Below are 61,434 nucleotides of genomic sequence, written 5' to 3'. Positions count from 1 at the left end.
CACTGCCCTCTTCTGGGCAACGATTGAAGGCTGTAACCCTTAGAGTCTGACTTTCTATGTACCTGAAGGGAAAGTTCTGGGAAGCTCAGCGGGGGACATCCTCTGCTGTGGATGAGCTTAAAGGCTGGGGACCAGTGCGCCAACTCGATCTCCTTTTTAAGTTCTAGTCAGGGAGGGCCCTTCACTCCAGCCTGTCACTGGCAGGAAAGAGTAACAGAAGACGGATTTGTCCATTAATGACAGTGAGCCTTAACCCCCAATGAGAGCTTCAGCTTCGCCCTGACAGATTTTGCCCAGGGCCATGGGCTACCTGTCTTTATAGTCTCCCAGGCTGCGTACCCCAAGACCAATTCCACAGGGTCCATCTTTCCTCCGTTCAGTCTCGATGGCCTGTGCTCAAGTCAAGGCCCGTTCTTTCTTCCTGTTGAAACAGACCACAGATTTCCTTCATTTTCACCAGAGAGGTTTCTCCCAGCAGGGATGGTATGTTATTCTTCCTTTTCTCCAGCTTCCATGGCCTAAACAGTGCCAGGCCCAGGCGGGGAGTCACCAAGTAGTTTCAGTGGACACTTACAGGCAGGCTTCCTGCTAGGTATCCACCCAATTTTGTGGCCCAAATGGAATCTGGTTGAAACTGACCTCAGGCTACATTGGTAGGAAAAAGATATCAGGAGCTACTGTAATAGCCTGAAGGCTGAGGGACTGTCACTTACTTGTCTCGCAGAGGTGACTCTTCCCAAAGCCTTTCTTACCTTGTGTTGTCTTGTGTCTCTTTCCTGAACCTCAATGGGTACCTGGATCTCCCCTGCACCACTCGCTAAATCTGTCTTTGCCTCAGCGACTTCCCTTTCTAGCTACTCTTTAGAACAACCACCGCACTCCCCCCCCCAAAAAAATGGACTGGAGCTATGGCAACCTAAGTTCCCAGCACCCACACTGGATGGTTCACAACTTCCTGTAATTCCAGCTCTAGGGAATCTAGGGCATTCTTATGGCTTCCATGGGTACCTGCACACATGCACACACACCTACACACGGACACATGAGTAGAAATTAAAAAAAAAAATGAAGATTTTGTTTTTATTGTCTTTTAACTATGCATATGCTTGTGTAAGTATGTGCAGGTGCCTGTAGAGGCCAAAGGCACAGGATGCCCCGCTGGAGCTGAAGCTGCCATCCAACTTGGGCCTTGTGAAAGTAACCCAAGTCCTCTGGAAGAGGTAGTGACTCTTAACCACTGAGCAACCTTGCCACCCTCCTAAGGTTCAAGGCCAGAGCCAGGTCAGCTTGTGCCCATGAGATCCTGTCTCAAAAGGTGGAGGAGGACATAGCAATAGCTTAGGCTGGAATTATAACAGAAGTGGAAAATCAACACAAATGAGCCAAATATGAGCTCTTCTGTCAGTCATAGCCTTCCAGAATCGGCCCTTAGTCACAAGGTTGACACTTGCTACTTTCTGGGTTTGGCTATCCCCTGAATATGAATGTTTTTGGTTTTTTTTTTTTTATTAACTTTGCATTTGCAAAAATGATAATACATAATTATTTAAAACTTAGAGTATAAGAAGGCAAAAAGTAAACATGTCACTTTTCAAACTCCCCCGTCCTTTGCCCTCCCACCCAGAGGAATCACAGCAGCAACCTTGGAAGTGTCTTCAGGGAAGTCTGTCTGTTTCAGTGGTACACGACAGCATAAGCAATAGCCTTTAAAATTACAGAGGCGCTAATATACGTGTTTTCCGTAGCTCACTTTCTTCAGCTTGGCTCGTCTTGGTCTCTTCCACACTGTCTGTTCTGTCCAGACCATGTTTCATATTAATGTCTTGGATCTCCTTGATGGCTGGGTGCTCCGCTCGTCCCAGGGTATGAGCTGCTAAGACTGGTTCCAAAAGACGAGAGAATACTTATTTTTACCCAAGTCTGCAATTACTCTGTCCCCCAGCTCCTCAGAAAACCTTTGCAGTTATTCCTGGACTGAACATCTTGGACTGTTCCAAACTTGTATTCAAAAAGCCAGGTGTAGGGGACTGGAGAGATGGCTCAGAGGTTAAGAGCACTGGCTGCTCTTCCAGAGGTCCTGAGTTCAATTCCCAGCAACCACATGGTGGCTCACAACCATCTGTAATGAGATCTGGTGCCCTCTTCTGGCGTGTGGGCATACATGGAGGCTGAATATTATATACATAATAAATAAATTAAAGAAAAAAAAGTCAGGTGTGACAGCAGCCCAAGCCTATTGTCCAAGAACTCAGGAAACAGAGGCAGGAGGATGGTCCAGAACATACGGGGTTTTTCACACCAGCCTGGGCTACGTGGTAAAACCCCACCTTGAACAGAGCGAACCTCAGCCGTCCTCACCATGGCCTCAGAACCTGGCGCTTAGTACTTCATTTTAATGGGTTCTTTGTCCACCACCAGACCACAAACTCCTTGAGAGCAGACTCTGTCCTCGCCTCTTTGAATGCCCTCCCCTGAATACTGGCATCACACCCCAGCCCCAGCTCACGACTGTGAGGGAACTGGGGCTACCTGCTGGGTAAGGAAGAAGGACATGCCTGTAAACATCTTCTCCCTGTGGTTCTCCTACAACGCCCATTAATCATTGTCTCTCTGTCTCTCGTTCCGCTTACCTTCTTAAGACAGCGCGCCTTCAAATGAGAGCTGAATTATAACCTAAACAAGAAAATCAAGTAAGAACTTTCTGAAGTTCATGACAAGGATGCCAAGAATAGTGGTAGGCTGCCAAGTTGTTTCGGGAGAGGATATCCTCCGTCAACACATTATTAACCTTCATGCTTTTTGGTCTGAGTATGGGGGCCCGGGATAAGGCATTGGGGAGGCGGTGCTGGGACCATCAGGCCACCAGCTACCACCACCTAGTGGTCAGTTAAGGAAGTGTAAGTAGGAAGGAGTATCTCTGAAAGGTCTAGAAAGTGGGAAAAGGGAACGGGCAAACATTTATTGAGCAATTGCCATGGAGCAGGCTGCTGAAATAGAATATGGAAGCTGGGCGGTGGTGGCGCACACGTTTAATCCCAGCACTCGGGAGGCAGAGGCAGGTGGATCTCTGTGAGTTCTAGTCTACATAGTGAGTTCCAGGACAGTCAGAACTATATAGTGAGACTGTCTCAAAAAAACAAAACAAAACAAACAAACAAACAAAAAACAAAAAACAAAGCAGAATATGGATATCCCACTTCAGTCCCGCAGTCACTTTGTGGCAGAGGCGTTCTGTACAGTTTATAGACTAGGAAATAGAGACACGGGAGATTAAGGAATCTATTCCAAGTGTCTATGCAGACCAGATTCCATCTCTTTACTAAACACTTCTCATGTATCCCAGCATGACGGCAGGCCCTTAAGGTCAAGAGTTAAAAACACGTAGACTGTTTACAGGTCAATGAGGATGCCCCATAGGTAACTAACAATTATAACCCAGACCTTTTATGTCTGCGATGGAGGTTTGCAGAGAGGGTCATGGGCACCAGGGAAGGATATGATTTCTAGCCAAGGGGTCGAGAAAAAGCAAGGCTCATGGTGTCATTTGACGTTGCAAGAGCAGGAGGGAGATGACAAGAAGAATGGGTGCTTTAGGCTGGAGACAGGCAGAGACATAGGGCCTGAGGAAATGAAGGCTTAGCTGAGTTCAAGGCTGGGGACTGGGGGGGAGGGGGGAACCTAATGAATAAAGCAGCGGGAAGGAAATCACAAAGGACACATTTAGCAATGCAAAGGGCTTTGTTTTGTTTAAAACTTAGTTTAAAAAAAAGTTTTGTTGGGCCTGGCGGTGGTGGCGCACGCCTTTAATCCCAGCACTCGGGAGGCAGAGGCAGGCGGATCTCTGAGTTCGAGGCCAGCCTGGTCTACAAGAGCTAGTTCCAGGACAGGCTCTAGAAACTACAGGGAAACCCTGTCTCGAAAAACCAAAAAAAAAAAAAAAAAAAAAAAAAAAAAAAAAAAAAAAAAAGTTTTGTTTAAAACTTAATTAAGGGAACCAGATAAGAGACACTAAAGAGGTGGGATCAAAGATAGTAATGACTGGCCGGACAGTGGTAGTGATGTACGCCCTTAATTCCAGCACTCAGAGGCAGAGGCAGGCGGAGCTCTGAGTTCAAGGATATCCTGGTCTACAGAGCTAGTTCTACGACAGTCACGGCTACACAGAGAAACTCTCTCCTGAAAAACAAGAACAAAGAACTCGATGGGTTGATATATGGTGACTGAGAAAGCTGGATCTGAAAACAGCTCACATTAGAATGGTCTTAGACTCTGAGGGGCCAGCAGATGGCTCCGAGGGCAAGGATGCCTGCTGCCAAGTCTGATGACCTGAGGTGGATGTCTGGGACCCCTGTGGAGGATGGGGAGAAGTGACTCCTGTAAGTCATCCTTTGGCCTCAACACGTGTGTCTTGGCATGCACGCATCCACGGAAATACATACAGATAAATGAATGTAATGTAGCTTTTAAAAGAATGCTCCCAGTATTTGACTGCACGTTGTATCTCAGTACTAAAACTGTTTGTACCTCCAGATTTACAAGCTAAAGAAAACAAGCAATGTGGCTCTGCCACAGGGATTCCCAGATTCATGGGACAGAAGTAGACTTCAGGGGTCATGTTATTTTTTTTATTTTATTATTTTTTCAAAGATTTATTTATGTATTATGCATACAGTGTTCTGCCTGCCTTCATGCCTGCAGGCCAGAAGAGGGCACCAGATCTCATTTTAGATGGTTGTAAGCCACCATGTGGTTGCTGGGAACTGAACTCAGGACCTCTGATAGAGCAGCCAATGCTCTTAACCGCTAAACCATCTCTCCAGCCCGGGTCATTTTATTTTTAAATAAAATATTCTACTGGGTGGTGGTGGTGCACCCCTTTAATTCCAGCACTCAGAAGGCAGAGGCAGGAGGATCTCTGTGAGTTCAAGGCCAACCTGGTCTACTGGCTCCAAAGCAACAAAGTTTTTTGAAACTCTGTCTCAAAAGAAACAAACAGACAAGAATTCTATATCTATTGCTTGTACATTACATTTTGGTCTCAGGATTGTTTTTCATTTTATTATTTTGTTATGCAGCAGCCACCTCCTTCTAAATCTTTCAACCTAATAGATAATTTTCCCACTTGGTCTCAGTTCCTTAGTGTTTATCAGCTCTGCCCTGAGATCCCTGCTCCCTGCTGCCGCACATCCCTTACAGTCTGCCACAGTGCCTGCCAGACAGAGTGCTCATTCTTTAATTCCTTTTCCCCATTGATCACTTGGCTCTGGAATGGGTCTGGGACCAGCGTGCTGGAGGCTTCTCCACTGAAGATGGCATTACTGAAGCTCCAAGACTCAGAAACGATACAGGACTGGTTCAACGTGGCCACTCTCCAGTCTGTCCTTTGGGTACCACCTTTCACCTGGATTCTAGGCTTCTTGTAAAGGTATTTTGATCCATACTTTGTTAGTCGATTTTCTGTTTCTGTGAAGGGATGAAAGGTGAGACTTCCCACGGTGCCAACTGCTCATATCACCCCCAAAGAACTCTTCTCTTTTCTCTCCTCCTCCTCTTCCTCTCCCCTTTCTTTCAACAAAGATGTCCTGATGCCTCACGTCATACCACTTGCAAAAATTAACACAAGGTAGTTGTAGACTTCAAATAGCTAAAACCTTTCGGTGAAGACAAAATAGCTGTCCACTCAGCCAAAACAACTTTTCTTAACCTGTGGAAGCTATAAAGGGGAAAAGGGAGAAATAGACACTAAGACTGAATGAAGCTTTGTTCACCAGAAGATATTTAGAAAATGAATAAGGAAGTATGGCTCAGTAGGTAAAACTGCCTGCTACCAAGCCTGATGACTGAGTCTGATTCTTGGAACCCACATGGTAGAAGGAGAGACCCAACTCCAGCAAGTTGACCTCTGACTTCCATACATGTGACCCCGATGCACGAACGTGTGTGTACGTGTGCACACACACATACACACAGAGAGCAAATAAAAATACAAAAAAAAATAGCTCAAAAGAAAAACAGGCAAGCAAAATTTTGGTGTAAAGATGGACGGGTGTGTGGGAAATGTCAGAGATTTCTGTAATATGGTGACAAGCCCAGTGACCAAAAAGCATATGAAAAGTGTCAACCGTCTTCTGTCATCAAGATCAGGCTGAGTATGGTGCACATGCCTTTAGTCCCACTAGCCACTAGGGAGACAGGAGCACTTGAATCTCTGTGATTTCGGTCAGCCTGGTCTACAGAATAAGTTCCAGGCCAGCCAGGATACATAGTAAGACCCTATCTTTTTGTTTGTTTTTTTTTTTTTTTTTTTTTTTTTTTTTTTTTTTGAGACAAGGGTTCTCTGTAGCTTTGGTGCCTGTCCTGGAACTAGCTCTTATAGACCAGGCTGACCTTGAACTAACAGAGATCCACCTGCTTCTGCCTTCCAAGTGCTGGGATTAAAGGCGTGCATCACTAGGCCCAGTTTAAGGTTGCCTTGTTTCTATGTCCAGTCAGGTTCCATTGAACTCACAGAGATCCACCTGCTTCTGCCTCCTACACCCAGCTTAGTAATTCTTATTTATCTATTTGTTATTTTTGTTTTTCAAGATAGAGTTTCTTTGATAGCCTTGGCTGTCCTAGAACTAACTCTGTAGACCAGGCTGACCTCGAACTTACAGAGATCTACATTCTGAGTACTAGAATTAAAGATGTGCTCTACTACTGTCTGGCAACAATTTTTATTTTTAAGATTTTTATTTTATGTGTATAGGTGTTTGCCTGCATGTGTATCTATGCATTATTTATGCATGTGCATTGCTCATGGAGGTCCGAAGAAGTGTAGGATCCTCTGGAACTGGAGTTACAGACAGTTGTGAGCTGCCATGTGGATGTTGAGAATTGGACCCTGGTCCTCTGGAGAAACAGCCAGTGCTCCTAACTGCTGAACCATCTCTGCAGCCCTGGCAATTTTTATACAGTTAAGTATTCATCCACCCTATCAATGGTCCAACAGTTACGCTTCCAGCTATTTATTTATTAAAGAGAAAATAAAACATACGTTCACGTAGACTTGACACAAAATAATCATAGTTTTCTGCCCAATGACCCTAAACTGGTTATTTTACTGTTGTCCATCATTCCATCATTTCAGAAAAGAAAAAGATGAATTCTGGCAGCTGGATGGAACGTGGTGATAATTTCAGAATTTGGAAGGCTGAGGTAGGGAGTCGTGAGTTAGAGCGGGCCTGAGGAGCTATACCGCAAGACCCTGCCTCAATAAAGACCATAGACCGTGGGTGTAGTGACTCACCCCTGTACCCCCAGAACTCAGGAGGCTGAGGCTGGCCTGTAGAGTCGGGCCAGAAGGGGCTACGGAGTGAGGTTCTGCTGAAAAAAAAGAAAGCAAAGGAGCTAAAGAGATGGCTCGCTTTGGTAAATGTTTGCCATGAAGATGAGTTTGGATCCCCAGAACCCACACAGAAGTTGGGCACATGGCTGTAACCCCAGTGTTGGAGAGAGAGAGACAGAGAAGTCACCGGAGCTTGCTGGCCAGTCAGCCAGTCCAGGCTCTATGAGAGCCCTATCTCAAAACAGAAGATGGAAAGAGATGGAGAGAGATACCTAATGCTGACTTCCAGTCCCCGTGTGCCCGTGCTCTTAGATACACACATGCACACACGGGCACACAAACTAAAGACCGACTTTTGTTTTTTTTAATGGAATGCTGCTTGAAAAGAAAAATGAACTATGGAGCTGGGTGGTGGTGGCGGTGCACACCTTTAATCCCAGCGCTCGGGAGACAGAGGCAGGCGGATCTCTGTGAGTTCGAGACCAGCCTGGTCTACAGAGCGAGTTCCAGGACAGGCACCAAAGCTACAGAGAAACCCTGTCTTGAAGAATGAAACCAAACCAAAAACAAGAAACAGAAAATGAACCATGGATGCATGCAACAACACGCATGAATCTCAAAACACACTGAATAAAAGATATCAGGCAAACATCCTCTGTTTAGTTCATGTATCTAAATTCTAATAATTCAAAACGTTGGCTCCCTTGGAGGGGTGAGAACGATGATTTACCAGGGCCTCCTGTATGCTAGGTAAGGACTCTGCCACCAAACTGTCCCCTGTGATTTACGTCTTCCCAGGACTCAGCTTCTTACAACCACCGCATTTAAGTGCAGCAGTTTGAATCCATGTGACCTGGCTGCGAAAGCCACTGTGAACCAGTGAACACATCATATCAGTACAGCCTCATGTATGAATAAGATCCCACAACAGGGGCTGGAGAGATGGCTCAGAGGTTAAGAGCATTGCCTGCTCTTCCAAAGGTCCTGAGTTCAATTCCCGGCAACAACATGGTGGCTCACAACCATCTGTAATGAGGTCTGGTGCCCTCTTCTGGCCTTCAGACATACACACAGACAGAATATTGTATATATAATAAATAAATAAATTTTAAAAACTCATAACAGTAGTAGAACATGCAAAGAGCTAGAAGAACAAGAAGGAGAGACCATAGGAAGAGCCAGATGTGTAAAGGATCTGGGTTCTACTCCTGGCACCCACATCATGGAAGAAAAGAACAGACTCCCGAAAGTTGCTTCTGACCTAACATGTGTGGTGCACATGTGTTTCTCCCCCAACATGCATACACACACTAAACAAATAAATAAAATCTAAAACAAAATTGGCTGGGTGTGGTAGAGCGCACTTTTAGTCCCAGCACTCGGGAGGCAGAGGCAGACGGGTCTCGAGACCAGCATGGTCTACAGAGTGAGCTCCAGGACAGCCAAATAACATAGTGAGACCCTGTCTTAAAAAAAAATTAAAAATTCTAATTGAAGACATTATCAGAGATTTGGGGGAAAAAAGAGGGATAGTATAGTGAAAACCAGGTTGGAAGCTCACTTTATTTTATTTTTTATTTTTATTTTCAAGACAGAGTTTCTTTGTGTAACATTGCCGGCTATCCGGGAACTCCCTTTGTAGATCAGGCCGGTCTCGAACTCAGAGATCCACGTGCCTCTGCCTCCTGAGTGCTGGGATCAAAGGCGTGTGCCATTGGAAGCTCACTTTAAAGTGGCTTGGCTAGTCTAGAGCTCAATGACAGGTGCTCAAAGTCCTGGGTTTAGTTCTCCGCACTAGGGATGATGTGGCGGTTTGGATGAGAATGGCCCCATAGACTCTTTGATTGCTTGGTTGATGGAACTGCCTGGGTAAAAAATAGGAGGTATGGCCTTGTTAAAGGAGGTGCATGGCTGGGGTAGGCACTGAGGTTTCAAACGTCCATGCTGTTCTCTCTGCCTTGTGGTTGTGTCTCAAGACGTGAAGTCTCAGATACTGCTCCACTGCCATGCTTGCTTGTACACGAGCCATGCTCCCGCAGATGGTTATAGGCTCACCCTCTAAAACCATAAGCCTCCAGTAAACTCTTTTTTCTCTAAGTTGCCTTGGTCATGATGTCTCTTCACAAAAAAGAGAAAAGTAAGACAAGAGCTGAGGTCAGGAGTGGGTCGTTGCTGTAAGAGGCCTGACAATGCTGGGTTTCGGAAGAACTTGGAAGACTGGGACTTTGGACTTGAAAAGTGAAAACAGGTCTTAACTGGGCTATCTTAGAAGGAGTTTGGAAGACAGTGGTGCTGAGAGCCATGGGAACTATGTAGACCCAGCTCAAGAGATTTCAGAGGAGACCAAGAGTAGCAATTGGACTAGAGGCCGTTCCTGTGCTGTATGCGCAAAGCTTGCAGCTACTTTCTGCCTGGGGCTAAACTGTAAATGTTTTAGACTGGTTCTCTTGGCAGAGGAGACACAAAGACAGTGACTCTGCTGCTGAGTTATTTAGTGATCACTCTTACACAAGTCTGCAACAAGAAAGAGCAAATGGGGCGAGAAGAAATACAAAATGCAGTTTGAGGAGAAAAGGAGCCCAGGAAGTTGAACGCTGGATGATGATTTGAGGTAAAGGAGATGAGGAGGAATGGAAGAATGGGAGCCCCCCGGCTAATCTTGCAATCTGTGAACAGAAAAGGCTTGTGGAATTACCTTTTCCTAAAGAGAATCAACAGATCAAAGCTTATGCAAATATGATTCAAGGAGGGCCCAGGTGCCACCCCAAACTGGCAGCTGTGGGTCCCGTGGTTCTGGTTTTAGTGGCATGAAGGATACAGAAATAAAGGGATTGTGGAATCTTCCTCCACAGTTCAGAAAGCTGCTGTGGCCAGGCATGTGGTAGGGGAGTCCCTGCACTGAGGGCCAGAAGGACCATTTTATGCAACTGTGAAAGAAAAGCCAAGATTGCATTGGAGACTCCAACTTGTTGGCGATGCCAGAGTCATGGGATACCTGCCAAGGAGAGCTGCACACAGTGGGTGAGACCAGCTTAAGGGAAAGAAGTGTGTTGCAGTCAGCAAAGATGGAAGGGCAGGGCCATCTATGCTCCTTTTTAAAATAAATTATTTACTTATTTATTTACTTATTTTACAATATGCCTACAGGCCAGAAGAGGGCACCAGACCCCATTACAGATGGTTGTGAGCCACCATGTGGTTGCTGGGAATTGAACTCAGGACCTTTGGAAGAGCAGGCAATGCTCTTAACCTCTGAGCCATCTCTCCAGCCCCCATCTATGCTCTTGACATCAGACATGGAGCTGCAGGATTTAGAGTTTGCCCTGCTGGCGTTTGGTCTTGCGTTTGCCCACTATTTCCTCGCTGTGCTCCTCTTCCTCGCTTTTGGAACTGTAATGCATATTCTGTGCCATTGTGTGTCAGAGTATGTGATTTTTTTTTATTTTTATTTTACAGGGATTTAGAATTAAGATATTGTGTGAATCTCAGAGGAGACATTGGACTTTTAAACAATGTTGAGACTATGAAAGACTGGGGACTTTTGAAGTTGGACTAAATGCATTTTGTATGATATGGCCATAAGCCTCTGGGGGCCAGGGATTTAAAAACGGACAGGTAAGAACAGTGAGACGTGGGTATTGAACTAAGACAGGTCATGACTAACCGTTGATACTCCAGGAGTCTTACTGAGATAAAGATGGGGGCTCATTCTTTTTTTTTAATATTTATTTATTTATTATGTATACAATATTCTGTCTGTATGCATGTCTGCAGGCCAGAAGAGGGCACCAGACCTCTTTACAGATGGTTGTGAGCCACCATGTGGTTGCCGAGAATTGAACTCAGGACCTTTGGAAGAGCAGGCAATGCTCTAAACCACTGAGCCATCTTTCCAGCCCCCGGGGGCTCATTCTTTTTTTGTTTGTTTTTGTTTGTTTGTCTTTTTTTTGTTGTTGTTTTTCGAGATAGGGTTTCCCTGTAGTTTCTAGAGCCTGTCCTGGAACTAGCTCTTGTAGACCAGGCTGGCCTTGAACTCAGAGATCCGCCTGCCTCTGCCTCCCGAGTGCTGGGATTAAAGGCATGCGCCACCACCGCCTGGCCCGAGGGCTCATTCTTTACACCTAGAATAGCATGTGTGACGTGGGCCCCACTTTCATTGGCTTGGGGGGAGCAGTAGGCAGCTGGCAGTGTAATGAGGTGCACAGGGGAAGATGTCAAATGTGAAGAACTTTCCCAGGGAGCTTGACTGCACAGGGAGAGCGAGAAAGGCAAGATGCTAATTAGAGGGCTGGAATTTCCTTGCAGAGGGTTAATCTTGACCACAGCTGGCTCTATCCAGAGCTGCTTGGCTTTGCCCACCCACCAAGACTGACTGAGGCTTGTGAAGGTCTGCCGGCCACAAGAAGTCACAGCTCGAGGGTTCTTTTCGGAGCCCTGAGCTCAGCTGACTCCACCATTGCTCACATCCTGTGGTCCTTGGCAGGCCCGATGGATGTCATCCACCCTTCTGCTCTAAGCTTCCTCTTCCTAACCACAGGGCACTCCTTCCGGTCCCCTTTCTTGTGCAAAGCCCTGGCCACTCTGCCGCTCTGCCTATTTGAAGCTGGGTGTTTCCCTGAGGGCATGCTTCCTTTAGCAAGATCTCCGTTCTTCCAAGTTCACAAGGCTGGTGGTTGTGGAGCGTGGAGAGGTTGTTATCGTAGGCTCTGTGTTTCCTGTATCTTCTATAGCTCCACCAGGGTTTCAGTTAGGGATGTATTTAGTTACAAGTGACAGAATGCCTGGTTAGAGCAGACTGGACAAAGAAGCTTTCCAGAGCAGCTGTGGGTAAGGTAACGGGCGCTCTCTAGCCTCCGCGCCCCACAAGGTGGGAGAAGAGAACTGATTCCCACAGTTATCCCCTGACCTCTGCGTCTGTGTGTGCACAGACACACGTGCACAGTACACACACATACGCGCACGCACACATTCCCGTGCGCGCACACACACATAGGCACACACACACACACACGACGCACACATTCCCATGCACACACACAGACATACACACACAGACACACATGCGCGCGCGTGTGCACACAAACACATACACACGTACGCACGCATGCAGGCGCGACATTAATATACAAAGCAAAGCATTCTGTGGCAGGTTCACGCTGGGTAACTTGTCAGGGGTTGTTCACCATTTCACACTGACACATTACTCTCAGTGACTGGAGAGATGGCTCCATCAGTACATGGTTACAGCTATCTCAGTTGCCCCAAATGGGCACGACACCAAAGATGGACGCCACCTTTCCTAGGTAGTCTTCTAATTGGCCAGGCTCGGGTCACTGATTAGGGGAATGTAAGTACCTTGATTGGGTAGACCAATTAGATGCATCCCAGGAGCACCTGGAAGGGGAGTGTCCATAAGAGTCTGGACTTCGCTAGCTGGAGAGAAGGCTTCTGAGCAGGCACAATTAGTGATTGCCTGAGAAATTTAGGACTGCGTGTCCCTGCTGGGAGCGCCTATGACACCATGTCCTCATCAGAACTGCAGCTCTGGTTACCTTGTACCATCACGGTTTGCTAACTGGTCTGCGTCCTCATGGGTGGAGCATAAACACTCACCAGATGTTTCAGCTCCCTGTCTGGAGGTGCTGCAGGACTGAACTTGACTGACAGCAACCTGACTTTGTTTTTCTAGAGGTGGGAACTCTGAACGTGACTATATGCTGTGAATATAGAACTTAAATGATGAAAGAGCCAAAGGCTGGAGACTAGGGGTTCTAAGGGATCACGAAGGGAAGGAACAAGTGCCTGCCTGCTAAGACAGAAAGCAGGGCCCTGATGGATACGGCGGTGGCACACAAGCAATCGCAGCCCTAGCCAGAGTGGGGAGGACTGGAGGCCAGCCTGGGCTACACAGTGAGGCCAATTCACAAACAAAACAGTGGCAAAAATAAAGCAGGGGCCTTAAGCATGTACCTTGGGCCCGAGAGGGGCCCCCTCCGGGAGCTGTCATTGCTGATGTTCCTGTCTTTGACAGGGAGCAGCCGGGACACTGGAGAAGCTCCTAATAGATAGATGACCTTGCTTAATCTAACTAGTGATGACCTGCTGTCAAAGTGAGTGGCGATTTGGACACCCTTGTGACATCCTAAGAGTCAGAGGTCAAAGGGCACCCAGTAACTTCCTTTCCTGTGACTTCATCTCATCCCTTAACACCCCAGTTAAAATCCCAGGCCACACTACCCAGGGCTTTCCGTCTGTCTTCTCTGTGAAATGAATTCCATTCCCTAGTTCCCTCAGTCAAGCCATTGATAAGGTTAGAGCTTTTTATTGTTCTGGAAGTGGTCACCTGACTAGTGTTACTGATGTTTATTGGGTCAAGCCGTGGGTTTATTGGGGTGGGTAGTCTTTCTAACCACTGCTAAGAAGTTAAGGGCTGGTTCTAGCTACATCTGGAGTCTTGGCTGGTTTGGGAGATGAGGCTGGCACAACCCAGGGAGGGAAGGACTCCGGGGACAATTCAGAATGATCTCTCCTCTCCTGGCTAAAGACATGGGAGTAAAGGCTGGAGGCTCTGAGCACTCTGGAGGATACCTACACAAAGCTGGGTATCACTACTGTGGAGCTAATTAAATGCTTGTTGTTAGGGTTTCCAGGGCCAGAGGAGGATTTAGGGATGGGGGGGGGGGCGGAGAAGTGTCTTATGGTTACTGTTGCTGCAATGAAACACTATGTAAGTTAGGGAGGAAAGGGTTGGCTGGTTTGTTTAGCCTACACTTCGTATCAATGTTCATCACGGAAGGAAGTCACGACAGGAACTCAAACAGGGCAGGAACCTGGCAGCAGGAGCTGATGCAGAGGCCATGGAGGGGTGCTGCTTACTGGCTTGCTCCTCAGGTCTTCTCAGCCTGCTTTCCTATGGAACCCAGGACCACCAGGCCAGGAATGGCACCACCGACCATGGGCTGGGCCTTCCCCATCAATCACTAATTAAGAAAATGTCCTATACGCTTGCCCACAGCCTGGTCTTAATTAAGGTTCCCTCCTCTCAGATGATTTTAGCTTGTTTCAAGTTGACATAAACTGTCCAACACAGGGAGCTAAGGACCTGGGCCTTTTCTGGCTGCCTGCGGCTACACAGGCCCTTTCTTTTTTGAGATTAAGATCTTGGTATTAAATCCTTTGCTGGAATCCAGTCAGTTCACAAAAGAGTACATTTCTTCTGCAAGTAGGCTTGTGTTGTAAGCAATGGGTTTACACATATTAAACCACAGCTACCACGGCTTGACCTATGGGCTGATGCCATAGGTGGTGAAGGCATATTGCCACTGGATCAGGCCCAGGGGCATTGATGAGCTGGCAGTCATAGGCGGTAAAGGTATCAGTGAGAAAATGCCAATATAATCTTTTGCGCAGGAACCAGATTCCAGTGTCGTGAGCTTATCCGGGTTTCCCATGGTTGCCAGTGGGGCGACCTTCCCATCTCCACTGCAGGGGAGGGTGTCTGTCAGAGTGCAGCTTCTCCGTCTGGTCTTCATTGGCTTTCTGAGTGTCACCCCCCAGGTCTGCCAGAGTTGGTACATGGAAGACTTGGATGAGCTGAGTCAGTTTTGAAATGTTATTACTCACTATGCCTCCCAGCAAAGCAATGTGCTCATCCAGCGGCAGACTCCGCGCCCCGTGGGCCGTCGGTCCTCAGGTCAATGTCCCACACAACTGTTTTCTTGTTGCCGTGAAGAATTCATTCAATAGTCAGCTCAGCACACAGCTTTTCCATTATGGTCACCTCCGTCATACCTGGGAAAGACTCCAGGCTGCAGGCATCAGCTTCCTAAGGTGGGGCTTGCTGCCACCTTGCAGTTGGAGCCGTGCCCCCTCCAGGGCTCACGTCTCTGCTCCTTGATTGCAGGGCACAGCACAGCACCTCTGGGATAGACTTGCCTCTTAGATAAGAGAGTCCACGTGAACCCTTTAGCCTAGGGCCCAGGACATAAGAAACGCTGAATGAATGGCAGCCCCTGGTGTTTCCTCACAAAGGCCTGCGCTGTGCGTCCCAGCTGCTCCACAGTGTGACGATGATGCATGTTGTTGTCATGAGCTGCCATCCTCCTCAGGCTTAGACTCTACGCAGAGGGAGAAAGATGTGCCCATAATATAGTTGTTGTTTTTTTTAAAGATTGATTTAATATGTACGTATTTAATATCCTGTATGCATTCCTGCCAGAAGAGGGCACCAGATCTTATTTCAGATGTGTGTGAGCCTTCATGAGGTTGCTGGGAATTGAACTAAGGATCTCCAGAAGATCAGTCAGTGCTCTTAACCTCTGAGCCATCTCTCCAGTGACTCCCTTCCCCCTCCCCCCTCCCCGCACCCAGTAACATAGTTCTAAAAGCAGTGCAGAGTGATTCGTAATGGTGGCCAACATCCAAAGGATCTTTTAAACTCTAAAGCCTGAAAGTCTGTCTATCTATCGATCTATCTATCTATCATCTATCTATCTATCATCTATCTATCTACTTATTTATTTAATTTGTGTGTGTGTTGTGTGTGTGTGTGTGTGTGTGTGTGTGTGAGAGAGAGAGAGAGAGAGAGAGAGAGAGAGAGAGAGAGAGAGAGAGAGAACGCGCACATGGGTGCAGGTCAGAGGACAATATTTGGTTCTTTCCTTCTACCTTTAAAGGCAGAGTCTTTCTTTCTTTTCTCTGCTGGACTAAGAGCTTCTCGGTGACACGCCTGTCACACCTGTAGGAGCACTGGGGTTACAGATGTCATCAAGTCTGTCCTTTCTGCGGGAGAGGGGAAAATGTCTCACAGTGCAATCCTAGCTGGCCTGGAACTCAGTATGCAGACCTACCTGCCTTCTGCCTCCTGAGTGCTGGGATTGACAGCAATGTGCTTCACCACACCAGCAAAACCTGGCTTTTTTACTTGGGTTCCAAGTATCGAACTCAGGTCAGTCAGGCTTGTGTAGCAAGCACTTTGGTTCACCAAGCCATCTTACACCCTTTTTGCTGGTTTGGTTTTACAAAAAACACAACCTGCACTAGAAAGTATTGGGAACCATATATGCAAAAAAAAAAATGGGAACAAGGGTTCACTAAACAATATGTCTTACTTTCTTTCTATTGCCATAACAAGGCACCATGACCAGGACAACTTGTAAAAAAAAAAAAAGACATTTAATTTGGGGCTCTTTGTTCCAGACAATTAGGCCATGACCATCAAGCAGGGATTGTGGCAGCATGCAGGCAGGCATGGCCCTGGGGCCTTAACTGAGGGCTCACATCTGGAGACAGCAACCCTGAGGCCGAGAGAGCACTGGCTTTTCTTTAAAAAATTTTTTTTAAAAATATTTTTTAGCAGGGCATGATGGTACATGCCTTTAATCCCAACACTCAGGAGGCAGAGGCAGGTGGATCTCTGTGAGTTCGAGTCCAGGACAGCCAAAGCTATTACACTGAAAATTCTTGTTTCGAAAACACACACACACACACACACACACACACACACACACACACACACACACCCCTCTCTTTTGGACATTTATTTTTGTGATTTTATTATGTATGTATGTTGTGTCTGCATGAGGGTGTGTGTACATGAATACAGGTACCCTTGGAAACATTAGATTCCTCTGGATATATGTTCATGTTTGTTTTTTTTTTTTTTTTTGAGAATCTCTATATAGCCCAGGCTGTCCTAGAACTCTCTATGTAGACCAAGCTGATCTTGAATTCATAGAGATCCTCTGCCTCTGCCTCCAAAGTGCTGAGATTAAAGGCATGTGCCACCATGCCCAGGTACTTACTGATATTTTATTGTTGACAGTGATTTCTGTCCCGCCCAGTCCCGCAGTGTTCAGTCCCAAAGAAACACAGAGGTTTACATTAATTATAAACTGGTTGGCCTATTAGCTCAGGTTTCTTATTAACTCTTACATCCTACATTAACCCATAATTCTTGTCTGTGTTAGCCACATGGCTTGGTACCTTATCAGTGAGGCATTCTCATCTTGCTTCTTCTGCATCTGGGTGATGACTGCAGACTGAGCCTTTGCTCTTCCCAGAATTCTCCTGTTCTGGTTGCCTTGTCTATACTTCCTGCCTGGCTACTGGCCAATCAGCATTTTATTAAAACAATACAAGTGACAAGTCTTTACAGGGTAAAAGACCATTGTCCCACAGCATTTTATATTCTATTTATTTTATTATTTTTTTTTGTTTTTTCGAGACAGGGTTTCCCTGTAGTTTCTAGAGCCTGTCCTGGAACTAGCTCTTGTAGACCAGGCTGGCCTCGAACTCAGAGATCTGCCTGCCTCTGCCTCCCGAGTGCTGGGATTAAAGGCGTGCACCACCACCACCCGGCTATATTCTACTTATTAATTTTTATTTTGTTTTGTTTTATGTGTGTGGCTATTTTGCCTGAAAGTATGTGTTTGTACCACACATGTGCCTGGTGCCCTTGGAGGCTAGAAGAGGGATATCAAATCCCCTGGAACTGGAGTTACTGACAGTTGTGAGCTGCCACATGGGTGCTGAGAATTGAACCCAGGTCCTCGGGAAGAGCTGCCAGTGCTTTTAACCACTGAGTTATGTCTCCAACCCCTTCTATCCCACTTTATTTTTTAAAAAATGGTCAAGATACTACTACAGGATGAACTGTATCCCTTGAAAAATTAATAATGTCCTTCACAGTCCTCAGAAAGAGCTAACTAGCCAATACCCGAATCTTGGGATTTTAGCTTTCAACACCATGAGTCAAATTTCTGTCTTAATCCACCCAGCTTGGGGTGTTTTATTATACCAGCCTAAAAAAACTAATACACCCATCGGCCTGCTTTTGTGACTCACTCTTGGGTTGTAACCTGAAGTTCTCACACCATAAAGTTGGTTTTTTTTTTTTTCCCTCAAATGCTTTCTCTCATGCAATCTTTGCAGTTGCTGGGTGGGATGCGGGGCCCGGAGGGAAGGCGAGGCAATGAAGTGTCAGGCAGGCGGTGTCATTAACCAAAACTGGCCTGACCCTACAATTACACAACCGAAAATGAGTTGAGCCCTCCTCCCCTCGCTGTATTCAGGGCCCACTGAAGCTGCAGCTACTCTGGCCTCTCTGCCTGTCCTTGGACGGGGACCTCCTGAGATCTTCAAATGGCAGGACCTGGCTTCCACTACCATCTGCAGACAGTCATATGTGCAGTGGGCACCTGGAAGCGCATATAAGGTGTGTGTGCCATGAGCTCACTTGAGCTCAGACCTCAGGGTAAACATTACTTGCTGGACCAGTCTCTGGACAGACACTCCCGCCTGATCTCCACCCCTGCTCTCAGACCTAAGACATTCATAAAGATACAGACGCCTCTTCTAGGCTCTGTCTTGGAGGCAATTGTATTACCCTTCCCCAATCCAGAAACCTCTGGGTAAGATGGAGAACTGTCTGCTTTCCTAACCTGTTGTTTATCCTGGGCCATAAAAACTGTCTGGGACTGCAGAGGTAGAGCTGTGGTTATGAGTTCTGGCTGCTCTTGCAGAGGACCTGGGTTTGATTACCAAGACCCACATTGGTAGCACACAGCGATTTGCAGCTCCAGTTCTAGGGGATGCGACGCCTCCTCTAGCGTCGGAGCATACTAAACTTGCACGTGGCACACACATGCAGACGATATATCCACGCACATTAAAGACAATCAAATAGTATGTGTTGAATGCTTGCCTGGCATGCAAAAAGCCCTGGGTTCAATTCTTAGCACCACATGAACCCAAGCCCAGCACTTGGGAGGTAGAGGCAGGAGGATGCTGTTCAAGTTTGCCCTTGGTTCAGTGGCAATTTCAAGGCCAGTCTGGGCTAACGAGTCCTTGTCTCATCAACAACATCAAGTACATATGCCCAAGCAAATAATTAAGCAACAACAACCAAAGTGCCTAGTGTCTGCTGTTTACGATAGGTCAGCGTTGCTCCAAGTATTTTATTCTCAACTGCAGGGGCCTCGTTACCCTTGTGGGCTCCATTTTACAGATAATAAAACAGCCAGTTTTTCAGTTAGCACCTTTGGCAGGACTTGAACGAAGAACTATGCTGGATCCACGACTATGCTGGATGAACAATTTATTCCTACCATTTGCAGACTGGTCCGGTCTATGTCCGCCCTGTGCCCAGTGCCCGCGAATGTGCAGGGGAGGATCAGTTTCGTCACCAGGGGGCAGCATAAGACTGGCTTTGGCTCTTCAGCCCAGCCCTGAAAGGCAACAGGAGAGCCAAAAATTCTAAGTTGACACAGCAGCCCTCAGACACCATCGTTCCACACACTCCTTGACGGTCAGGTTTGGGCCCCTTGTTATCCTCCTCCAGCAAAAACTACAGAGCAATCCTCTAGTTATGATGGTAACTCAGAAGCTGAGCAAGGTGTGTGTGTGTGTGTGTGTGTGTGTGTTTGTGTGTGTGTGTGACTCTAAGTGGCCCTGAATACTGACGTGTGTGAACATGACGCTACATGTGTGAACATGTACGTGTGTATGTGTGTGTGTGTGTATGGCCTTGTGGCTAGGGAAATTGTACATGTTTATTTTGGGGTGTGTCTCAGTGTTTACCCCAGAAACAGACAGGAACTTTGCTAAGGTTGCAGAGCATATTCACACTCCAACTTGGCCCCCTAGGAATCTTCTGGCATCCCTCAGTGGCCATCGCTAGGGCCTGAGGCAGGGTACTCCGAGCGGATCCCTTGTCCTCCAAGTGCCTCTGGAAGTCTTCCAGAATTCTGAGCTAAGGGTTCCCCTCCCCCACTTCCTCCGTACAGCGTCACGGGACCTCTAAGGCGTTCCCGCCTAGGAAGGAGGTGAACCTAGTTCTTCGGGGCCTCAGGCTCCGAGCTGCTTCTCAGGGTCCTCCACTGGAGGGAGCGCACAGCCCAGTGGGACCAGATGCCCTGTCCCCAGGGACCCCAACCCTGAGAAAGTTTGTGTGGTAGCTAGGCAGTTTAGGGTGGCACGCCTCTCCCAGCTATTAGGTGACTCTCCAGAGGAAAAAATGGATCACTGTTCAGGGGGCTAGAGTACGTGAAGGTCAGCCTCCTACCAGCGTGACTCAGTGGAACTTCAGCTTTGCCCTCCCCACTACGTGCTTCCCCACCGGGCACCGGGAGGCATACATGTTCACCCCACTTTCTTCCTCTTCCTCCTCCAGCCCACTTTCTCTTCTCTGTGTCGTCAGAGCTCCAGGGAGGGACCTGGGCAGGCAGAGAAGCCGGAAACAGCAGGCCGGGGCAGCCAGGGTTTACAGTGAAGAGGAAGGCCAGGATCCGAGTGCCTGCGTGCGTGTGTTTGTGTGTGTGCGTGTACACATTGAGTTTTTAGGGCCAGCCCAGGACCCGCTGGACAGCGCTACAGATCCATGGGGCCTGGCAGTGCCCGCTGAGAGAGGGAGAAGATAGCAGAGGGGCTGCCAAGGTGAGGGGGATGTCTGCGGGCGAGGAAGGTGGGGGGACCTTTGATTAAACTTGAGGGATGGATTTTCGGGGCCTCTCGGGATCCTCCCCTGGGCGGGGCGCTTGGTCCCCTGGAAATTGTTTGCTGGTGTTAGTAGCTGGTAGCACGGGGTTTCGGCAGTTTCCAACTTTCGAAGGACTCGGGTGGGTACAGGCCTCCACACTCCCCTCCCCAGCGCGTCACGTCACTTTCCCCAACGCTCAGCCCTGCACCTCCTGAGACGTGGGAAGTCGCGGGGCAGAGGGGAAGGAGGGCCCTCTGGGTGGGGGGGAACGTGGCTGCCCCTCCCTAGAAGTTGATGCTCCAGGGCCCCGAGCCTGTTCAAGTCCTAGCTGCTGCCCGCTAAAGGTTCCTGTTCAGGGTGTGGCTGGACGGTGAGCGAGACCCAGATGCAGACCTCATGGTGCCCCAGAGGAGGGGGAATTTCCCCCTCACACAGCTCGCTTGGCAGCAGAAAACGCTGAGATTTCCCCGTGGGAGCGCGGCCGGCCGGGGGTTAACCCTCCTCGTGCTGACCTGGCTCCACCTCCTCGCGCCCTTTCCCGCCCCCACTGTCTCCGCCACCGCCACCGCCATATACACACATTGGGCAACTAAGAGAAAACCTTGACTTTTACTGTTGGGGTTCCACGGTCGGAGGACTCAGAATGCAGGGGGAGAGGAGATAGGGAAGGACTTGGGCTACCAAGCTTATGAAGAAGCTTCTGGGCTGTCGGGCTTCCCCTACCGCGGAGGGGGGGTAGGGAGCTGGAAGGGAACGCTGGCCCCGCCTCTTGCAGTGTGGCCCCGCCTTCCTTCCTTCCCACAGTAGGGGACTGAAGGCAAACGGTGTCAGTGTCCAGGCCCGACCTGTAGACCCTGTACCATTACTGGGTGCTCAGGGGAGAATCATGGCTACATGGTGTCTGGGGAGGGAGGAGGGTGAGACTTGAGTCAATCTGCAAGGGGATTTAGAGGAAATGGGAGCTGTTTGTGGCTTGGAGGTCCCCAGTACCCAGGAGGATAAGCATTGGGCCAAAGGTCTGGAATCAGAGCACTCCAGAGACTGGGAGGAAGACAGAATTCTTCCTTGAATTTGAAAATAATCTGAATGGTATTCCTCAGGATGCCCCACCCAAAGGGATAGACAGTTTTAGAACAAAAAGTCTCTGGTGGAGGACCCTAAGCGGTGGTGAGGGCTCTTGGAGTCAGGGAGAGAGAGAAACAAGATGTTTAGGGGTAGCAGTGTCCTGAGAAGGGGCCTCTTTGTCTTCCATCTGGGAGCCCTGGGGGAGTTGAGAGGCTCAAACAGCAGGGGGACTTGGGGACACCCAGGGAGTTTCCATTCCTCTTCCTCCTCCTCTTCCTCTCTGAGAGGACACTATGAGAAATGCGAACTGAGAGCCCCCTGGGAAACCACTGGTCTACCCAGCCCACTCTGAGGCCCCTGGGAAAGTAGGGAGCTAACTCTCTCTGCCTGTGCCTACCTCCTCTCTCCCTTTTCTCTCCTCTTCTCTGGTTTTTGGTTCTCTGGCTGCCTAATGCTTCCCTCCAGGTCCGCCAACCCTGTTGTTTCTCTACTCTCCCTCTTCCTGTTCCCCTTCCCATTCTTCCTACCCTCTCTATTTTCTTGAGGTGATTGGGCTTCTGAGCCAGAAGGAATCCTAACAGCACAGTATAGTGATTGATCCTTACAGAGATCCTGAGCCCAATTACCAGCTCCTTGCCCAGTGGCCTTGGCCAAATTGAATAACCTCTTGAGCCTTAGTTTCTTCATCTAGGAAAAGGGGTAATTCCACACTTTAAAATAGGGCTGGAGAGATGGCTCAGTAGTTAAGAGCATTGGCTGCTCTCCCCAAGGGCCTGGGTTTGATTCCCAGGCCTATATGGCAGCTCACAGCTTGGTATAACTCCAGTTCCAGAGGCATGCGTACATGCAGGCAAAACCCCCATTAACATTGGATAATAAAAAACTAAAACAATTGTTGGAAGGGGACAGGGATGTAGCTCAGGGATAGAGCATTTGTGTAGCATGCATTAGGCCCTGGGCTTCTTTCCTAACACACGTGCACGTGCATGCATGTGTACGCGCACACACACACACACACGTGTGGTTATGATGTTCCAATGAGCTAATGTGTTGAGTATGATATATCTATGGAATAGTGCATAATAAATATTAGACATTACCGCTCTACCGTCATCGTCGTTACGAGTTTGGTGATTTTTGCAGTGTTGGGCACTGAACTTTCAGACGTTTTACAAATGCTAGGCAGGCGTCTTCCCATGGCAGTGTCTTTCAGGTTGCTTCCTAGGGTCTTAGAATTTTGAAAGTTTTCCACGGGCCCCTTTGGGGTCGGGAGGAAGGGCAAAAGGGAGAGGACCCAGTGGACTTGCTGCTGTCCACGCTTGCCTTTGGCTGCGCTTTGCACCCCTCCCTCCCTAGGGGTTTGCTCTCCGGAGTTTTAGTTACCCGCAGTAAGCCGCACTTTGAGAATATGAAATGGAAAAGACCAGAAAAGCAGTTCGTGACTTTTAAACAACTTTTATTATAGTATGCTGTAAGTTTATTCTATTGTTGCTGTTAATTTCTTTATTTATCCAACTTATGTATTAAACTTTGTGTAGATATATATGGGAGAAAATAGATACAAGAGTAGATGTTACATGCTGTTTTAGGCCCTATCCATGGTCTCGAGTATCCAGATGATGTGTTGGAGTGTCCCTTTCCGACACTAGTGTCACACGGATTAAAAACTAGGATTGGAGTCAAGTGCAGTGGTCCAGGGCAGTAGCCCTAGCAGTTGGGACGTAGAGACCAGAGGATCTTATGGCGCACCCGTAACCCCAGTACCCAGGAGGCAGTGGCAGGCAGATTTCTCTGAGTTTGAGGCCAACCTGGCCTACATAGGAAGGTCCTCTGATGTACTCAGATCACTTGCCTAGCACATACAAGGCCCCGAGTTTGCTCACAGCACCCCTAAAATCAAAACTGTTTAGCGCTTTCAAATGTTTAGAAACAGCAAAGGCATGGAGGCATGTACCTTCAATCCCAGTACGTGAGAGGCTGAGGTGAAAGGATCTCTTGAACTTGGGAGCTCAAGAACAAACTGGTCCACAGAGCTAGATTTCTTACAACAAAAGTTTAGAAAGCGCTCTATGCATTCAGCCCTCATATTTCGTGATCAAGATCCTTAGAGTGTAGTCTTTTTACTCCCAGATCCAGAGCAGGGCCTGTCTTCCCTGAGTCTGCTCTTTCTCCTCTGTCTCGTGTCTTCTCGTCACCTCACCTTCTGGCTATGTTTCTTCAGCTTGCCCATGTCTACCACGGAAGGTATTGCCCTGTTTCAGGCATTGGTCAAGGGAGCCCGTGGCTTAAGGTGCCCTGGAGTGGGTATGACCAAATGGCGGGAGAAGAAAAAGCCTGTTTGGGAAGAAGGGTTGTGATGCCCCACGTCCTCACTTAACTCTGGGACTTGACCCTGAGAAACTAGAATGAATCTAAGCTCTGGAAAGATGCACTGTTCTAGGCTCAGCAAAACTGAAGGAAGTTCTTGTCAGGACCATCCGTGTGGAAGAGCTGTGGATGCCCCCAGAAGCTACGCTGAGTTTCTGGGGGTCTCTTTGAATGGTCTTGCTCTTCTCTCCCAGGCACCTCGCACACCCCAGATCATGTCTCTGTGGAGTCTGGTTTCCAAGATGTCCCCAGAAAAACTACAACGACTCTACGTTGACTTTCCCCAACACCTTCGGCATCTCCTGGCTGATTGGCTGGAGAAGCAGCCCTGGTGAGTCCCTTATGTATCTTCCCTCTCTTTAGAGCCCTTCCTGATGGAATTTGGGACTGAGGACTCGTTAGTGTATAGGCAATAGCCTAGACTTGCCATGGAGCCAGCCCAGAGTGGGAGCGGGAGGCATGGGGTGGGGAGACACCTGCAAACAACTGTCTGGAGAGGAATGAGAGGGGAAAGAACCACTGGGTTCCTCACTGTAGAATGGAGGCTCAGAAGCACCGAGGAAGCCCTGGCTTGAGAGAGATGATGTCCCCACAGGGAGTTCCTGGTTGGTTCAGATGCCTTCTGCTACAACATGGCTAGTGCCCTGCTTTCAGCCACTGTCCAGCAACTTCAGACCTCTGCAGGGGAGCAGGGGAAAGGAAGCACCATTTTACAGCACATCAGCACCCTGGAGGTAGGACAGGAGGGGAAGGGGAAAGGGTGGAGTGGGGTCAAGGTAGAGCACTGGGTACAGGACGAGAACTGCTTGCATGTTGAACGCCAATGGTACTCCCGTGGTTGGGCGCTGGCTGGCATGCAAATCGGTTCTTAAAGTATGCAAATGTGTGATGCTTGAGAGTCTACAGTTATGGTCTCCGCCAGCGTATACATGACTGGGGTCAAGGGATTGGGGGGGCATGTATAAGAGTGAGGCTAACTGCTAATCCCTTTCAATTCTATAGAGCATCTATCAGAGGGACCCCCTGAAGCTGGTGGCCACCATCAGACAAATACTTCAAGGGGAGAAAAAAGCTGTTATAGAAGAGGTATTGTGATATCCCACTTCCCATTTGTATTAGTCTTGGTTCTCTGGAGGAAGAGAACTTACAGAATGAGTATGTGTGTCTGCATGCATGTATATATATATATATATATATATATATATATATATATATATATATATGTGTGTGTGTGTGTGTGTGTGTGTGTGTGTGTGTGTGTGTGTGTGTGCATATTTATATACATATAAATATGTATCTGTGTATATAGACGGCTTATGGATTGTGGTCCAACTAGTTTAACAATGGCTGTCTACCAATAGAAGGTTCAAGAATCTACTAGTTGTTCAGTCCATAAAGCTAGATGTCTCAGCTGGTCTTCAGTATATTCTGGAATCTTGAAGTAGGCTCTAATGCCAGGGAAGGAGTAGACTGGCTAGGGAGATCAAGAGCAAGCAGGCAAAGAGGGCAAGCTTCCCCCTTCCATGTCCTTTATGTAGGCTACCAGCAGGAGTGGCTCAGATTAAAGGTGGATCGTCCCACCTCAAAAGATCTGGATTAAATGTGTATCTTTCCTAACATAAACACTTGGGAGGCAATGACAGGCAAATCTCGGAGTTTGAGACCAGCCTGGTCTACAGAGTGAATTCCAACAGAGCTATACAGAAATCCTATCTGAAAAAGCTAAGAAAAGAAAGAAAGAAAGGAAGGAAGGAAGGAAGGAAGGAAGGAAGGAAGGAAGGAAGGAAGGAAGAAAGGAAAAGAAAAATCCTTCAAGGTGTACCTAGCCACTTGGGTTTTAGTTAATTCCAGATATAGTCAAATTGACAACCAAGACTAGCTATTGCCCAATGTTAAATTGATACACAGTCATATCTCCTTAGGTCATGCTTAATTTCCAAATGAAAATAATAACCCAGGTCATAATTATGCCTAACACGGTATAACTATCCCACATACAACCACAAACACATTATATATTTAAAATAGGTGGCAGTGTCCCTTGAGGGACATTCTTTTAATATCTCAAACTTAAATATCATAACCACTGATATTATCTCTCTCTCTCTCTCTCTCTCTCTCTCTCTCTCTCTGAGATGGGGGTTTCTTTGTGTAGCTCTGACTGTCCTGGAACTTGCTCTGTAGACCAGACTGGTCTCGAACTCATAAAGATTAAAGGTGTACACCTCCACTGTCTGGCCTTATTTATTTATTTTTAATACTTTGTTTATTTTTATTTTATACACATTTGTGATTTACCTATATGTGTGTCTGTGTGACGGTGTCAGATCTACTGGAACTGGAGTTACAGGCAGGTGTGAGCTGCCATATGGGTGCTGGGAATTGAACCGGAGTCCTCTGGAAGAGCAGTCAGTGCTCTTAACCACTGAGCCATCTCTCCAGCCTCTTAGCTAATATTTATTTATTTATTTATTTATTTATTTATTTATTTATTTATTTATTTATTTTTTTGGTTTTTCGAGACAGGGTTTCTCTGTAGCTTTGGAGCCTGTCCTGGAACTAGCTCTTTTTTTTTTTTTTTTTTAATATTTATTTATTTATTATGTGTACAGCATTCCTTCCATGTGTGCCCGCAAGCCAGAAGGGGGCGCCAGGTCTCACTATAGATGGCTGTGAGCCACCATGTGGTTGCTGGGAATTGAACTCAGGACCTCTGGAAGAGCAGTCAGTGCTCTTAACCACTGAGCCATCTCTCCAGCCCTGGAACTAGCTCTTGTAGACCAGGCTGGTCTCGAACTCACAGAGATCTGCCTGCCTCTGCCTCCCGAGTGCTGGGATTAAAGGCGTGCGCCACCGCCGCCCGGCTTTAGCTAATATTTATAACTACCTTCCGTTACTACTCATTCAGTATTTCCTCCACCCTCTCCAAGCACCTCAACAGGTCTTGACTTTTTTCCTGCAGGAGTGAACCACACCTTCATTCCCGACAGGTCTGTGCCCTTTGTCACCCTGCCAGGATTAGGCTGTAGTTTCCCATTGACCTTAATCACAGGACATGGTAGCACCAAGAGATGCCCTGAAGGATTTCCTGCACTCCAGACATAATCTCTCTTACATCCACTGTGGAGAGGCAGTCCAGTTTTCCCCTGGTAATCCCCTCCGAACGCTGTTACTCCTGTTAACTTAGAGGTATCAGAAGCATAAAGTGACCAGGGGAAGTCTGAGCTTCTGCTTCTATTAATGTTTGTTATGTCTCCTGGCAGAAGCACTCCCCGGTCTGGAACTAAGACTTCTAGGCCAGCAGAACTTAATGTTTCAGGAACAGGAAGCAAGAATGTGTCTAGTGGGTCACTAGGAGTGACAGTGGGTGAAACCACTCCCTTTCCACCCCTTGATTCCTGGACCCGTGGATCCTAGCCCAAGCCATGAAAACCTAGGAAGAATTTAAACTCAGAAAAGACTCCGTGGTCTAGGCCCAGGATAACCTGGGATTAGAGTGAACCCCAAACCAAGTTTAGAGAGACAGAGCAAGGATTAAGAAAGTAGTTCTGCCAGGAGAATGGTCTTACCCTGAGGAGGCTCGAGGAGGGGTGGATGGGGGTGCAGAGGAATGGGCAGAGCGGCTCACGTCTTGGCATCTGCTCCTCCCATGCAGTTCCGCCACCTGCCTGTGCCCTTCCACCAGAAGCAGGAAGAACTCAAGTTTACCACAGCCCTAGGGAGGCTTCAGCATCGAGTAAGGGAGACCCGCCTTCTCCGAGAAACTCTGCAGCAAGGAACCAAGGCTGGACAAGGTGGGGTCCAAGGCCTGGATTCCGGAGGGGTTTGGGGAGGGTTGAGAAGTGATCTTTTCTTGAACCTCTGCCTTGCATGAACCTCCATTCATCTTATCCCCCTGATTTCTACCTCTGCTCTCAGTGTCTCTGCACAGCTTGATAGAAACTCCTGCCAATGGCACTGGCCCAAGGGAGGTGAGTAATGGACCGTCCGGTGGACACTGAGGTCCAAGTGAGCTGGAAGGATGGAGTTGACAGACACAGACTGAGTGTGGGAGAGGACGGGGAGAAGGTAACGTGCGGCCCTGGCTTAGGCTCCTTTCTGCTGTTAGGACCTGGCCACAATGCTGCAGGGGACTGTGGGGGACCTGGAGGCCACCCAGGCCCTGGTGCTGAAAAGGATCCAGATTTGGAAGCGGCAGCAGCAGCTGGCAGGGAATGGTACACCCTTTGAGGAGAACCTCTCAGGGCTGCAGAAAAGGTGAGGGCAGGGCTGCTGGGGTGGGAGCATGCTGAGGTGGGTACCATTGTCTCTGCAGGGTGGTACACAGGTGTGAGGGAGAAGGGACTGAGGACAGTTGCTTTGAAGTAGGCCAAGACCCACAGAAGTGAACCGAACTCTAGACTGTGCGTGGTTGCTGTCCACAAACATCCTTCACACGTAGCTCAGTTGAGGAAACACAAATAGAGAGTCAGCCATCATTTCTTTCTTCAGGTCTGTGTCCAGAGGAGTGAGGAGGCTGGCTTGTATGTTTGTACGTTTTGTTTTTTTGAAGCAGGGTTTCTTTTTTTTTTTTTTTTAATCTTTATTTATTACATATACAGTGTTCTGCTTGCATGTATACTTGCAGGCCAGAAGAGGGCACTAGGTCTCATTACAGATGGTTGTGAGCCACCATGTGGTTGCTGGGAATTGAACTCAGGACCTCTGGAAGAGCAGCCAGTGCTCTTAACCTCTGAGCCATCTCTCCAGCCCTCAAAACAGGGTTTCTCTGTTTAGTCCTGACTGTCCTGGAACTCACTTTGTAGACCAGGCTGGCCTCAAACTCAGAGATCTGCCTGCCTCTGCCTCCCGAGTGCTGGGATTAAAGGCGTGCGCCACCACCACCCAGTTTATGTATGTTTGTTTAAGTGTAAGACAATGTCTTCCACTGTCAGATAACCTGGAACTCACTGCAACTCTCCTGCCTCAGCCTCCCGAGTACTGGAACTGTAAATTATAGCTGCTTAGTCACCGCGCCTGGCCTGGCTTGAGAGTCCCTTTTCCATTTGGTCTATGGGGTGGTGGCACTTTGTTGTTTCCTCTAAAGGACTCAGTGCCTCAGGCACTGGAACTGTTCGAAGAGCCTGCTGGGCTCTCCACAGGGAGTCTAGGTCTTGACAGTGGACATCTCGTGGGAGCCAAGATAGGTCATAGAACCCCCTTGAGTCTATGTGCCTACTGCTCAGCCCATGCCTGCTTACACAATATCCTGTGTCCTGCTGGGTTTAGGCTGAAGAAAACAGCCTGAATTCTGTGTTCCCTGACACAGGTGTGAGAGCCTGGTGGAAATCTACTCCCAGCTGCAGCAGGAGGTTGGGGCAGCCAGTGGGGAGCTTGAGCCCAAGACCAGGGCGTCGCTGATAAGCCGACTGGATGAAGTCCTGCGAGCCCTTGTGACCAGGTAGACACTATCAGCCCCTGCTGTAAGCAGACGCCAGGAAATGTAGGAGGCCACCTGAAGGGGACCCAGGCCCTAACACTCTCTCTCCTCCTCACCCTTCCAGTTCTTTCCTGGTGGAGAAGCAGCCCCCACAGGTTCTGAAGACTCAAACTAAGTTCCAGGCTGGAGTTCGGTTCCTGCTGGGTATGCAGCTCCTGGGGACCTCAGCCAAGCCTCCCCTGGTCAGGGCTGATATGGTGACAGAGAAACAGGCCAGAGAACTAAGCCTGCCACAGGGGCCTGGGACTGGAGTGTAAGTGAAGGCTTGCCTTGGTTGGAGAAGGCCTGGGAGGGGGTGTGTGTGATAAAGGTCAGAGGAGGCCGGCTTCATAAAGGGTGGAGCTGAGGGAAAGAGACCTTTGGGGTATGGAGTCTCTGAACTCGGACTAGTCAAGGCCAAGGAAGGGTCATCAGGATTTGGCCAAGATGGAGACTTCTCTCCTTAAAACCCAAGAGGGAGACCAGCAAGATGGCGCAGTGGGGTTTGCTGTGTGAGCCCGATAGGCTCATTTGACTCCTAGAGCGTATGCAAAGGTGGGAGGAGAGAACTGGCTTCGGTATGAATGCACCCTGCATCTTGCGCATGTACTGCAGCAACAGCAGTAATAATAAAAGTTAAAAACACATAGCGTGGTGTAGATCAGTGGTAGGATGGGTGTTTGGCATGCCAAGGTACTGGTATCAGTACTAACAATATACATACATGCACGCAGACACACACACACAGTGAGAGAGAGAGAGAGAGAGAGAGAGAGAGAGAGAGAACATAGAGAGCCAGGGCCAGTGACAGCAGTGGTCAGCACATCCCCTGTAGAGCCTAGCTCCTCACCACAGGCCAGGCTCTTACCACTCTGACCCCCGGCAGGGAGAGCACAGGGGAGATCATGAACAACACGGTGCCTCTGGAGAACAGCATTCCCGGGAACTGCTGCTCAGCCCTGTTTAAGAACCTGGTGAGAGGCCCTGGAGGACAGGAGGGGTACCCTCACCTGTGTGGGGCTCTCCTTGGGAAGGATGGCAAGGGCCCAGAAAGGAAGCCCACAACGCATTTGCCTCTCACCCTCCCCGTTCTCCCTTCTCCTCACCCTGGCAGCTCCTGAAGAAAATCAAGCGCTGTGAGCGGAAGGGCACAGAGTCTGTGACAGAAGAGAAGTGTGCTGTGCTCTTCTCCACCAGCTTCACGCTGGGCCCCAACAAGCTCCTCATCCAGCTGCAGGTGAGCTCTGACCCAGCCTGCTGCGGCCTGGGTCCCTCCTCCCAACTGCTCATAGCTCATGTTTCTGGGATAATACGCCAGGGTCAAGCAGAGCTGAGAGGAAAAAGACCTGGAGGGTGCATCCAGGAATAGCTCGTGTAGCGACCAAGGCTTTTGTTTGTTTTGTGTAGCGACCAAGGCTTTTGTTTGTTTTGCTCACTTTTTTGAGGCAGGGTATCATGATGTCCTCTATGTTGCCTTTAGACTCTTCTTTAAATATTATTATCATCATTATTGGGGGTGTAGCATGTCTATGTCACAGAGCACATGTGGCGATCAGAGGACAACCCTTCTACTTTTATGTGGGTTCTGGGGGTCTGGGGGTTCTGGAGATCTAATGGGTCACCAGGCTTGTGCTGCAAACTCCTTTTACCCATTGGGCCATCTTATTGACCCTCATCTCTTTTTTCTCACTTTATTTTACTTCACTCCTTTCCTATCTCCTCCCTCCCTGCCACTTTCCTTCCTTCCTTCCTTCCTTCCTTCCTTCCTTCCCTCCTTCCTTCCCTCCTTTCCTCCCTCCCTCCCTCCCTCCCTCCCGCCCACCGGCCCGCCCGCCTGCCCACCCTGTCTGTCTATGGGTCTTCTTCTGTAGTCCAAGTTGGCATTAGCCTCCTAAGCGCCAGGATTGTAGCCCTGATGCCAGCACTCCCACCTCTGTGACTTTTACCCGTGTTTTATGTGCAAAAGGAGATCAGGACACTGTGACAAGTGATACACATGCACACGCTTTTCCACATACATATGCACATTCGCCAACAACTTGTTATAGAACAGGGCACTATTTCCAGTGATAGCCAAGCATGCACGAACTGGTGGTTTTGTCTTAGGGTTACTATTACTATGATAAAGACCATGGCCAAAAGTAACTTGGGGAGGAAAAGGCTTATTACACCTTACTTTTCCAGGTAATGCCCATCACTGTGGGAAGTCAGACAGGAACTCAAGCAGGGCAGGAACCTGGAGTCAGGAACTGAAGCAGAGGCCATGGGAGAATGCTGCTTACTGGCTTGTTCCTCATGGCTTGCTCAACCTGCTTCTATACACCAAGACTACCTGCCCAGGTGTGGCTCCACTTACAATAAGCTAGGCCCTCTGACGTCAATCACTGATTAAGAATGTGCTCCGCAGGCTTGCCTTTAGACCAGCCTTATAGAGGCATTTTCTCAACTGTGGTTCCGTTCCCTCTTCTCAGATAATTCTAGCTTGTGCCAACAGAAACCCAACCCAGGACGTATTTCTAGATAGCAGTATAAGATAGGTTCTATTAACCCTGATTTACAGATGACGACATTGGGTCATGGATTCGGTAGTTTGCCCAAGTCACACAAAGCTTTTGGCACTGGGACTGGTATTTGAAAGTCTGACTTTGTCACAGTGACTTGTAACTGCTTCTCTACACTGCTGTCCTCATTGAGCAAGTGTCCAGTGATGTCCACCAGCCTTTAACTATGTCATGTGAGCTCCCCAGTGTACTGGAGTGACACACTGCTCTTTGAGGACACTTCTGTCTCCACTAAGGATAAATTTCTCTCCTTACCCCTTAGGCCCTGTCTCTGCCCTTGGTGGTCATTGTCCACGGCAACCAAGACAATAATGCCAAAGCCACCATCTTGTGGGACAATGCCTTCTCCGAGGTGGTAAGCAAAGACCCAGAGTGGGAGATGGGTCAGGATGGGTTCTTTTGCAGTAAGATGGGGCCGTCCTGGCTGGTGAGTGGTAGGTGTGTCTTTCTGGTGGGTCTGCTTTTGTGTTTCCGACATCTTTCCATGCTGGTTGTATATACAGCCATCAGGCCAGGGCACCACAAACAGCCGCTGAGAAACCCGTTTGTGAGCCTGCTTGAACAGCACTGCCCTGAGAGGCCGCTCAGGGAACTGGGAAGAACGAAGGCCACCAGAGGAGGACTGGCCATGCCCCCCTCTCTTCTTTTACCCAGGACCGCGTGCCTTTTGTGGTAGCTGAAAGAGTGCCCTGGGAGAAAATGTGTGAAACTCTGAACCTCAAGTTCATGGCTGAGGTGGGGACCAGCCGGGGGCTGTTACCAGAACACTTCCTCTTTCTGGCCCAGAAGATCTTCAACGACAACAGCCTCAGCATGGAGGCCTTCCAGCACCGTTGTGTGTCTTGGTCACAGTTCAACAAGGTCATTTCCCCGTTCTTTCAGTTTCCTACCCTAAGTTCTTCATCTCTGGGGCATTCAAGACCTCCCTAGCCTCCACCCAGGGACAGACTTTTAGGGTCTTCATGGTACTAACATCATGTAGCCCAGAGAGAAAAACTCCATTCTGTGGTATTGTCTGACATTCCTCAGTTTTTGTCTGGGGACCCTGTCTTTTTTTTTTTTTTTTAGCAGTGATTTGTATGACTCAGTCCAGTTGTATGCAAACAGAAGAACTCTGCCTTGGAGAATGACTTTGACCCATTAGGAAAAATAGTCTATTGCAAAACGTGGGTGAAATCATACAAGACTCTGTGCGACAGAACTGCTGCCGTGTGCTGACAGCTTACTACATGGCGGGCATGGGTTCACACTTTATGTATGTTAACTACCTTAATCTGCCCAACATCCCTTTCACGTAGGGAGGTGTTATCTCTATGTCTTTCACAGATGACGAGTCCATGCTTAGTGAGGTCCCATAGCAAGGACACACTAAGGGTGGAAACACAGGGTTTTTTTTTAAATTAAGTTCTTGCTACTATGTAGTTCAGGCTAATCTCAAACTCACTGATTAGCCCAGGCTGGCCTTGACCTCAATCAAACTCCTCCAGTCTTAGCCTCCTAGGTACAAAAATTTACTGAATAAGTCGACATGCTCAAGAGGAGTCCTGAATTTCTTTTTTCTTTCTTATTTTTTTTTTGTTGTTGTTAGTTTTGTTTTTGAGACAAGGTTTCTCTGTGTAGCTTTGGAACCTGCCCTGGAACTCGCTTTATAGACCAGGCTGGCCTCGAACTCACAGGGATCCGCCTGCCTCTGCCTCCTGAGTGCTGGGATTAAAGGCGTGCTCCACCACCACCCACTGAGCTCTGTATTTTTACCTTTCATATTAGCTCCTGTGTGTTTCTGTCTCCAAAATAAGGTGGCTGGGGACTGAGTCAGTTACGAGCACAGAGAAAGGAGAGCTTGTCGCTGCCCTTGGTGGTCACTATGCACAGCCACCAAAAGAATCCTAAACTCGCCTCTCGTGTACAGTGATTTCCCCTGGCTCCCACTTTAGGTCTTTCCTCTTTCAAACAAAAACAAACAAAAAGTGGAGGGTGGGGGGAAGCTCATGTAACCAGAGAATGCGTCACTGAAGGGAACAGGACAGCAGGACAGCCCTGAAGACAGAGTTTAGCACAGTGATTAGGAGGGGCTCCTATGCTAGACTGCTTGACTCGAATCTCCATTCTGTCCTTCGGTGTGGACCTCGGGAAGTCACTTACTTTCTCGTCATCCATTTAGTTGTTGTGATTGTTATGCTATATCCAGAATTATTGTTATATCCAAATAAATTACTATACAGAAAAGCCCAAAGGAATGGCCAATGTAGTCAAGGTAAGTGGTCGCCACTGATGGGCCTTAGGTCCTCTTTGGTCCTCAACCATTGACTCTCACACTCTCAGCTCTGTGCTTGCTCCAGCTCAGCCCCTCCCCTGCTCATCTCTGCTCTTCTCTACCCTTCAGGAGATCCTGTTGGGCCGCGGCTTCACTTTTTGGCAGTGGTTTGATGGTGTGCTAGACTTGACTAAACGCTGTCTCCGGAGCTATTGGTCAGACCGGTGAGTCCTTGGCCCCAGGCGGCCCTGCACCTGTGCCCGCGACGACTCCCTCTCTGCCCCCAGGGTCCACATCCATGTTGCCTCCTTCGCTCTGCCCAGGCTGATCATCGGCTTTATTAGCAAGCAGTATGTCACAAGTCTTCTCCTCAACGAGCCAGATGGAACTTTCCTCCTCCGCTTTAGTGACTCTGAGATCGGGGGCATCACCATCGCGCATGTCATCCGGGGTCAGGACGGTGAGTCCCCACAGCCAGCCCAGGCTATCCTGTCATCCACCCGATCTTTAGGAAGTTCTTCTTTAGGTCTGACTTCTTGCCCTCCTCCTGTGGTCTAACCTTCAACCCCATAGCAATGGAGAGGAATGGGTCTCCTTCATGCAAGACTTGCACCTTAGGCCTTCTCTCACATGCCATGGTGGACTGTGAATGAGTCTTGTGTGGGGTGGGGGAAAGAGAAGTTTGGACATAGGAGTCCTTAGGGTCTTACTCCTCTTGTAGGCTCCCCACAGATAGAGAACATCCAGCCATTTTCTGCTAAAGACCTGTCCATTCGCTCACTGGGGGACCGAATCCGGGATCTTGCTCAGCTAAAAAACCTCTACCCCAAGAAACCCAAGGATGAGGCTTTCCGGAGCCACTATAAGCGTGAGCAGGCCATTCTGATTCCCCCTGCCACCCACCTCCTTGCTGACTGCTGTGTGTCATCCCTGTCTTCCCTCCCATTCTGTAGCCCCACCTCCACCTATCCATCAACCTTCCTCCTCCCCACCTCCTCGAGAGTGGGGCGCACCTCAGTTCCCCTTTCCTTCCCACCACAGCTGAGCAGATGGGGAAGGACGGGAGGGGCTACGTCTCAACGGCCATCAAGATGACGGTGGAAAGGTGAGTGTGATGGTGTGGATCGTGGGTGGGGACTAGGGGCTGGTACTTATCCGCGGGAAGGGAGTGGCCTTCGTCAGTCACATGTACTTCCTTCTCTTTCAGGGACCAGCCTCTTCCTACGCCAGAGCCCCAGATGCCCACCATGGTGCCCCCGTATGATCTTGGAATGGCCCCTGATAACACCATGCAACTCAACCCAGATATGGGGTAAGGAGGCTGAGAGACTCGGAGGAGAGACAGGGTGTGGGATTGCCAGGGGAAGGGCTTGCATCAAGTCTGCTTTCCTTCCTCAGGTACCCTGCACCTTCTCATTCCATCCACTCATTTCAAAGCCTCCCCATAGAAGAGTCAATCAATGTACTTCCAGCCTTTCCGGAGTAAGTCACAGCCTGGGGAGGGGGAGGTGGGGCAGCATCTGCTCACAAGCAGTGGGTGGTGGGGCTTATGTGGGAACGGCAGCACTGGCTGATCCCAGCCTTTGTGTGTCCATGGGGGTGATGCCTAAGATTCAGATCGCTGGGGTTTGAGATCCGGCTTTGCCGACTTTGTATTGGCTACCTAGCCCTCCGTGAGGATGATAGGAATGACATTCTCTGTTGCACAAGGGAATACACTTATTGTTATGATTCCGTGAGTTCATAATGTATGAGGCTGAGTTGAGAGTTTGTAGCGAACACGGTTAGCGTATTCTCTCCTGCCTGTGGAATTTACGGTAACTTACGTGCTGTGTGTTTGCTTGGCATTTGTGCCGCTGGGGGCTGAGCTCAGGGCTAAGGACTGAACACATGCCCCATGCTGAGTGTGTGCTCTGCCACTAAGCTGCGTGCCAGGAGTTGTGATGATTTTTATTTGTTAATCTTCATGATCCTTGAAATGGCCTAGACCTTTCTCTTCCTCAAGTAGCATTAAGTTGCTTAATCAGCTCTTAGTGAAGGGCCTTTCTATCTTCCTGGGAGTTGATGTGGAGAGGCCTAAGAAATTGAGCCATAGTTCAGTCTAAAGAAACATTGGGGGGGCTGGAGAGATGGCTCAGCGTTTAAGAGCACTGACTGCTCTTCTCAAGAGTTCAATTCCCAGCACCCACATGGCAGCTCACAACTGTCTGAAAATCCAGTTCCAGAGGATCTGACACCTTCACATCAATGCACATAAAATTAAAAAGTTAAATAAAATTAAAAAAAGAAAGAAACGGGCCAGGTGGTGGTGGTACACACCATTAATCCTAGCACTCGGGAGGCAGAGGCAGGTGAATCCCTGTGAGTTCCAGGCCAGCCTGATTTACAAGAGACAGGACAGCTAGGACTGTTACACAGGGAAACCCTGACTCGAAAAACCAAAAAGAAAGAAAGAAAGAAAGAAAGAAAGAAAGAAAGAAAGAAAGAAAGAAAGAAAGAAAACTAAAGCAACAACAACAAAACAAAACAAAAACAAAAAGAAAGAAACACTAGAAATTGAACACGCACACACACCATTTTTCTGGGGAGAAATGCAATCCAGGAAGCACAGTGACTTGCTGAGGGAATGCCAGTCAGTGAAATGTTACGTCAGGATGCAGCCCAGAGCCTTGTCTCCCGACTCACTGGTCTTGATTTCGCAATACTCTTCCTCTTTCCTTCCTGCTTCCAGGCCTCACCTGCAAATGCCCCCCAACATGAGCCAGATGAGCTTACCATTCCACCAGCCTCACCCCCAGTGAGTGACCTCTCCTGACCCCATCATCCCCATGCTGCCCATGCCTACCCCTCCTAATGGTCTCTTCTGACCCTGGCAGGGGCCTGCTGCAGTGCCAGTCCCAGGAGCATGCTGTATCCAGCCCCGAACCCTTGCTCTGCCCAGATGTGACCATGGCAGAAGACGGCTGCCTAACTCAGTCTGTGGGAGGTTTTCCCCAGGGCCCCTGGTGAGTGGGAGCCTGGGAGTGAGGGCTGGGAGGACAGGAGGGGTACTGTGCCCGCTCCACTACTTTCCCCTCCTCCTTGCAGGGGCCGTGAAGACATGTTCCCTCCCCTGCTGCCTCCCACTGAGCAGGACCTCAACAAGCTGCTCCTGGAGGGCCAAGGAGAGGCAGGAGGAGGATCCCTGGGGGCCCAGCCCCTCCTGCAACCATCTCCTTACGGGCAGTCTGGGATCTCAATGTCCCACATGGACCTAAGGACGAACCCCAGTTGGTGATCCCAGCTGGAGGAGCCCGGACACAGAGCCTCTTCTGTCTATGGACCTGCTCTGGACACCTGCTCGTGCGGGTGCCTCCCGTCTCCAGCTGTTCCTTGGTCAGGAGGAAAGAGCTGGCTGGGTGAAGACACGGAGCACGGAAACACTGCACTCTGTCCTTCCTGCCACATCAGGGCCCCTTTTCCAGCACAAGGGCCAAAGGGATGTTCAGAATCTAATGTGGTAACAGGCACCTGTGTGCCTGCATCACAACACACACACACAGGACCAGAACACACTGAGCAGGAAGGCACTAGGCAAGCACCAAGGGCTCCTGTGTTGAGTTAGGGCCTGGAACACACATGCAGAAACACACAGACTCTGCCATGGACAGGGGGCATAGGCCTAGGGCACTGAAGCAGGGGCTCAGGAGACCCCGGGTGGGAGGAAAAAGAGGGTGTAGGTATCGGGTTACTGGTATGGATTTTGCCCAGATTAAAAATCAAGTTCCTCCAAAGCTCCAAATTCTTGCCAAAAAAGAGGCTCTGTGCCAGTTAGGACCGCCTCACAAGAGCTAAGCTTGTGTGTAGCTGTGCCAATGTTTACCTACGACATGTTAACCTATAAATGCCACACATGAACTATATGGCCGCACAGAACATGTATCTCTGCTTTTGCCTGTGCGACACACGTATCTGAAAAGCTGAGACACTGTTAATAAGAGTAACCCAGCGCCATTTGGGGTGTAACTATGTGGCTGTGACATGCATATAGCTATAGCCTTGGTGACTCAGTGCTTCCTGTGTTTCCCAGAGCCCAAGGACCGAGTGGAGGTACAGGGCTTGCTGTATAACGCCCTGGGCTTTGGGGGCCCCAACTGCTGTCTCTCTCGTATTTTTCTGTCCACTGCCAGCTTCTCTCCACTCTCACATCTCATGTGGTCCCTTTTCCCTCATTTGGGGGGAGCAGCGGGGGTCATGGATCCTAAGCCATAAAATAAATTTTATTCCAAAATAACAAAATAAATAATCTACTGTACACAATCTGAAAAGAAAGACACTTTTCTAGGAGTCTGACAGGTGCTGCAGTCCTGCCGGCCTGAGGAGATCCAGGGTCCAACCCAGGCCTCTAAGGGGCTGGTGGAGGGGACTGTGGGGAACCCTCACAGCTGGGAGGGGGGGCGATAACGGGGGTTGGGGGGGGTGGGCAAACCGCAGCACTTGTTAAATTAAAGAAACAAACTAGAAGCACAAAAAATGGGGAGAGAGGGGAGACCCAGCTTTCCCAGGCCCCAAGTCTCCCGGCAAACGGTGCCGTTTCCGGTTGCTAGACCTTCCCAGGAAGTTCTTTCCCCACGTCCAAGCTGAGTCCAGCTGCTCATTCCACTGGCGGCCACCTGGAGAATGGGTGTGTGTGGTGAGGGAAGGAAAAGCCCCAGCAGGCTGGAGGCAAAGTCCGTGCCCCTGAGCCGGGTGAGGGCGCACCTTGCACCCTCCTAGTGTCCTCTGGCCAGGCCCCTGCTTGTTATTGCTTGAAGCCCCATAGTCCTGTGCCCATGGGGCAGAAGGGCAGCAGAAGGATCCTTCTAGGGCGGTGAGTGGAGTTCGAGGATGGACAATGTGGGGGGTCTAAGTGAGCCAGAAGCCTGGGGTCCTGGGTCTGAGACATCCCCACTTTCACTGCCGGCTGGCCTCCGCCTCCACTTTTACGCTGCTCCTGCGACCCTCCACCAGAGCGGGATGAGGTCCCGGGGCTGGGCAGCGGTCCAGCAAACCTTCCTCGAATTCTGTAAGAAAAAGGTCTAAGTTAGGAGACAAGGATGGTGTCTGAGCCGAAGGGTTGTTCTGAGTGAGGCCAGGCACAGGAAAATGCGAAGACCGCTCCATTTACTCAATTACTGCCTCCTGCCCACTGCGTGTGTATGGGGGTTCCATACCCAAGTGTATGTAGCTCCCCCTCCTATTTTGGTTGTGTGTAGCTCTCTGTCTCTGTGTGTCTCTCTCTTTCTGTGTCTCGCCCGCCTCTGCTCTGCTGGAATTTCTGGTTCTGTCAGGAACTGCGGGGGCGGCTTGGCTCTGACCTCTCCCCCTCCCCCTCCCCAGGCTCAGCCACCCCCACTCATCTATCCCCTCCCAGGCCTCACCTAGCCTACAAATAACCCCCCTCCCCAGTTTTTTTGGTAGCCAAATCAGGGGAAACACAGGAAGCTAGACTCCCAGCTTCTCCCTCAAGAAAAGCCCCCCCTCCAGTCCCCGCCCCCACTTCCCACCCACGCACAGTTTAAAAATACCAAGCCAGGGTTGGTGGCTTTGTCTGCTGCGTCACTCTCAGCCCAGCGGCTGCCCGGCCCTCTGCCGGCCCACTCCTTTCCTATCCACACACAAAGCACCCAGCTTTGGGCTCCTTGGCTTCCAAGCTGGGGAACCCTATCCCCACAAGTCCCCGCGACTCCACCCCCCTGTATTAGGCAGCTCTAGCCAGGCTTCCCTTACTGCTGACTCTACTGTTCACCTTCGTCCCTCATTCTGGTCTCTGCTCCCACCCACCACCCCCCCACGTCAAAGATTCCCCACCTGGGTCAGACCCTCCCCATTGGAAACAACCCAGCTGTAGCTTGCCCCTGCTCAAGGTCTGACTAGCTTGGAGCCCCTCTACTGTTCTGACAACCGTATAGGATCCCTCTTCCTCCCCTCTGGTCCTAGAAAATGAGGACCCTTGTGTGGGCCTGAGTAGCTGGGGTGTTTAGGGACAGCACTGCTGGCTGCCTCACCTGCGAGAGGCGGCTTTGCAGGCACACAGGGGCTGAGGCGGCCCACGCGATCATGGGAGACGAGGCGGGCGAGCCGCAGCCCCTCATCCATCAGTGTCTGCTGCAGGATGTGGCGGCTCCATAGCCCATGCGCTGGCAATGCCAGGGGCAGGTCAGCAGGGGGCGGCGTCAGCCTTGGGCACGACCCCACAGCTGTGGGCATGGGCACTGGTCAGGTCAGGGGTTGCCGCCAACGGTACCCACCCTCAACCGACAAGTCATTCCCATAGGCTCTTCTGCCCCCATCCAGCCAGACCTCCCAGCCCTGTTCCAGGCAGTTGACTCCTGGCTCTCTCCTGCAACCCACACGCCCACTCCCACCTCCTCCCCAAACAGATGAAAGCCACTCACCCTGCAAGTGGCCATCTAGGCTCTCCCCAGACAGACTGGCGCTGTCTTCCTCTAGGCTGGGGCGGTATGGGGGTGCATAGGACTCGGGGCCTGGGGGAGGCTGCTGGATTTCAGTATGACTCTGTTCCCCAACCTGTGGATGCCCAAAATTGGGAAATGAGGACCTAGCAAGGCAGTAGTTGCAGTAGGCTGTCCTTTCCTGTCCCTTCTACGCTCCAAACCATACCTCTTGTTTCAGTTTCTTCAGTGGCGGGCCTCCTAATTCTTCAGAGTGAAGCCTAGGAGAATAAGGAAGGTGGTAGGCTTAGGTCCCAGAACGCACAGGGCACACAATCTGTCCAGGAAACACGCATTACTTAAAAACTCCACGAAGAAGTGGGCTGGAGAGGCATCTCCATTATTGTGGGGGGTTGGGAGTAAAGAGCAGGTCTCAGACAAGTTGACTTGGCAAGAGGAAGACATACAGGTGGGCGGGAAGCAGGCCTAGAACTGCCTGAGCCAGGATTGGGGAGACAGCCAGCTCCTTGGCAGGATTCCCACCAGAGGTGGCCCAGGGAAAGGGGGTCTCACCTGGATCCCTTCAAGGAGGAAAGATAGGTGCTCTCTCGGGCTACTTGGCGGGACAGCGAGAAGAGTTCCACCCTTCGAAGTAAAAGTGTGTTGTCTCTCATGCAGAACTGGGCAGCAGCCTCATTGATGGTAAGCTGTGGCAAGAGGGTAGCCAGTGTGAACCCCGATTCTCCCACTCTTTCACCCCTTCACCAAGCGAGGCCCATCCAAAGGATGCTTGCTTTAAATAAACCCTGAAACTTCCTGAGTTTAGAAGGAGGGACTCATAGCATCCTGATCAGGACCTCTTTTATATCTGGGGGGACTTCAACAGCACAGGGCTGAACAGTTGGGCTCACTGTTCTCTTGGCTTCCCCTTCAGCTGATGGAGGCAAAGCAGCAGCCAGGGCTGGGTGTGTGTGGGGAACTTCAGTGGCCAAGGGGACAATGATCCAGAGTTTGAGAAGGCAAGAATTCTCAGAGGCAAATGGACTGAACCCTAAGGGCAGTCCCGAGAACCCAGGCCTCACTTCAGAGGCAAATGGACTGAACCCCAGGAGATAAGGGCAGTCCTGAGGACCCAGGCCTCACCTCATGCAAGCTGAGTTGCTTGCCCTCCCGCCGTTTGGAATCCAAGCGGCCATAGATGATGCTGTACTTTCGGATTTCTTCTTCTTTCTGGCTGTCATTGTCATCCATCTCAAAGATGTGGCCCACACTCCGTGCCAGCTTCTTATTGAGCTTCAGCAGGGATGTGACCTCTCCAGCATCACCCCTGGGGAAACTCCGGAAGATCCGCTCCACAGTCTCCACCACCATCCGCACCATCTCTGGTTCCAGGCGATCTGGGCCACCTCCAGTCCCACCTGCTGCCATCCCCCCAGCCCCAGTCCCCTCAGGGACTCCTCCCCCTGCAGGTGGGGAGAAAGGGGGTGACCCAGCCTCCTCTTCTCCTCCTGCTCCAACATCGGATTCTGGAGTGCTCTGGCCTGGCCAGATCCGGGGATCCCCTGCCCCAGGTCCTCCAGGAAGTGGCGACAGCTTCTCTCCAAGTTCAAGGGGACTCTTGGGGCTGAAACTTCGGGCACTGCCTGCCTTTTCGCCTGGGCTGCCATGCCCATTGCTCATGCTCCCTTTCCGGGTACCCGCTGTCTCAGAGATCTTGAAAAGTGGGATGCTGGAGACAGGTACGGCAGGCACTGGCTGGCTGAAGAGCCCTGGGTTGGTGGCCCATTCTCTCAGAGCCTTCTGTAGACGTCGGACATGGAGTGGTTTGGTGGCCATGCCCACAAGCGCCATGATTTCCAGGAACTCCTCCTCACCCGCTTCACACAGCTGCTGCACATCGTCCCCTCCCTGCTGGATGAAGGTCTCGTAGTAGGAAAGGAGATTGGCACGCTGCAGGACCCGATACAGCTGCAGCTCACCCAGTGTTCGAGGCAGTGCCATGGTTGGGGCACTTGCCCTGAGAAGGAAGGGCAGGAGAGAGGCAGTGAGTACAAGAGCCCCTGCTGGGTACCAACCCACACCAACAATTGTCCTCTCTTTTCTGCCTCCTCCTTGTCCCTTCTCTCTTTTGAATGCTTTCTCTGCCCAGTGGCCAAGGCTGAGCACTTTGGGAACTGAGCATGGCTCAGAGGCATAACCATGCCCGTGAGGTCCCAGACTAGCCAGAAGTACCAAAAGCCAGTGCCCTATCTACAGCCATCGGGGAAACCCTTACCTCATCTTTTTTCTTGATCTTTCTGGTGGGGGAGAGGCAGCACAATCCTGAACACTGAGGCCCACTAGCACTTCTCTGAAATGACTAGACCCACTTTCACCCAAATTATAGCCCTTACTCTCCCCCTAAAAACTCAGCAGGCTCAGCATTACTTAACGTAACATCCCACATTAAAGTTAACTTAGGAAACCGGGGCTACTCCTTGTCCAGGTAGCTGAGAGGGAGGGGTGTGGCCTCTTCCTTGGCTTTTCAGTGAACCTAATGGACCCGTGCTCCTCTGCCTCAGTTTACTGCGATTGGAAGTTACTGCACCCTTCTAGTATCTGCCCCAACTTTCCAGGCTGTCCAGTACCCTTCAGTTGCTTCCTTCCCTCCTTTTGTGCCGCCCTTCCCACTATTCAGCAAGCCCCTCTCTTCTCAGGCAATGGGGGAGGGAAGCCTCAATTGTTCTGCTCTGGGGCCGTTCCTTCCCACACACTCCTACAGTGGCAGCGTCTGTGGGCGAAAACCGCCTGAGGGCTCCCGCCTACTCTTGTCTCCCTTATTTTCCACACTAATCTTCTAAAGGCAGTGCGGAAGCAGTTGAAGGCCTCTTGAGGAAGGGGCTGCACACGAAACTACCCCTCCCTTCGCTGTGGTCGGTTAATGAAAAGGGACGCCTGAAGCACACCCCCCCTCAAGCCCCAAAGATGCTCCCTTAACCCAAATGAACCACTTTCTCTAGAACCTAGGGATGGTGCGCTACCTTCTAGTGACACACTGAGCCAGCTAAGCGCCCCCACCCCTCGCACTGTTGTCAGATGAAGGTCTGGAGCTTCCCCTGGCGCTTAGGGACATTCTTTGCAGGGGGCTCACCTGCCAGGTCATGCCCACTGAGCAAGTCTGGAATGGAAAAGGAGGCAGTACTCTATCGTATCCAGGTTCTTCGGGTCTTTGTTAGCTCCCAAGATCCCGCAATTCGAACACTCACCCCCTTTTCCATCAGTCTCCACCTCCCACCCCCGTGCCGCTTCCCCATGTCCTTTTTTCGACCTCCACCCCTCCGGACCCCATTCCCGAGTCCAGCTCCACCCATCTCCACTCCCCGACACCTCCTTTTGCCCACTAACTTGAGTCTGGGCTGAGGGGTCCGGCGAGTGTTATCTCCTCTGCCAGGTGGCTGCTCCGCTGTGGGAGAGGGCACTCTGTGCATGGACGGCCAGAGATCACCCGTGCCTCCCCTCTCCGTTCCCGGCGCCTGCTGCGCGCTGCGCTTTGCCTGCTGCGCGCGTCCCCGGTCCACCGCTGTCCGGGCTCCGTCCCTCCCTCCACGTCTCCTCTCTCCGAGCCTCCGCGCCTCTGTGTGCCTCTGCCCCCACCTCCCCGGCTGCGCTTGCCGCCTCTCCGCGCCTCCTCCCCCGCAGGACGCACGGGGAGCGAGGCCGGGCGCTGCGCTGGCTGCCGGGCTGGCGGGAGGAGGGCGTGGGCAGAACCGGGGGCTGGGACCGGAGGCGGGGGGTGGGGTGTAGGAGCCGAGGCCTCTGGGCCTCCAAGAGGCTGCTGCGGGGACTGGGAGGAGGGGACTTGGGGTGAGGAGGAGGTGTGGAGCAGGAGGCGGAGGCGGGGACTCGAGAGTCGGGCGCCAACTTGGGGACCGAGGTGACCGAGGCCGGGCTGTGGAGGGGGGGCAGCTTGGGGACCCAACGGGCGGGGCAGGTCGCTCCGTGCCGCCCACGCCGGATGCACAGCCGGCCCTCTCTGCGCCCACGTACCCACGTGAGCACCCCGCCGGCTACATTCCTACTCCCTGCAGCACTCCTACCCCTGAGAGCCGAGAGTGCAGTTTCACAACCACGCACAAGTATACAAAGACATTGAAGCGCACGTACGTGCACACGCGTCTAAACAACGACACGGACGCCCGTTGCCCACACTCCGGCCGCGCCGTGCCGTTCATTTGAATGCTAGAAGTGAGCGGAGAAAAGTTGGCGAAGGCTCGGGTGTGCGGTTCCTCCTGCTCGGGTCCCCTAGAACGCACGTTTAGGGTTAAACCTGTGAGCGCCAGGCTGCGCAGGAATCCTTACGGAGTCTCAACGGCCTTCTCTGGCCCTAAAAGCTGTAATTTGAAGAGGCGGCCCCCAGAAACCTTGGTCGCCTGCCCCCCCCCACCCCGCATCTAGTTGTCGAAGTTTAATAGGTGGGTTATACTAGAAACTACAACTTACTCAAGCATCAACTAGGCACGTCGGGGTTTGCACGGATGGGGATACATTGCTTTCCCCTATCGTGGCACCCTATTTTCTGATCTGATGCCCAGGCCTTATTGCTTGGACGATTTTCCTGGCAAAGCCAGGAAAAGGCGGCTGCCTTCTCTGGGGTCATATGTTATCGGACATCTCAGGACAAGAGTGATGGAAAGAGAGCAAGAGGCTAGGTATGAGTCTACGAGACAGCCCACCATGCAGAACGGCTTCAAGGAGCCCAACCCCCTCCGTTTCTTCCAGCCCCATCTGGCTCCCATTACACACGCCCACGGCTAGGAGGGTTGGGGAGGGGATTGGGCACGCGGGGGCTGTGTAGGCCTTGGGGGAAAGGGTGGTGGGAACCGTGGCGGACTGGCCAGAGACACCGTCCCTTTAGTTCGGAACCTCAGCTCCACCCCTCTGTTCCGCACTTGTGAGTGGCTTGCCCTGGCAGAGCGTGGGAGGCGTAGGCCGGGGCGGGTTCTACATTCCAGATTCATTCCAGACTGGCCAGGGAATCTCTCAGTTTCCAGTAGAGGGATGGGTACTTTATCGAGGAGGAACGATTTCAATAGCTTAGGTTTTTGTCTTCATCCTAGCAAACGCCCAACATAGTAGAGATGATAGGGAGTACACCCTTTCTCCCGGTGTCCTTTGCTGGTGTGGAGGGCCCGACTAGACGGCCTCCTTTGGTACTCCGGATCCCTTCGGGGTGTGTGGCGCCCCTCCCCCACTCCCTGGTCCGGTTATTTTGGAGTCTGGGCTGCCAGCGCTGGCCCCGGGTTTCCTTGTGCCCCCGCCCTCCCCCTGCCCACGCTCCCCGTGACGCACATCCTCCGCCCACGTTGCTTATGCTCCAAGCACCCCCATCCCTCCCACAGACCCCCTTGGGGTGGCACTGAGTCCTGGGGTCCTGGAGGGAAGAGGGCAACTTGTGAAGCGGAATAGTGAAGGGTAGGACTTGAAAGGGAGCTGGAGCTTACAGTGAGCCTGGTCCAGGTCCAGGAAAGAGAATGATGTAGGGAGAAGCCGATTCTAAGGCCTTCGCTTCCCGGTTTGGGATCAGAAAAGGAGAGGAGACAAATTTCGCTGAGACACTTGTCCGGGTCCCGATGCGAACCTGTGCGTGAGAGAGTGAAACTACCGAGTGTGATTGGTAGCTTTGTTTTTCAAGACTTGCCATGAGGTCTCTACTCAGAGACTGTGGAAGCTGCCAATTGTAGACCGCCCAGTCAGGTTGAAGACTATTGGCAGTATTTTGAGTTTATGTGTTTGTTTCTTTATACCTACTTGTATATCTGCGTGTCTGTAGGATTGTATCCGAGTCTTTATGTATATTTTAAAATACATACATTAAAAAAATACAAAAAGCAACATCGACTTGTCAGGCCCCACCAGCGGCCCGGAGCGCCCCCGCAGCCCGCAGCCGGAGCTGCTGAGATGTCTGTTCTTCGTTTTCCTCCCACGGCTACCACCCACACATACCCGCCTACTCTCTTCCGCTGAGAACAAGGAATTTCCAGCCTTTAGCAAAGTGTGTGCGCTTGCTTGCTTGCTTACTTGCACACACAGGTGTGTGTTGGGGGTTGTCAAAAGGGGAATAGGGACAATTTATTATTATTATTATTAATTATTATTATTATTATTATCATCATCATTACTATTATTATTATTATTATTATTATTTTGCCAATTTCTTTTTCTGCCCGGACTCTCAAGACCACATCCTTACCTGCTTCCTCTGCTCTCCCACCCTCAGTCTCAACGGCAGAATAGAACAACTGATATCATTTAACCAAAGTTTAAGGTTCCCTTTGTTGTCCAGAGCGGTCTGTTCTAGGAAGGGAAACAGTATGTATCTCCAGTCGTAGATCTTAAGGGAAAGGGTGGATGAGACAGAGGAAGGGAGAGGGTGGGTGGAGGAGGAGTGAGGATGGTGCGTGCCAGGATTGTCTTCTCAGGCACGTGGAGATTTTCATCTAGCAGATTGCTCCGCTCACTCCTCCCCCCACGCTGCCGTCACCTCGCCCTGCCAAATGAGACTCACTCAGCAAGGTTTGGCTCAAGCTCACCTTCCTCGGACCCGCACTCCCTTCTGGACCCTCCTCCCCCTTGCCTCCAAGCAAAATTAATTCCTCCCACCCTCTGTGGGTGACATTGTTTTCTATGTCCTTTAAGAAATATGTTTCATTTCATGTGTATGTGTGCCTGAGTGTATGTATATGCACCACATGAGTGCAGGAGCCCACTGAGCTGGCTCACGTATGTTGGGGAGCTAACCTGGATCCTCTGCAGGAGCAGTAAATGCTCTTAACCCCTAAGCCATCTCTCCAGCCCCACCGCTTAAAAATACTTTATTTTTATGTGTGCCTGAGTGCATGTTCACCATGTTCGGGAAAGAGCTCACAGGGTCAGAAAAGGCTTTGGATCATCTGGAACTCCGAAACTGAACTCAGTCCTTGGCAAAACCAGTACTCTAAACCTCTGACCGATAACTCCTGCTTGCCCTGCCCCCGTTTGTTTTTGAAGGTCTTTCTATGTAGTCCTGGCAGTTCTGAGTCTCACTATGTAGACCAGACTGTCTTTGAACTCACAAAGATTTCCCTGCCTTTCTGCCTCCTGAGTGTCAGGATTAAAGGTGTGTCGTCCTCCCCCCCCCCCTTAATCTGTAGCCCTGGCTGGCCTAGAACAGTATGTAGACAAGTCTGGGTTCAAATTCAAAGATCCACCTGCCTCTGCCACTGGAGTGCTGAAATTAAAGGCACACACAATCATGGCAGGCTCCTGTGCCCTGCCCCCTTTAGTTTATAGTGAGCCATGCAAGTCTAGCTTGTTGATATCCTGAGATGTCCATGCTGAGTTAATAGGCCAAGTAGAAGGCTGAAATCAAATATAAAGTAATGAGACTCCTTTACCTCTCTTTCTTTTTTTTTTGGGGGGGGGGTTTTCGAGACAGGGTTTCCCTGTGTGACAGTCCTGGCTGTCCTGGCACTAGCTCTTGTAGACCATGCTGGCCTCGAACTCACAGGCATTCGCTGGGATTAAAGGCGTGCGCCACCACCCACCGCCTGGCCTCCTTTCCCTTTTTTAATACTATGCCAGAATTCATCATCTATAAAGTGCTACCCTTGGATTTATTTTGCACGGAATGCTTCATCTCTCACAAGCCACCTCAGCCTACACCTCTAAGGAGCTCATGGGCAGGTAGAAGAAATAGCCATGTGAACAGCAATACAGGGAATAGTAGGAGACAATGTAAAAGGTGAGAGGCCTAGTTTTTTTGTCCTGTTTATAGGACTGAGATAGATGAGCATCTAATTTAGGCAAGGAAGCAGTCTAGGATTTGAAGTATGAATAGAAGTTTTCCAGGAAGAAAGGAAGAGAGACCAGAACATTTTCTCGCATGGAGGTATGAAACAAGACCAACTGCTTCAGAAACTAGAAATTAACATTCACGGCTGTGGGTGGTGGCTATTAGAAATGAAGATGAGTGTAAGGCTTTCCCATTAAGGTTGGTTATAGACCATTGTGTCTGAGCTGTGGTCAGGGGCCAGACCAGTCATAAAAATATCAACCTACGGGCAGTGGTGGCGCACGCCTTTAATCCCAGCATTCAGGAGGCAGAGGCAGGCAGATCTCTGTGAGTTCGAGGCCAGCCTGGTCTACAAGAGCTAGTTCCAGGACAGGCTCTAAAGCTACAGAGAAACCCTGTCTCGAAAAGCCCAAAATAAATAAATAAATAAATAAATAAATAATAAATCAACTTACTATTGTACTCTGCTTTTCATTTTCTTATTTTTCATGTGTATGGTTTGTGCCTGCATGTATGTCTGTGCCACCTGTGTGCAATGCCCAAGGAAGGCAGAAGAGGGTGTTTGATTGCCTGGGACTGGAGTTACCCCCTTGTGGGTATAGGGGAGCAAACACGGGTCCTCTGGCTGGAAGATCAAGTGCTCTTAACTGCTGAGCTGGCTCTTCAAAACCTATTTTTTTTTTCTTTTCTTTCTTTCTTCCTTTTTTTTTTCAAAATAGGGTTTCTCTGTTTAGCCCTGGCTGTTCTGGAACTAGCTTTGTAGACCAGGCTGGCCTCGAACTCACAGAGATCCACCTGCCTCTGTCTCTTGAGTGCTATGATTAAAGGTGTGTGCCTCCACTGCCCAGCTTCAACCCCTACTTTAACTGAAAAAAAAATTTTTTTTTTAAATTTTTGAGAGAGGGTTGTATGTAGCCCAGGCTAAGCTTGAACTTGGCCTCTTGCTGCCTCTCTGTCTTCCCAGCACTGAGGCTGTAGACCTGTGCCAGTCTGCCTGGCACTTCCACAAAACACAGTGAAGGTACACTAAAAGATGACTCACTCACATCCACTGACTGTGAAGCTTCTTTGTTAAATTGCTACTAATCTATTAAAATAGGGCTGGAGAGGTGACTCAGCAGTTGCGAGCACTCCTCGCCCTTCAGGGGGCCCTGGGTTCAGTTCCCAGCACTCACATTTGGTGGCTTACAACTGCCTGTAATTCCAGCTCCACAGGATCTGGCACCCTCTTTCTGGCTCCTGTGAACACCTGCACGCACGTTCTATTTTTTTTTTCCCATGTGTATTGGTGTTTTGCCTGTGCGATGGTGTCGGGTCCTCTGGAACTGGAGTTACAGATGGTTGTGAGCTGCCATGTTGGTGCTAGGAATTGAACCCAGGTCTTCTGGAAGAGTAGTCAGTGCTCTTAACCACTGAGCCATCTCTCTGGCCACTGCACTCCTATTCTATACCCTCCACACAGACACTCACATATCGGTATTAGAGAAACAACAGCAAAAAAATCTTCTATTTAGCCAGGTGTGATGGTGCACACCTTTAATCCCAGAATTTGGGAGACAGAGGAAGGTGGAGTTCTGTCAGTTTGAGGCCACCCAGGCCTACATAGAGTTACAGGTCATTCAGGACTGCATAGTGACACTCTATGTAAAAAACAAACAAACAAACCAAGACAACCCCCTAAAAAACAACAAAATATTTCTAACTATATTTAGTTTCTGAAAGTTTCTCCATTTGATGAGTATCAGATATCAAACAACATCAAACTTGGAATAGTGTTCTAATTATTTCTTTTTTTATAAATTTCTGTCTACGGATGTTTTATCTGCTTGTAGGTCTATACACCACATGTGTGCAGTGCCTTTAGAGGCCAGAAGAGGGCATCATATCCACAGGAACTGGTGTCACAGGCAGTTGTGAGCAGCTGTGTGGATGCTGGGACTCTAACCCTGGTCCTCGGCAGGAGCAGCCTGCCGTGGCTCTTCCCGATGAGGTTAGAGATATGGTGGAAACGTAAAGAGTCTAATGGAGTGGAAGAGATAGGCGTGCGTTTAGAAGGAAGGACTATGGGTTACAGAAACACTAGGAAAGCCCACAAGATGGCCCCCAGGGCAATTTCCAGGACCTCTGTAAAGGTGCAAGGAGAGAATGGACTCCATCCACAAAGCAGTTCTTTGACATGCAGAGACATGGCTCATTGACTGACTTACCTACTCCCAAGCATGAAGACCATACTGGAGACCATTCCATACTGGTGACTCACACGGTGGACCGGTTCCTGAAGTTGCCCTCTGACTTCCATGTGTGTCCCCTACCCTACATAAATTTTAGAAGGCACTAAAATGTTAAAGAACTAGGGTGGATAGCTTGAAAGGAAGTAAAAGACTTTCCCGCCTGAAAATGCCAGTCAGAATGGCAGGGTGCTGGGTGGAGTCAGTGGCAAGGGGAGAAAAGGGGCGGATTCAAAAGATAGAACACAAAAACGGTAGGATTCGGTGATGATTGGTCCAGTTATATGTATCAAACAACATCTTCAATTATTTTTTTAAAAACATTTATTTATCTATTTATTTATCTATCTATTTATTTATTCATTCATTCGTTTATTTTTCATTTATTTATTTATTTATTTATTTATTTATTATGTATACAGTGTTCTGCCTGAATGCATGCCTGCCAGAAGAGGGCACCAGATCTCATAACAGATGGTTGTGAGCCACCATGTGGTTGCTGGGAATTGAACTCAGGACCTTTGGAAGAACAGCCAGTGCTCTTAACCTTCTGAGCCAACTCTCCAGCCCCCTCTTCAATTCTTTACAGTTCTGACATCCAAAAGAAATTGTGATAAGTATTTTTTTTTTCATAACTTATTTGGTAATAAAAGCTAGTCTGGGAGACTGGTTTGGGAATACAGCTTCATGGGAGAGTACTTACCTAGCTTGTTGGAGGCCTTTTTGGTCCCCAACATAGAAAAAAAACAACCAACCAACCAAGCCCAAGCCCATCTAATCTGACCAGAACTCATCTGGCGACAGAACTTGAAGAAAACCTGCAGGAGGTATTTTTCCTTCCTTCCTCTTTCCTTTGCACCACTATTTATATGTATTACTACAGAAATACCGACTGTGCTGTTCTACAATGGTATCGGGATTGCTCTTTCACATAGTGAATATGTACCATGTTGTCCTTCTAAGTTCAAAGAAACTCTCAAGCATATTTACCATCCATATTTCATACCCTATTTACTCATCAGCCTTGGCCTGAGTTCTTCGGGCTATTTATATAATAAGTTAGATCCACCTGCAGATAATGAATATTCATGGTAGCTTTTGCTATATAAAATGCTGTAGGTGATTCTTGAAATGTTTTGAACAGTTTCCTCAGTATTAAAAGAAAGATACAAGCCAGGCTGTGATGGTATATGCTTTTAACCCCAGCACGTTTGGGAGGTAGAGGCAGGCAGATCTCTGTGAGTTTGAGGCTAGCCTGGTCTACAAAGAGAGTTCCAGAGCAGCTTAGGGCTACACAGAGAAACCCTGTCTCGAACAAACAAACAAACAAACAAAAACAGCCCTCTTGAATGACTAACTTGAGATGACCACACTCACTGGGGTGATGAAGTGTGATGTGTTTCTGGATAACTAGGCCACTCTGCACATTGGAAGAGTGAGTGGTCAGGATTTGATGTAATTAGTTCCCAGCCCTGAAACTAGTCCACCGGTGTTTGCCATTAGTGAAAACAAAAGAGAAAGCACAGCAGTGAAAATGGAAAGGCTGGCCTGGTGAGATTGCAAGCGTCTGCAATCCAGTGCGGGGTAGGAGATCAGGAGTTCAAGGTCATCCTTAGTTACGTGGTGTACAACAACAACAACAACAACAACAAAAGCCAGGCCCAGGAGATGGCTGAGTGGCTGGGAGAACTTACTGCTACTGCGGAGAACCCAGGTTTCTGTGACTTCAGTTCCATGAGGTTCACAGGCGTTACATGTATGTGGTACACAAACTTGCAGGCAAAATAGTCATGCGCATTAGACAAAAATAAAAATAAATCTAAAACTGCATATGGCGGTGCAGGCCTTTCATTCCAGCACTCAGGAGGCAGAGATGGGCAGATTTCTGTGAATCTGAGCCCAGCCTGGTCTATAAATCGAGTTCCATGACCAGCCAGGGATACACAGTGAAATCCTGTCTTGAAAGGCCATAAATAAATAAATATTTATTATTAAATTAATAAAATAAGACAAATACAAATTAGTTATTAAAAATAATTCTAAAACAAACTAAAAAGCTAAAAATCATAAAAACCAAGACAGAAAGACAGGGCCTGAGAGAAAATTGAGGTGTGCAAAGTGGTGACAGGTGCCTGGAGTCCCAGCACTTGGCAGGCAAAGGCAGAAAGTTTGAGACCAATCTACACAGGTTCCAGGACAGCCAGGGCCATATAGCCAGACCCCATCTAAAAAGATGCACATATATAAAATCTGTGTATATCACATGCACTCACATTTATTTACATATACAAGTGCATTGCCAGAATTTACTTTTTAAACATAACTTTGACTTACTTGAAAACTGAAAAGCTACTAGAGGCTTTCCATATACGTGCGTCCATCCCCCATTATTTTCCAGTGATCGGGTACACTTGCCACCTTTGGTGTATATTACTCATACCTTAAGAAAAAAACAAGTGTAAGATTTTATTTTATTCTATTTTGGGCTGGAGAGATGGCTCAGAGGTTAAAAGCATTGCTTGCTCTTCCAAAGGTCCTGAGTTCAATTCCAGCAACCACATGTAATGAGATCTGGTGCCCTCTTCTGGCCTACAGGCATACATGCAGACAGAATACTAAGGATACTGTACACATAATAAATAAATTAAAAAAAAAGATTTTATTTTTTTAAAATTTTCAGTTATGTCTTGGTATGTGTGCACATGCATGCAGTGCCCTTGGAGGTCAGACGAGGGCGCCAGAACCCCTGGAGCAGGAGTTACAAGGGGTGGTAAACCAGCCAGAGTGGGGGTGCTGTAAGAGCGGTATCTACTCTTAACTGTGAGGCCAGAATTGCACCCCCTATTCACAGTTTTTTCTATAGTTACTGAACTCAAATCTCAGTTTTTTTGATGCACTAGGTTCCTTCCTACTACATGGCTTCTCTTGTTGGCCAGGCAGAGTATGTGTCCATAAACGGAGGCTCTGATGATGGGCGGGGAAGAGGTGACTCATGCTTGTAATCCCAGTTTTCTTTCTTCGGGCTTTTTTTTCCCCCGTTTCAAGATCTATATATAATATTATATTACATGTAGTTTACTTACTCTCCCTTTTGTGGGATAGTTTCTTAGTTTTTCCTTGTTTCAGATAAACATGAGACGTTTTTGTTTTGAGGTAGGTTCTAGATGTGTAGAGCAGGCTAGCCTTAAATTTGTGACCCTCCGAGTGTCCCCCATGCCGGCATTAACAGATATGGTTTACCACGCCTCCTGCTAAACTTGATATTAAAGAAAAAGTTCCCATCAGTTGGTCGAGTGATTGTGTGTGTGTGTGCGCATGCGGGGTATAGGTGCCACAGAACCGGTATGGATTGTGTGGGGGTGGGGGATGGGGGGGGTAATGCTTGTGTGCCACAGAATCAGTATGGATGAGATCAGAGAGCAACCTGTAGGAGCAGGAGTTGGTTTTCTTCTACCGTGTAGGTGCTGGGGATGGAACTCAAGTCTTGACTAATAAACACTTTTACACACTGAGCTATCTTGATAGGCTATATATATGTGTGTGTGTGTTGTGGGTGTACACACACACACACACACACACACACACACACACACACACGACACAGGTTCTCAGGACTTAAACTCTATAATTCTATAATCCTGGCTCGTCTTGAGTTCTCAGCAATCCTACAGTCTCAACTTCCCAAATGACGGAATTACAAATATTGAGTGAATTCTCTCCTACTCATCTTGAGATTTATTTGTTTGTTTGTTTGTTTGTTTAAGTGCTTCAGTTTCTGCAAGTACTGCACACGTACTGCCTGGACCACAAATGCAATGGCGTGTCGTGGAAGGCAGCCTAAGACGCAGAAAGAACTTAGATGTGAGCTCAGAACTACTTTTGTCTTTCCTTTGTCTCTCTTAGCCTTGACTCCCTTTTAAATGGAGATGATAAACCCCGTCATAATTGTCACCTGTTTTGGCTCAAAACCACCCCTCCGCCGTGTAACTTAGGCTTTATTTCCGCGGCGCTCGTGATTGAAACCAGGGCCGTGAGCATGGTCCAGCTACATCCTCCGTCAAAAAAAAAAGGGAACTAAGAAATTATGTTTTGGGGTCTTTCTTGTTTTCTGTTCGTTTTGTAGAGCTGGATGGAGATCGCAGTTAGTGCCTTGGAATACTTGACCGTGCTCAGTATACTATCGGGGTACATTCTCAGCTCTACGCTACGTCTTTTTTTTTTCTAGACTACATTTTAAAACGTCGTTTATGCCTACAAAATCTTGACAACGTACAATATTCCTGTACTTTAGGTTGAAATCTTGTCAGAACTTTGGGGACAGGGTGTCAATCGTTTTACCTTAAGAAAATGTCACATCTGAATTTTATTCGTAAAGAAAAAGAGACTCTCGTAAGGAAAAAAAAAAAGCCAAAGTTAGCACTGGCTTGCCTATAATAAAAAGATCGACGTAGGAAGGAAAGAAAAAGCAGAAAGAATTCGAGTTCCGATGGGAAGCTGCAGTCCAGAAGGGCCTCGCCCATTCTGACTTTCTATTGGGCAAGTTTACCATCAATCTCACTTGTAAATAAACCGGGGCCGGAAGCAGGTTGGGTAAAGGGTGGGAGCTTCCTGTCGCCATTGTTAGGGTTGGGGTTGTTAAGAGGTGTGGCGCCTAGGGGCGGGTCTCGCCGCTGATTGGCTGCTGGAGCTGCCCGTCCGGGGACAGTTGCTGAGGAGGGGCACGTGAGGAGGAGGCGGCGTGAGGCAGCCATGGCGGGAGGAATCAAAGTGGCGGGCTGGTCGGCGGTTGGTCCGTGGCCCCGGTGCGGGGGCCCGGGGGGCCGCGGGGCCGCGTGGCTGGTCTTCGTCCTCTTCGGCTGCGTGGTCTGCGGCTCAGGTACCACTCGGGCTGCCGTGCCTGGCGGGCGCCGCGAGGGCGTTGTTTTGGGAAGAGAGAGTTTATCTCAGGGCGCGGCCCGTTACTCCGCCGAGCGGCGCGGCTTGCCGAGCGCATCCCGGCTGAGGGGTGACCTGGGGCTGCTTCCCGAGAGCCTTCGGCGGTCCCAGGGAGGGAGGCCTGGGCTTGGGGACCCCTGTAGGGGCTGCGTGCTGCTGCTTGGGTCCCCCGAGCCTCCGGTTAACACAGAGGAAGTGTGGGGGCCGTTTCGTTCTGAAATGTGTCGTGAGAAAGTGAGGGCCCCATTCCTTATGTTTCCTGACCACACCTCAGGGAGATGGGTGCTGTCCCGACACAGTGGAATGGACATGCTTTTCCGAGGCTGGGTCTCTCAGTGTAGCCCTAGCTTTTCTGGAACTCGCGCTGTAGACCAGGCTGGCCTCGAACTCACAGAGATCCGCCTGCCGCCGCCGCCTCCCGAGTGCTGGGATTAAAGGCGTGCGCCACCACCGGCTCTTGTTAAGAGCCGCCCTAACAGCCCTGGCATGGTTATATTGTAGTGCAGTGGCCCAGAAGATGTAGAAGGGCCACCAGTTTTGAGTATGAGTTTATTCCTTCTTTCTAGCGCGGTCATTTTGTACCCGCTGTTGAACAATCAACTCTGGACTGGGTAGGAAACTTATTTTGTGCTCCAGTCCAGAAAAATTAAAATGTTTGCAAGAAATAGATGTTTTTCTTAGCACCTTGTTACAATAGTGGACGTGGAGATAAGCGATGTTTGCAAACTTCCACTGGAGGGAGTAGCAGCCCCAGAAAATAATCAGCGCTTATTTAACACACTACAGACTCATATCGCCCCCTTCCGTTCCTGCCCATCACATACTCTTGCTTGTGGCTTTAAGATAATTTAACACACTAATAGATAAGTTGTTCAAAAGGGGCTGAAGACTTAGTTTTGCGAAGGGAGCAGGTATCCAGGAAAACCTACTTTGCCAGATGCAGGGCCTGGAAATCTAAAATAACATTTGGAAGAATTATTACCTGGGTAAACTTTTGAAATGGGGCCTTGGGTTGTGAAGAAATAAGAAAATATTAAGAACAATCAACAGCCTGGTCTACAGAGCTAGTTCCAGGACAGGCTACAAAGCCACAGAGAAACCCTGTCTCGAAAAACAAACAAACAAACAAAAAAAGAAGAAAAGAACAATCAACAGTTCCCGTCTTTGAAGTTTATTTTACAGGATACTGGGGATTGAAACCTAAAGCAAAAAGCTGGGCATAGTGGCACTGGACCTTAGTCTCAGCACTCAGGACCCCAAGGCAGGCGGATCTCTTGAGTTTGAGACCCCCCTGGTCTACATAGTGAGTTCCAGGACAGCCAGGGCTACACAGTGAGACTCTGCCTCAAAACAAACGGACAATAATTAAGAAATCTAAAGCAAACTTTTCTGATCACTTCCCTGCCCTTTCATTGAGGTGGGGGCTTACCATGTCGCTAGGCCGCTTTGAGACTCATTGTGTAGTCCTGGCTGTCCTGCAACTCAAGCCCTTTCTGTCTCAGCCCCCAGAATGCTGGGGTCACCAGCATCTCTCTCTCACACACACACACACACACACACACAAAGCATCGCAGGCTAGACCCCAGAGTTGCTCCTGGGAGGGCAGAACCAGGGGCCTCCTCATTTGCAGAAAAGTAGTCTCCAGGGACGGCTCAGGGAGTGATCGCCCAATTATGTGGGTGTCAGTTATAAAGGGCAGCCTTGTCGCTTTCTGCCAGGCTCTCCCAATGGTAGAATGGAATTTATCAAAAGGTTGTTTTCTTGTCTCTAGAAAATTTGGAAACATTTAATTTTAAAAATAATTTGTGTTTTAGACTATTTGGCAAGTATTAATACAGTTAGGTATAAAAAAGTAGGCAAAAATCCTTGCAGTTGATTGCATTTGTATGTGTTCTTGTGTTTGAGTGCAGTCAGGGTTCATGTGCACATGTGAGTGCGTGTAGGCTGAAGGTTGGCATCTGTTGACTATTTCAGTTTCTGTCTACCCCATTTTTGAGACAAGCTCCCTCACTGGGCCTGCATCTTAGAGATTTGGTTAGACTGGCTGGCCAGCAAGCTCCTTGTGGGCTCTGCCTCCAGCACTGTGCCTGGCTTCATGTGCGTGCTGACCATCTGACCTCGGGTCCTTTACTACCGACCCGACTCCTCAGCTCCAGACTTGAAAGTTCTGCGGGTGTGTATGTCCTTTGTTCACGGCCTCTTCTGAGTATTTATATTTTAATTTTTTGAGCCAGGCTTTCGTGGCCTAGGTATCAGAGAATGACTTTGAATTCTTCCTCCTGTCTCTACTCCCATGTGCTGAGATTATAAGCATGTGCACCTGTATGCAGCCATGCCTAGTTATAAAATTGTAAGAAAATTATCTTTTGTGGTGCTAGAAGTCAAATTGAGGACATTATACTCACCAAGCATGAGCTCTACCAAACTACACCTCCAGCAATGTGAATTTTATTTATAAGGATTTTTGTATAATTTTAAAATAAATAAAATTTCTGAGTTTATTTTCCCCCTTTAAATTTTTTAAAGATTGATTATGTGTACGGTGCTCTGTCTGCATGTATGCCTTGGCACCAGATCTCATTACAGATGGTTGTGAGCCGCCATGTGGTTGCTGGGAATTGAACTCAGGTCCTCTAGAAGAGCAGTCAGTGCTCTTAACCTCTGAGCCATCTCTCCAGCCCTTAATTTTTTTCAAATTGGGTTTATTTTATGTGTGAGTGTTTGTCTTTGCACCACATGTGTGCTTGGTAAGGTTTATATTTTATATATGGTCATTTGATTTCATTATTTGGATTTATACATGAGATTTCCAGGCTAGTGATGTAGTTATGAGGATAAACAGAATTTGCCACACAAAATGGGTGACCTGAGTTGATGAAACCAATAATGGTAGGAGATAACTGACTCCCAAAAGTGTCCTCTGATCTCTACATGTGTGCTAGGATGTGTGCACACCCATTCACACTTATCATATACACATAGACTATACCATATACACATATACTATATCATATACACATACTAAGTCATATACACATAGACTTAGTAATGATAATAATAAGATAAAAGAGCTCTAAAGTTAAATTGATATTTTTTGGTTTTTGGAGGATAACTATTAAATTTTTTTTTTTTTGCAAATTATTATTAGCAAAGCTGGGAATTGAACCTAGGGCCTGAAGCATTCAGTGTTAGTGCTCTACCACTGAACTACAGTTTCAACCCTTTTATTTTTTTGAACAGGGTCTTACTAAGGCATTCATTCCTCTTTTTTTTTTTTTAATTTATAATTTATTGTGGTATTTGGTGTGAAGCGAGGATCTGGATGGATTAAATTTTTCAAATAATTCATTTGTCCCGGCATGTAATTTAATAATACTTTACTAAACCCACTGAAGATGGTATGTTTTAAAAATAATTTTTATTGGGCTGGAGAGATGGCTCAGTGGTTAAGAGCATTGCCTGCTCTTCCAAAGGTCCTGAGTTCAATTCCCGGCAACCACATGGTTGCTCACAACCATCTGTAATTAGATCTGGTGCCCTCTTCTGGCCTGCAGGCATACACACAGACAGAATATTGTATGCATAATAAATAAATAAATATTTTAAAAAAACAATTTTTATTAAATCTGTTGTTTGACGGATTGATACATGTGCACAGTCTGTTCTGACTACCTTTATCCTCCCCTCTGTCTGGCCCCACTTGGCCCGTCTTCCTTCCTGCAGGCCCTTTCCTGTATTGTGTGTGTGTGTTGTCACTCATTAGGTTTAACTAGGGCTGTCTGTGCTCGTGGAATTATCTGTTGGAGCCTGGAAAAATGGTGGTTTTGTGGTCAGCTTACTGGCTCATTGAGTTAAGGTGGAGCTTAATCCAAGTGGGGAAGGTTAAGCTTTGATTTTACTTGGATGGAGAATGTGCTTGTCCTAGTTAGGGTTATCACTGAAGTAATGAAACACAGCTTACACTTCCACATCGCTGTGTATTATGGAAGGAAATCAGGGCAGGAATTCAAGCCATTCAAGCCAGGCAGGAACCTGGAGGCAGGAGCTGATGCAGGCCCTGGAGGTGTGCTGCTTACCTTCTTGCTCCTCAGGGCTTGCTCAGCCTGCTTTCCTATGGAACCCACGACCAACCAGCCCAGGGATGGCACCACCCACAATAGGCTGGGCTTCCCCATCAGTGGCTGAGTAAGAAAACACTCTCCATGCTGTTTACAGCTCATCCTCGTGGAGTCGTTTCCTCAGCCGAGGCTCCCTCCTTTCTGACGACTAGCCTGTGTCAAGTTGTGATAAAATTATGCAGCATAGCAGTTAACTTTTTAAATGCAACTTATTATCTATTTATGATTGTGGGTGTGGGTGTAAGCGTGTGTGCCACACCACATTCATGTGGAGGTCAGAGGACAGCCTGTGGGAGTCAGGTGGTTTCTATCCGGTGAGTCCTGGTCATAAAACTTGAGACTTGGTGACAAGTGCCTTTACTTGCAGAGCTATCTTATTGGATATCTCTTTAAGATATAATATTGGAGTGTTTAATTTCTTAAAGATTTGTTATGTATACAGTGTTCTGCCTGCATGCATTGCCTGCAGGCCAGAAGAGGGCACCAGACCTCATTACAGATGATTGTGAACCACCATGTGGTTGCTGGGAATTGAACTCAGGACCTCTGGAAGAGCAGCCAGAGCTCTTAACCTCGGAGCCATCTCTTCAGTCCCAAGAATTTATTTATTTTCTGTGTATGGATATTTGTTTGCATGTATGTCTGTGAACCATGTGCATGCCTGATACCCACTGAGACCAGAAGAGATTCTCTAGAACTGAAGTTATATGCTGGTAATTGAATCCTGGTGTCTGGAAGAGCAGGCAGTGCTCTTAACTGCTGATCCATCTTTCCAGCACTCATTGTACAACTTTGTTTGTTTTGAGGCAGGGTCTCACTAGGTAACCTTGGTTGGCCTGGAGCTTACTATGTGGATTAGGCTAGCTTCAAACTCAAATGAGATCTAGCAGTCTCTGCCTCCTGCGTGCTGGGATTACAGACGTGTAGCAGTTTATGCTGCCCCACTGTAGAATTTAAGTTAAGTAGCTTTTCCTGGCAATAAGTTTTCATATGACTGGCATTATCAACACATTGCTTGTATCTTACTTCCCACTTGACAAAATAGTAATGGGCTTTAAAAGGTGAGAGAATGGTTGCTAATAAGTATAATATTGGTTTGGTAATACATGTTTTTACTTGGAGTTTTGTAAATAGACTGCATTTTGTTTTAAGGAAGTGATGGATTCATGTTGGACTGTGTGTGTGTGTGTGTGTGTGTGTGTGTGTGTGATGTATGTGGTTTGTACACACATTCATGTGGAGACCAGAAGCCAACATCACATATCTTTCTCAGTTACTCTTTTTTATTATGTAGTCCTGGCTTTCCTGGACTTCACTATGTAGACAGGCTGGCCTCAAACTCAGAGATGCACCTGCCTTTGCCTTCCAAGTGCTGGGATTAAAGTTATGTGCCCATTCCAGGCTCCATCTTACTTTTTGAG

General features: G+C 48.9%; 3 protein-coding genes and 1 pseudogene across 11 annotated transcripts in view; 2 read left to right on the top strand and 2 right to left on the bottom strand.

The window, feature by feature from the left end:
- Positions 1-14,610: 14,610 nt before the first annotated feature.
- Positions 14,611-15,426, bottom strand: LOC119803644 (annotated as a pseudogene).
- A 4,191-nt stretch (positions 15,427-19,617) lies between these two features.
- On the top strand, positions 19,618-38,808 carry Stat6 (signal transducer and activator of transcription 6). Of its 3 annotated transcripts, none has more exons than XM_038314864.1 (22): positions 19,618-20,761; positions 24,431-24,567; positions 24,832-24,970; positions 25,239-25,322; positions 27,892-28,030; positions 28,155-28,207; positions 28,345-28,493; positions 29,545-29,676; positions 29,780-29,968; positions 30,581-30,668; positions 30,809-30,931; positions 32,518-32,610; positions 32,910-33,116; positions 34,639-34,733; positions 34,833-34,969; positions 35,231-35,377; positions 35,551-35,614; positions 35,717-35,821; positions 35,908-35,991; positions 37,241-37,306; positions 37,386-37,514; positions 37,597-38,808. In XM_038314864.1, the coding sequence occupies exons 2-22, from the start codon at positions 24,452-24,454 to the stop codon at positions 37,784-37,786; spliced, it is 2,529 nt and encodes an 842-aa protein (XP_038170792.1). In that variant the 5' UTR covers positions 19,618-20,761; positions 24,431-24,451; the 3' UTR covers positions 37,787-38,808. The 3 variants fall into 3 exon arrangements, with proteins under 3 accessions (XP_038170792.1, XP_038170793.1, XP_038170794.1); XM_038314865.1 differs by lacking the exon at positions 19,618-20,761 and adding an exon at positions 20,904-20,943; XM_038314866.1 differs by lacking the exon at positions 19,618-20,761 and having other exon boundaries at positions 24,435-24,567; positions 24,774-24,970.
- A 137-nt stretch (positions 38,809-38,945) lies between these two features.
- Positions 38,946-44,664, bottom strand: Nab2 (NGFI-A binding protein 2). 6 transcript variants are annotated; one of them, XR_005283694.1, is made up of 8 exons: positions 44,307-44,663; positions 42,066-42,939; positions 41,496-41,629; positions 41,152-41,203; positions 40,926-41,058; positions 40,536-40,727; positions 39,250-39,551; positions 38,946-39,161 (listed from the first exon to the last, which is right to left on the bottom strand). XR_005283694.1 is itself a non-coding variant. In XM_038315127.1 (7 exons), the coding sequence occupies exons 2-7, from the start codon at positions 42,921-42,923 to the stop codon at positions 39,442-39,444; spliced, it is 1,479 nt and encodes a 492-aa protein (XP_038171055.1). In that variant the 5' UTR covers positions 42,924-44,079; positions 44,307-44,663; the 3' UTR covers positions 38,946-39,441. The 6 variants fall into 6 exon arrangements, 5 of the variants coding, with proteins under 5 accessions (XP_038171055.1, XP_038171054.1, XP_038171058.1 ...); XM_038315127.1 differs by having other exon boundaries at positions 38,946-39,551; positions 42,066-44,079; XM_038315126.1 differs by having other exon boundaries at positions 38,946-39,551.
- An 11,039-nt stretch (positions 44,665-55,703) lies between these two features.
- The window catches only part of Nemp1 (nuclear envelope integral membrane protein 1), a 26,410-nt gene continuing 20,679 nt past the window's right edge, over positions 55,704-61,434 (top strand). For both annotated transcript variants that reach the window (XR_005283641.1, XM_038314618.1), the window contains exon 1: positions 55,704-55,836. Coding sequence is in view for 1 of the 2 variants with exons in the window: in XM_038314618.1 (XP_038170546.1) it covers positions 55,710-55,836 (127 nt within the window). In the remaining variant the exon portion in view is untranslated. The remainder of the gene's footprint in view (positions 55,837-61,434) is intronic.

The sequence above is a fragment of the Arvicola amphibius genome, chromosome 17 (genome assembly GCF_903992535.2).
Source record: "Arvicola amphibius chromosome 17, mArvAmp1.2, whole genome shotgun sequence".
Classification (NCBI taxonomy): Eukaryota; Metazoa; Chordata; class Mammalia; order Rodentia; family Cricetidae; genus Arvicola; species Arvicola amphibius.
Note: the sequence above shows the minus strand (reverse complement) of the source record. Positions and strands in the feature narration are given on the sequence as shown.

Coding starts and splice junctions, on each gene's coding strand:
- Nab2 (XM_038315126.1), bottom strand. CDS start 44,389: ATGCACAGAGTGCCCTCTCCCACAGCGGAGCAGCCACCTGGCAGAGGA. Junction 42,940..44,306: donor ACCCCTCAGCCCAGACTCAA/GTTAGTGGGCAA, acceptor CTTCCTTCTCAG/GGCAAGTGCCCCAACCATGG. Junction 41,204..41,495: donor TCCTCCTTGAAGGGATCCAG/GTGAGACCCCCT, acceptor TTATTCTCCTAG/GCTTCACTCTGAAGAATTAG.
- Stat6 (XM_038314864.1), top strand. CDS start 24,452: ATGTCTCTGTGGAGTCTGGTTTCCAAGATGTCCCCAGAAAAACTACAA. Junction 30,932..32,517: donor AGCTCCTCATCCAGCTGCAG/GTGAGCTCTGAC, acceptor CTTACCCCTTAG/GCCCTGTCTCTGCCCTTGGT. Junction 34,970..35,230: donor TGTCATCCGGGGTCAGGACG/GTGAGTCCCCAC, acceptor CTCCTCTTGTAG/GCTCCCCACAGATAGAGAAC.